This window comes from Coregonus lavaretus (genome assembly GCF_964263955.1).
Source record: "Coregonus lavaretus genome assembly, contig: HAP1_SCAFFOLD_724, whole genome shotgun sequence".
In the NCBI taxonomy this organism is placed as follows: domain Eukaryota; kingdom Metazoa; phylum Chordata; class Actinopteri; order Salmoniformes; family Salmonidae; genus Coregonus; species Coregonus lavaretus.
Genome location: NW_028162782.1, coordinates 194,477 through 264,711, shown reverse-complemented (window position 1 = coordinate 264,711; position 70,235 = coordinate 194,477). Strand labels below are relative to the sequence as shown.

General features: G+C 42.8%; 1 protein-coding gene and 1 long non-coding RNA gene across 2 annotated transcripts; both read right to left on the bottom strand.

Moving 5' to 3' along the window:
• Positions 1-1,221: 1,221 nt before the first annotated feature.
• On the bottom strand, positions 1,222-4,089 carry LOC311118853. The gene is made up of 2 exons (XR_014611869.1): positions 4,033-4,089; positions 1,222-3,514 (listed from the first exon to the last, which is right to left on the bottom strand). It is a non-coding gene; the product is annotated as an uncharacterized lncRNA (long non-coding RNA).
• An 8,721-nt stretch (positions 4,090-12,810) lies between these two features.
• Positions 12,811-33,869, bottom strand: LOC311118849 (NLR family CARD domain-containing protein 3-like; the record flags this gene model as incomplete). The annotated part of the gene is made up of 9 exons (XM_084193622.1): positions 33,816-33,869; positions 26,154-26,258; positions 23,887-23,985; positions 19,131-19,247; positions 16,315-16,431; positions 15,894-15,978; positions 15,536-15,764; positions 13,314-15,111; positions 12,811-13,048 (listed from the first exon to the last, which is right to left on the bottom strand). Coding segments are annotated over exons 3-9 (2,667 nt in total), but the record flags the coding sequence as incomplete, so codon positions are not given.
• Between the last annotated feature and the right edge of the window lie 36,366 nt (positions 33,870-70,235).

The window sequence follows — 70,235 nt, the reverse complement described above, 5'->3', positions numbered from 1 at the left end:
AAGAACACAAGGTGAACTGAGAAAAATAAATACAGAACCTTACATTGATTACATAGATCACACAGAAGAGAGGTTAATATGTTCATTAAATGATGTTTTCTAGGTGGAAGGTTTACCCTGTGTATGAGATTAAAATGTATCAGCTGATGATTAGGATTGTTAGACAAACCCACTAAGTTCCTGATGAACTCAACTGGTGAGCCTCTTTAGCAGCTAGTTCCATGGACACACTGATTTCAATGTCCTTTGCCAAGGTCAGATGACATTCAGACAACAGTCTCTTTTGTGTAGCTTCACTCCGTAGCCCACATACTAGTCTGTCTCTAATGATGTCATTTAGAACAGCATTAAACTCAGTGTTCTGATAGTTTCTTTAATGCAGCAGCAAACATTGTTACTGATTCTCCCTCTTCCTGATGTCTCCTGTGGAACCTGAACCTTTCAGCATTAACTAGTGGTTCTGGTGAAAAATGTCCTTTAAGTATCTCCACAATATCCCCATACGTCTTATTACCTGTTCTGACTGGCTGTAGCAGGCTGCCTAGTAAATTAAATGTCTTTGGCCCCATTACACTAAAACATATAGGCACAATGTTGTCCTCATCCATGTCATTTACAAGAACAAAATATTCAAACCGTTCTGTATATGAGCTCCACTGATCAATACTTTTATCAAACTGTCCAATGTTTCCATCAATTCCAATAATTGTTCATTTCCCAATAAGCTCCTGATTGTCACTCACTTCAATATTGTCCTCAACCAAATCAATATTTTCCTCAGTCACGTGATCTTCATTCACTTCACTCACTGACGTTTCCTCCTAAGTTCGCTCATTTAGCAGATTTAATGAAAAGGTTTGTCTTCACGGTTGAATAAATGCACTTTCCTTTAATCACTGTATGTTCCTCCCTTTTAATCATTTTGTTTTCCCGCTCCGACGTCCGTCTCCAGTCCTTTTCTGCCGTCCATGACGATGTTAACTCTCTTTCTTAGCTAGCTAAACTATGCACGTGCCTCTGCTATCAATACACTGTGCTAACATTAGCCTAGACTGTACCACAGAAAATAACAGTTTTAAACAGTTGTAAAAACCCACTTCTTCCAGACAGAATAGTTCCTGTAGATTCAGACTTACTCATCACCAATCTTTTGTTATGTCTCGTGGGTTTCATAACCACGTCTGTATAACAATTCAATAATGATGAGACAGGAGACAGGAATCAGTTCAACCATTTATCTGGAACGTGATCATCTCAACACATACAAACCCCCATGATGCTCTGCAGCACAACCCCAATATACAACAAATACATACATAAGTAAATGGACACGAAACAAAACTCATAGAGGAATTTAAATATTCAGTTGTAGAAAGTAGGGCCATGGGATAGGGTCAGAAAGGTCAGTATGTTTGATAACTGGTTCCAGAGGTGACATAACAAGCATAAGGTCCATTATAACACAGTGAAGTAGAGGTGGGAGCTAAAAGCAGACATGGACAGTGAGACGGTGTGAGGAGGTCAGGGGTGAAACACTAGATCAGGACATGTAGAAATGGCAGGCTGGAAATAGACACAGAGACACATTCTGATCATGGCTCTGACCTGACCTGACACACCCAAACAGAAGATGCCATAGCAAAGTCCTGTCCAGTAGGCTATATGGGATTTCCTTTCATCAAAATCCAACACAAGGATATGTGTCCAGTGTGTGTGTGTGTGTGCAGTATGTGTGTGTGTGTCCAGTGTGTGTGTGTGTCCAGTGTGTGTGTGTATGTGTCCAGTGTGTGTGTGTGTGTTTGTCTAGTGTGTGTGTGTGTGTGTGGGTGTGTGTGTGTGTGTGTGTGTTCAGTGTGTGTGTGTGAGTGTGAGTCAAGTGTGTGTGTGTGTGTTAAGTGTGTGTGTGTTCAGCGTGTGTGTGCCCAGTGTGTGTGTGTCCAGTGTGTGTGTGTCCCCGGTGTGTGTGTGTGTGTGTGTCCAGTGTGTGTGTGTATGTTCAGTATATGTGTGTGTGTGTGTGTGTGTCCAGTGTTTGTGTGTGTGTCCAGAGTGTGTGTGTGTTCAGTGTGTGTGTGTGTGTGTCCAGTGTGTGTGTGTGTCCAGAGTGTGTGTGTTCAGAGTGTGTGTGTGTTCACAGTGTGTGTCCAACGTGTGTGTGTGTGTTAAGTGTGTGTCTGTGTCTAGTGTGTGTGTGTCCAGTGTGTCCAGCGTGTGTGTGTGTGTTAAGTGTGTGTGTGTGTCTAGTGTGTGTGTGTTCAGAGTGTGTGTCCAGCGTGTGTGTGTGTGTTAAGTGTTTGTGTGTGTGTCTAGTGTGTGTGTGTCCAGTGTGTGTGTTCAGTGTGTGTGTGTGTTCAGTGTGTGTTTCTAGCGTGTGTGTGTGTTAAGTGTGTTTGTGTGTGTGTTCAGCGTGTGTGTATCCAGTGTATGTGTGTGTGTGTGTTCAGTGTGTGTGTGTCCAGTGTGTGTGTGTGTGTTTGTGTGTGTGTGTCTAGTGTGTGTGTGTGTGTGTGTTCAGTGTGTTTGTGTGTGTCTCCAGTGTGTGTGTGTGTGAGTCCAGTGTGTGTGTGTGTGTGTGTGTGTGTGTGTGTGTGTGTGTGTTCAGTGTCTGTGTGTGTAGTGTGTGTGTGTGTGTGTGTGTGTGTGTGTGTGTGTGTGTGTGTCAAGTGTGTGTTTGTGTCCAGTGTATGTGTGTGTGTGTCCTGTTTGTATGTGTGTGTGTGTGTGTGTGTGTGTGTGTGTGTGTGTTTGTCCAGTGTGTGTGTGTGTGCAGTGTGTGTGTGTGTCCAGTGTGTGTGTGTCCAGTGTGTGTGTGTCCAGTGTGTGTTTGTCCAGTGCGTGTGTGTGTGTCTGTGTGTGTCCTGTGTGTGTATGTGTCCAGTGTGTGTCCCCAGTGTGTGTGTGTCCCCAGTGTGTGTGTGTGTGTGTGTGTGTGTGTGTGTGTGTGTGTCCAGTGTGTGTGTGTTTGTCAGTGTTACCATGGTTATTATTTACAGGGACACTGAGTCTCCATCATACAAAATCCTAAACCCTGGATAGAGGGGCTCAGTGAATGTGGAGTGGAATGTGTTCAGGTGGGTCAGTGTGTCAGAGGAGACTCTGTAGAAGGACAGAGTGCCGGCTGGCCAGTCCAGATACACTCCTACTCTGTGGGAGCTGGAGGAGGGGACGTCTATGGTAGTGGACGTATTATTGTGCCAGGCAGAGTAACTGTTGTCAGAGCAGAACAGACTCCAGGACTTGTCATTGTATCCAATAACACAGTCATCACCCCCTCCTCTCCTGCTGATTCCTTTATATGCCACTCCTATACCAGCCCAACTCCCACTCCACTCTACCTCCCAGTAACAGCGCCCAGTCAGACCCTCTCTACACAGCACCTGGTACCAGACCTCAAATCTCTCTGGGTGATCAGGATACGGCTGCTCCTCTGTCCTACATGTCACCTTTCTGTTCTCCTCAGACAGAGAGAGGTCTCTGTTTACTGTGTTTAGGTCCAGTGTGAGATCACAGACATCTGATGGATGAAACCAGATACAATATTAGAAATCATCATCATTCACATTAGAATGTTAACTCACTTTTCACTAATTCATTTAATGTAGATGTTTCTAGGTATCAAAAGGAGAAGTTAAGGTAACTTGAGACTTGTTGAATGATCATATGTTATACTGTATGGTAATATAAAACACATTTATTCCCATTAATTACACACACACACACACACACATCCTGAACACACACACACAATATTACAAATCATCGTCATCCTGAACACACACACACACTGAACACACACACACACACACACCTTCAGGTATGCACATTTCTAATGTAACAGGAACGCGCCACACACACACAGACACATTGTCAAAGCAACTCTTTGTAAACGTTGGTGTCCCTGATTTGTGCTTCTGTAGAACTACAGCTGATATTTAATATGACCAAGTAAGTAATGATGGTGGTCTTTGACTTTGACTTCACTTGAATTAAGACTTATTCTTAGTCATATTCTTCACAGCAGTCAACACTCACATTTTCTAAGTCCAGGTTTCATTGTGTTCTCTCCACCATGTTCCACACTGTAGCGGTAAGCAGAAGAACAGACAGTCATTGAGGGATACACCTGAACTCACACACACACACACACACACACACACACACACACACACACACACACACACACACACACACACACACACACACACACACACACACACACACACACACACACACACACACACAAACAGTCAGTATATACATTTGTCCAAGTGTGTGTGTGTGTGTGTGTGTCCACTGTTTGTGTGTGTCCAGTGAGTGTGTATGTACAGTGTGTGTGTGTGTGTGTGTGTTTGTGTGTGTGTGTGTGTGTGTGTGTGTGTGTGTCTTTGTCCAGTATGTGTGTGTGTGTGTGTCCAGTGTGTGTCCAGTGTGTATGTGTGTGTGTGTGTGTCCAGTGTGTGTGTGTATGTCAAGTGTGTGCGTTTGTGTGTCCAGTATGTGTGTGTGTCCAGTGTGTGAGTGTGTCCAGTGTGCGTGTGTCCAGTGTGTGTGTGTGTGTGTGTGTGTGTGTGTGTGTGTGTGTGTGTCCAGTGTGTGTCCAGTGTGTGTGTGTCCAGTGTGTGTGTGTGTGTCCAGTGTGTGTGTGTGTGTGTGTCCAGTGTATGTGTCCATTATGTGTGTGTGTCCAGTGTGTGTGTGTATGTTTAGTGTGTGTGTGTGTGTGTGTCCAGTGTGTGTGTGTGTCCAGTGTGTGACACACACACACACACACACACTAAACATACACACACACACACTGGACACACACACATAATGGACACACACACACACACTGGACAAACATACACACACACACACACACTGGACACACACACACACACACACACTGGACACACACGCACACACACACACTGGACAAACACACACACACTAGACACACACACACACGATACACGACACACACAGACACACACACACACACACTGGACACACACACACACACACTGGACACACACACACACACACACTGGACACACACACACACACACACACAGACACACACACAGACACACACTGGACACACACACACACACACACTGGACACACACACACACACACACACTGGACACACACTGGACAAACACACACACACTAGACACACACACACACGATACACGACACACACAGACACACACACACACACACACACACTGGACACACACACACACACACACTGGACACACACACACACACACACTGGACACACACACACACACACACAGACACACACACAGACACACACACACTGGACACACACACACACACACCGGACACACACACACACACACAAACACACACACACACACACTGGACTCACACACACACACACACACACTGGACACACACACACACACTGGACACACACACACACACACACACACACACAGACACACACACAGACACACACACACACACACACACACTGGACACACACACACACATACCGGGGACACACACACACACACACACACACACACACACACACACACACACACACACACACTGGACACACACACACACACACACACAAACACACACACATACTGGACACACCCACACACTGGACACGCACACACACAGGACACACACACAGGACACACACACACACACACACTAAACATACACACTAAACATACACACACACACACACTGGACACACACACATAATGGACATACACACACACACTGGACAAACATACACACACACACACACACTGGACACACACACACACACACACACACACTGGACACACACGCACACACACACACTGGACACACACTGGACAAACACACACACACTAGACACACACACACACGATACAAGACACACACAGACACACACACACACACACACTGGACACACACACACACACACTGGACACACACACACACACACTGGACACACACACACACACACAGACACACACACAGACACACACACACACACACACACACTGGACACACACACACACACACACACTGGACACACACGCACACACACACACTGGACACACACTGGACAAACACACACACACACACGATACACGACACACACAGACAAACACACACACACACACACACACACACACACACTGGACACATACACACACACACACTGGACACACACACACACACCGGACACACACACACACACACAAACACACACACACACACTGGACTCACACACACACACACACACACTGGACACACACACACACACACTGGACACACACACACACAGACACACACACAGACACACACACACACACACACACACACTGGACACACACACACACATACCGGACACACACACACACACACACACACACACACACACACACACACACACACACACACACACACACACTGGACACACACACACACACACACACAAACACAAACACACACACATACTGGACACACCCACACACTGGACACGCACACACACAGGACACACACACACAGGACACACACAAACACACACAAACACACACACACAGTCAGTATATACATTTGTCCAAGTGTGTGTGTGTGTGTGTGTCCACTGTTTGTGTGTGTCCAGTGAGTGTGTGTGTACAGTGTGTGTGTGTGTGTGTGTGTGTGTGTGTGTGTGTGTGTGTGTGTGTTTGTCCAGTATGTGTGTGTGTGTGTGTCCAGTGTGTGTGTGTGTGTGTGTGTGTGTGTGTCTGTCCAGTGTGTGTGTGTATGTCAAGTGTGTGTGTTTGTGTGTCCAGTATGTGTGTGTGTCCAGTGTGTGTGTGTCCAGTGTGCGTGTGTCCAGTGTGTGTGTGTGTGTGTGTGTGTGTGTGTGTGTGTGTGTCCAGTGTGTGTCCAGTGTGTGTGTGTCCAGTGTGTGTGTGTGTGTCCAGTGTGTGTGTGTGTGTGTGTGTCCAGTGTATGTGTCCATTATGTGTGTGTGTCCAGTGTGTGTGTGTATGTTTAGTGTGTGTGTGTGTGTGTGTGTCCACTAAACATACACACACACACACTGGACACACACACATAATGGACACACACACACACACTGGACAAACATACACACATACACACACACTGGACACACACACACACACACACACTGGACACACACGCACACACACACACTGGACACACACTGGACAAACACACACACACTAGACACACACACACACGATACACGACACACACAGACACACACACACACACACTGGACACACACACACACACACTGGACACACACACACACACACTGGACACACACACACACACACACACACACAGACACACACACAGACACAAACACACACACACACACTGGACACACACACACACACACACTGGACACACACGCACACACACACACTGGACACACACTGGACAAACACACACACACACACGATACACGACACACACAGAAAAACACACACACACACACACACACACTGGACACATACACACACACACACTGGACACACACACACACACTGGACACACACACACACACACACACACAGACACACACACACACACACACACACACTGGACACACACACACACACACCGGACACACACACACACACACAAACACACACACACACACTGGACTCACACACACACACACACACACTGGACACACACACACACACTGGACACACACACACACACACACACACACAGACACACACACAGACACACACACACACACACACACACTGGACACACACACACACACACACCGGACACACACACACACACCGGACACACACACACACACACACACACAAACACACCCACACACTGGACACGCACACACACAGGACACACACACAGGACACACACACACAGGACACACACACACACACACACAAACACACACACACTGGACACACACACACACTGGACACACACACACACTGGACACACACGCACACACACACACTGGACAAACACACACACACTAGACACACACACACACGATACACGACACACACAGACACACACACACACACACTGGACACACACACACACACACTGGACACACACACACACACACAAACACACACACATACTGGACACACCCACACACTGGACACGCACACACACAGGACACACACACAGGACACACACACACACACACACTAAACATACACACACACACACTGGACACACACACATAATGGACACACACACACACACTGGACAAACATACACACACACACACACACTGGACACACACACACACACACACACACACACACACACACACACACACTGGACACACACACACACACACACACAAACACAAACACACACACATACTGGACACACCCACACACTGGACACGCACACACACAGGACACACACACACAGGACACACACAAACACACACAAACACACACACACAGTCAGTATATACATTTGTCCAAGTGTGTGTGTGTGTGTGTGTCCACTGTTTGTGTGTGTCCAGTGAGTGTGTGTGTACAGTGTGTGTGTGTGTGTGTGTGTGTGTTTGTCCAGTATGTGTGTGTGTGTGTGTCCAGTGTGTGTGTGTGTGTGTGTGTGTGTGTGTGTCTGTCCAGTGTGTGTGTGTATGTCAAGTGTGTGTGTTTGTGTGTCCAGTATGTGTGTGTGTCCAGTGTGTGAGTGTGTCCAGTGTGCGTGTGTCCAGTATGTGTGTGTGTGTGTGTGTGTGTGTGTGTGTGTGTGTGTGTCCAGTGTGTGTCCAGTGTGTGTGTGTCCAGTGTGTGTGTGTGTGTCCAGTGTGTGTGTGTGTGTGTGTGTCCAGTGTATGTGTCCATTATGTGTGTGTGTCCAGTGTGTGTGTGTATGTTTAGTGTGTGTGTGTGTCCAGTGTGTGTGTGTGTCCAGTGTGTGACACACACACACACACACACACTAAACATACACACACACACACTGGACACACACACATAATGGACACACACACACACACAGACACAAACACACACACTCACACTGGACACACACACACACACACACTGGACACACACGCACACACACACACTGGACACACACTGGACAAACACACACACACACACGATACACGACACACACAGACAAACACACACACACACACACACACACACACACACTGGACACATACACACACACACACTGGACACACACACACACACTGGACACACACACACACACAAACACACACACAGACACACACACACACACACACACACTGGACACACACACACACACACCGGACACACACACACACACACACAAACACACACACACACACTGGACTCACACACACACACACACACACTGGACACACACACACACACTGGACACACACACACACACACACACACCCACACACACTGGACACACACACACACACACCGGACACACACACACACACCGGACACACACACACACACACACACACAAACACACACACATACTGGACACACCCACACACTGGACACGCACACACACAGGACACACACACAGGACACACACACACAGGACACACACACACACACACAAACACACACACACTGGACACACACACACACTGGACACACACACACACTGGACACACACACACACACACACACACACACACACACACACACACACACACACACACACACACACAGTCTTTATATAACTTAGTCCAAGTGGTGGTCAGAATGTTTGTCTTAACTAGCCTGATAACTCCAACATGTCTGATATGAACATTGACATAAACCCTCTACATACTTGAGTTTCTCCAGTCTGCAGTGTGGATCCTCCAGTCCAGCAGAGAGCAGTCTGACTCCTGAGTCTCCTGGGTGATTGTAGCTCAGGTCCAGCTCTCTCAGGTGTGAGGGGTTTGACTTCAGAGCTGAGACCAGAGAAGCACAGCCTTTCTCTGTGACTAGACAGCCTGACAGCCTGCAAAGAGTCAAATCATATTAAAAATCACACTGCTATTCATTGGTGTGAAAATTTATTCTTTCAACAATTTCAGATACATCAGAGTCCTGAAACCTGCCATATCTATTCATATATACATATGTATATGTCACGGTTTCGGCCGAGGCTGCTCCTCCTCCTTGTTCGGGCAGGTTTCGGCGTTCGTCGTCCCCGGAGTACTAGCTGCCACCGTTGGATGTTTTCGATGTTCGTTTGGTTTTGTCTAGTTGTTGTGCACCTGTTCCCTGTTAGTGTGATTTTGTACCCTATATATTGTTCCATTTGTTTGTCATGTGTTGTGTGTAATTGTTTTACCGTCGCACTATTGTTCGTGCACAGTTCGGTTTGGGAGTGTTTTACGCACTGTGGCGTATGTTTCGCCTCCGGGTTGTTTGACCCGTGTTATGATTTTTGGATTTTCTAGTAAAGTCTGGATTAACTGAGCTCCTGTGTCCTGCTATTGATTCGCACCACATCCGCATCAGAGTTCGTGACAGTATATATACAGTACCAGTCAAAAGTTTGGACACACCTACACATTCAAGGGTTTTTCTTTATTTTTACTATTTTTTACATTGCAGAATAATAGTGAAGACATCAAAACTATGAAATAACACATATGGAATCATGTAGTAACCAAAAAAGTGTTAAATTAATCCAAATCTATTTTATATTTGAGATTCTTCAAATAGCCACCCTTTGCCTTGATGACAGCTTTGCACACTCTTGGCATTCTCTCAACCAGCTTCATGAGGTAGTCACCTGGAATGCATTTCAATTAACAGGTGGGCCTTCTTAAAAGTTAATTTGTGGAATTTATTTCCTTCTTAATGTGTTTGAGCCAATCAGTTGTGTTGTGACAAGGTAGGGGGGTATAAAGAAGATGGCCCTATTTGGTAAAAGACCAAGTCCATATTATGGCAAGAACAGCTCAAATAGGCAAAGAGAAACGACAGTCCATCATAACTTTAAGACATGACGGCCAGTCAATACGGAACATTTCAAGAACTTCGAACATTTCTTCAAGTGCAGTCGCAAAAAACATCAAGCGCTATGATGAAACTGGCTCTCATGAGGACCGCCACAGGAATGGAAGACCCAGAGTTACCTCTGCTGCAGAGGATAAGTTCATTAGAGTTACCAGCCTCAGAAATTGCAGCCCAAATAAATGCATCACAAAGTTCAAGTCACAGACACATCTCAACATCAACTGTTCAGAGGAGACTGTGTGAATCAGGCCTTCATGGTCGAATTGCTGCAAAGAAATCACTACTAAAGGACACCAATAATAAGAAGAGACCTGCTTGGGCCGAGCAATGGACATTACACAGGTGGACATTTGTCCTTTGGTCTGGAGTCCAAATGGGCGATTTTTGGTTCCAACCGCCGTGTCTTTGTGAGAAGCAGTGTGGGTGAACGGATGATCTCGGCATGTGTAGTTCCCACCGTAAAGCATGGAGGAGGAGGTGTGATGGTGTGGGGGTGCTTTGCTGGTGACACTGTTTGTGATTTATTTAGAATTCAAGGCACACTTATCCAGCATGGCTACCACAGCATTCTGCAGCGATACGCCATCCCATCTGGTTTGGGCTTAGTGGGACTATCATTTGTTTTTCAACAGGACAACACACTTCCAGGCCAACACACTTCCAGGCTGTGTAAGGGCTATTTGACCAAGAAGGAGAGTGATTGAGTGCTGCATCAGATGACCTGGCATCCACAATCACCTGACCTCAACCCAATTGAGATGGTTTGGGATGAGTCGGACGGCAGAGGGAAGGAAAAGCAGCCAACAAGTGCTCAGCATATGTGGGAACTCCTTCAAGACTGTTGGAAAAGCATTCCAGGTGAAGCTGGTTGAGAGAATGCCAAGAGTGTGCAAAGCTGTCATCAAGGCACAGGGTGGCTAATTCTATATTTTATTTGTTTAACACTTTTTTGGTTACTACATGATTCCATATGTGTTATTTCATAGTTTTAATGTCTTCACTATTATTTTACAATGTAGAAAATAGTAAAAATAAAGAAAAGCCCTTGAATGAGTAGGTGTGTCCAAAATTTTGACTGGTACTGTACATAAATGAATGAATGTATCATTATTAACAATAGATAACATGTTTCTAAATTAATCATTGTGTGTCCAGTGTGTGTGTGTCCAGTGTGTGTGTGTGTGGGTGTGTGTGTGTGTGTCCAGTGTGTGTGTGTGTGTGTGTGTGTGTGTGTGTGTGTGTGTGTGTGTGTGTGTGTGTGTGTGTGTGTGTCCAGTGTGTGTGTGTCCAGTGTGTGTGTGTGTGGGTGTGTGTGTGTGTGTCCAGTGTGTGTGTGTGTGTGTGTGTGTGTGTCCAGTGTGTGTGTGTGTGTGTGTGTCCAGTGTGTGTGTGTGTGGGTGTGTGTGTGTGTGTCCAGTGTGTGTGTGTGTGTGTGTGTGTGTGTCCAGTGTGTGTGTGTCCATTGTGTTTTTGTGTGTGTGTGTGTGTGTGTGTGTGTGTGTGTGTGTCCAGTGTGTGTGTGTCCATTGTGTTTTTGTGTGTGTGTGTGTGTGTGTGTGTGTGTGTCCAGTGTGTGTGTGTGTGTGTTTGTGTGTGTGTGTGTGTCCAGTGTGTGTGTGTGTGTGTGTGTGTGTGTGTGTGTGTGTCCAGTGTGTGTGTGTGTGTCCATTGTGTTCTTGTGTGTGTGTGCCCAGTATGTGTGTGTGTGTGTCCAGTGTGTGTGTCCAGTGGGGGTGTGTCCAGTGTGTGTGTGGGTGTGTGTGTGTGTGTGTGTGTGTGTGTGTGTGTGTCCAGTGTGTTTGTGTGTGTGTGTGTGTGTGTGTGTTTGTCCAGTGTGTGTGTGTGTGTGTGTGTGTGTCCAGAGTGTGTCCAGTGTGTGTGTGGTCATTGAGTGATACAGGAATACTGACCTCAGAGTCTCAAGTTTACAGTGTGGATCCTCCAGTCCAGCAGAGAGCAGCTTCACTCCTGAATCCTTCAGGTCATTGTTACTCAGATCCAGCTCTCTCAGGTGTGAGGGGTTTGACTTCAGAGCTGAGACCAGAGAAGCACAGCCTTCCTCTGTGACTCCACAGCCTGACAGCCTGACAGAGAGATCATCATGATTGCACAAACACACTGTTAATTTAACACCAGTAGTGTAGAAGGACAATGGCAGATGCATTTGGTTTATTCTCTTAAACAACATATAGATTCATCTTCCATCTCCTAGAATTGTATGGTCATATTGTTATACTAATGTGAACATCAATGCATTGATTCAATATGTTTTTCAATAATACATATATTTCTCTAAACTGAATATTTCTTCCTGATGATTAGTACTTAAAAGTCATTGTATGTACTCACAGAGCAGCTCTGGAGGCTTTGACCACTGGCAGCAGCCTCAGAAGACCTTCCTCTGATCTGGAGTATTTCTTCAGGTCAAACACATCCAGCTCCTTTTCTGAAGTCAGCAACACAAAGACCAGAGCTGACCACTGTGCAGGTGACAGTTTGGCTTCTGAGAGACTTCCTGATCTCAGGTAGCTTTGGATCTCCTCCACTAGAGAATGGTCATTCAGTTCATTCAGACAGTGGAACAGATTGATGCACCTCTCTGGAGAGGGATTCTCCCTGATCTTCTCCTTGATGTAATTGACTGTTTCTTCATGGCTCTGTGAGCTGCTTCTTGTCTTTGTCAGTAGACCTCGTAAGTACTTCTGATTGGACTCCAGTGAGAGGCCCAGAAGGAAGCGGAGGAAAAGGTCCAGGTTTCCTGTCTCACTTTGTAAGGCTTTATCCACAGCACTGTTGTACAAAGTAACTTCAGGCTTGTCTCTGAACAGTGCAAAAAAGTTCCTGGTTGATTGAGGTTTGGCCATTAGATTCTCATTGTTGTTGATGAATGAGAGGAACACATATACAGCAGCCAGAAACTCCTGAATGCTCAGATGCACGAAGCAGTAGACCTTGTCCTGGTACAGCCCACATTCCTCTTTAAAGATCTGTGTGCACAATCCTGAGTACACTGATGCGTCATTGACATCAATGCCAGCCCTTTTCAGGTCTTTTTTATAGAAAATCAGATTGCCCTCAACAAGCTGTTGAAAAGCCAGTTTTCCCAGTGACCGAATGCTCTCTTTATTCCAGTGTGGACCTGTCTCTTCTTTCCCAAGATACTTTTCATTCTTCTGTTTGGTATGAAACTCCACAAGGTGTGAGTACATTTCAGTCAGTGTCTTGGGCATCTCTTCTGTCTTGTCTGTACTCAACATGTGTTCAAGGACTGTTGCAGAAATCCAACAGAAGACTGGAATGTGGCACATGATGTGGAGGCTCCTTGATGTCTTTATGTGTGAGATGATTCTGCTGGCCAGGTCCTCATCACTGAATCTCTTCCTGAAGTACTCCTCCTTCTGTGGGTCATTGAACCCTCGTACCTCTGTCACCTGGTGAACACACCCTGAAGGGATCTTATTGGCTGCTGCAGGTCGGGTAGTTATCCAGAGGAGAGCAGAGGGAAGCAGATTTCCCTTGATGAGATTTGTCAGCAGAACATCCACTGAGGTTGACTTTGTGACGTCACAACATATCTTGTTCTTCTGGAAGTCTAGGGGCAGTCGGCACTCATCCAGACCATCAAAGATGAACAGAACTTTGTACTTGTCGTAGTTGGAGATTCTTGATTCTTTGGTTTCCATTGAGAAGTGATTGAGAAGTTCAATCAAAGTGTGTTTTTCCTTTTTCATCAAATTCAGCTCCCGGAAAGGGAATGAAAATACAAATTGGACATCCTGATTTGCTTTTCCTTCAGCCCAGTCCAGAATGAACTTCTGCACAGAGACTGTTTTTCCAATGCCAGCGACTCCCTTTGTCAGCACAGTTCTGATAAGTTTGTCTTGTCCAGTTAAGGGTTTGAAGATGTCATTACATTTGACTGCAGTCTCTGGTCTTGCTTGTTTCCTGGTTGTTGTCTCAATCTGTCTCAGCTCATGTTCATTATTGACCTCTCCTGTTCCACCCTCTGTGATGTAGAGCTCTGTGTAGATCTTATTGAGAAGTGTTGGGTTTCCTTGTTTAGCGATCCCCTCAAATACACATTGAAACTTCTTCTTTAGATTAGATTTGAGTTCACGTTGAAGAATCACAGCACGCTCATCTGAATCTAGAAATAACACAGAGCATATTAATATTACGTCTGTTTTAATGCCTACAGTATTCTAGGACTGTTATAACATTTTAAATGATAATACTTTATTCTCTTAACTGACTGTATAAATGTGTAAATGTTTTCATAATGCATTACAGACTGGTGTGACTGATTATATTATTATGATCTCTCTCTCTCTCTCTCTCTCTCTCTCTCTCTCTCTCTCTCTCTCTCTCTCTCTCTCTCTCTCTCTCTCTCTCTCTCTCTCTCTCTCTCTCTCTCTCTCTCTCTCTCTCTCTCTCTCTCCTTGATGAGGTCACTAGGGGTTGTGTTAAGGCTGCAACAATATCATTGAGTTACACAGCTACTTTAGCTGTACTTTAGCTACAGCTTTTAAATGTTCTAAAACAGCATTCAACATGAGGCAGACAGCTCTTACTTTTCTCCAGTGTGTCAGCAAGCTCCTTCTGGTTCATTTTCCTCAGGACGTGCAGTGTGATCTTCAGAGCCCCCTCTCTGGCACTGCTCTCCTGCTTCTCATCTTCAGCATCCACCACTTCCTTATCCTGCTTCTGACTCTCAAAGCCTTCTGGGAGTTCTGGACTAAGAATCCTCTTGAACATCTTCAGCTCGTTCTTCACAAATGCCATGATATTCTCTTCAAGCAACTGAAATAAATCAAGTAAATAAGTTAAGCAAGAGACTAAATGCTTTCTCATTAACACATGAATGAATGATTGACAGATCAACTTTACTTGAGGTAAACAAAAATAAATGTACATAACAGGACCACATACACTGAATATGGAGGCCAGGTCTGTTTGATGACTCTGGGAAGACTGACCACTGAGAATCTCTGACTCTGATCTCTCCTGTTGGTTTCTGTGGACAAAACATCAGATTACATCTCCTCATCCAGGGAGTGCACACACACACACACACACACACACACACACACACACACACACACACACACACACACACACACACACACACACACACACACACACACACACACACACACACACACACACACACACACAACACAGGGAGGGATTGTTGTGTTAGTTTAATATTGTTTTAGGACTATGAAAATGGAAAAAAGGTTTAGCCTATGGATTATGAAAACAACAAAAATAAATGGTAAAATGGGAGAGGAGAAATGACTAGAGACAGTGTTGTTTAACTCACTGACCATGACCCATGAGTTCTTCTTACCTTTGTTCAGTAGAAAAGTCTCTCTCTCTGAAGTATATAGGAGGTTCCATAGACTTGCCACTCTTCATGGACACACAGCTGGGTACAGGGGAGGCTGGTCTCTCCTGCTTGATTGGACTTCAACACAACAGAGACAAACATTACATCTCTCATCTACTCTGAGCCCAGATGGGGAAACAAGAGTTTCATTCCAAAACGCTATATATCCATTTTCAGAAATGTTCGTAAATTAGCTTCTATTGTTTAAAGAAATTATCAAATAAATGGTTGTGTTTTTTCACTAGCTAATCATGGCATGGTGTTGTTCAATGACAGACATGTATTTGATTAAAATCAATCACTTAATGGCATAATTTCATTTGTTTGCAAAATGCTATATATCTAATTAACTCTCAGAGAAATAAGTAGCACTAATAGATTTTACACAGTTAAATGTAACAAATAACTACATTTTTAATAAAGAACTCTACAAATGATACACTTGTGACATCAATATTTAAATATTATAAATAATAATTCAATACAGTAATATGAGATCTGTATGTAAAACATTTTAGTCATTTAGCAGATGTTTTTGTCCAGGGCCTGGTATCCCAAAAGCATCTTAAGGCCAAGTTCATCGTTAGAACCTTCGTAGGAGCATTGTTAAATCTCTGTGCTGTTTCCCAAAACCATCGTTATTAACGTTGCACTTGAAAACGCTCATATTCTAACACCTGCCTCAGACCACTTGTAGAACAGCCAAGTGCATCGTTAGATGCTTTTTTGCCCTCCCACGTCACTTTATACACAGAAGATCTCCGCTAAACATAGAATCACATGGTTTATCCGTCTCTTTGTGACCGCAGATGAATTCAGAACAAAGTTGACTACAAATACAAAGTTGCCAATGTCTTTGCAATTGATTCAAACAAGGGAAGTACACAAATTTGCTTCAAATGAAAACAGAGATGACTGCATTAAAATATAAACAGTAGGCTATAGTTCTATTTCAATCATATTGAAATACATTCAATGTTCAATATATTTAGTTTTATTTTGCTACTTGTAGGCTACTGTCTGTAATTTGTCTCAATATATTTCATGATGTGTAGCCTAACATGTGCGCAATGATGTGCCGAATCTGTGATTTAGTGCATTTTTATTGTGTAAGCATTAGAATAAACTACCTCAATATTTGCAGCCGTAGGTAGTAATATCTTTCTAGAAGCTGATCCGTGGTCAGTATTGTGAAATAATTATAATGTTGAGGAATGATTTGAATGGACAAAACTGATCCGAGAGCAGCGCTCCCTTTCTTTCGATCCTATCAGTATCGATACATGCTCCACCGGACGTGATACCTTGCGGTGCTGCTGATCCAGTTTCTACTGGTCTGCCTGCGGATATGGAACTCTGACCTGTTCACAGGACGTGTGACCTTGTCCCGAACCTGCTGTTTCGACCTCTCTCTCTCTCTCTCTCTCTCTCTCTCTCTCTCTCTCTCTCTCTCTCTCTCTCTCTCTCTCTCTCTCCTCTCCTTCTCTCTCTCTACAACACCTGCTGTCTTGACCTCTGAATGCTTGGCTATGAACAGCCAACTGACATTTACTCCTGAGGTGCTAACGTGTTGCACCCTCTATAACCACAGTGATTATTATTTGACCCTGCTGGTCATCTATGAACATTTGAACATCTTGAAGAACGAACTGGCCTTAATGGCCATGTACTCATATAATCTCCCCCCACCACAGCCAGAAGAGGACTGGCCACCCCTCAGAGCCTGGTTCCTCTCTAGGTTTCTTCCTAGGTTCCTGCCTTTCTAGGGAGTTTTTCCTAGCCACCGTGCTTCTACATCTGCATTGCTTGCTCTTTGGGGTTTTAGACTGGGTTTCTATATAAGCACTTTGTGACAACTGCTGATGTAAAAAATGTCTTCTGGGAATGCATATGAAGCAGACCAGGCCAGGGTTTGGGGTTTGAGAAGTCAATGAGAGGTAAAAATGACTTCCTTAGTTTTTAATTTTGAAAATGTTCTGTCTTAAGTAGTTTAACAAACTGACACATTTTCATGTTAGTCAAAAACAACTTTATATGAAAGGAGTGCCTTTGATTTGACGGCCTGCAGTTCAACACAAGATGACCATTAGACCCAATGACTTATTTCTGCGCATGAGCTTCAAATCAAATCAAATTGTATTTCTCACATGCGCCGAATACAACAGTGGTACACTTTACCGTGAAATGCTTACTTGCGAGCCCTAACAAAATAACAGTAATGAGTAAAGGAGTACCGAGTCAATGTGCAGGGGTACCAGGTAGTTGAGGTAATTGAGGTAATATGTATATGTAGGTAGGGGTGAAAGTGACTAGGCAATTAGGATAGAGATTACATCTCCTCATCCAGGGAGTGCACACACACTCACTGACACACACACAAACACACACACACACACACACACACACAGGGAGGGAATGTTGTGTTTGTTTAATATTGTTTCAGGACTATGAAAATGGAAAAAAACGATTAGCCTATGGATTATGAAAACAACAAAAATAAATTGTTAACATATAGACTAATATGTTATTAAATTGTGTTCTTACACTGGTACAGTCATGCCCTATGAGAAATGTACAACTGCGCATGTGCGAAAATAAAGCAAGGGCATTCTGGTTAAAACACCAACGATGAACATGTGTGTTTATTCCTCCGTTAAGTAAGCCGGTATTCCTGTCCTGAAGATGACAGCACCAACAGAAATGGGAAAATGGAGAGGAGAAATGACTAGAGACAGTGTTGTTTAACTCACTGACCATGACCCATGAGTTCTTCTTACCTTTGTTCAGTAGAAAAGGCTCCCTCTCTGAAGAATATAGGTTGACCCATAGACCGGTCACTCTTCATGGACACACAGCTGGGTATAGGGGAGGCTGGTCTCTCCTGCTTGATTGGGCTTCAACACAACAGAGACAAACATTACATCTCTCATCTACTCTGAGCTCAGATGGAGAAACAAGAGTTTCATTCCAAAACGCTATATATCCATTTTCAGAAATGTTCGTAAATTATCTTTTACTGTTTAAAGAAATTATGAAAGAGATTGGTGTGATTTTTCAGTAGCTAATCATGGCATGGTTGTTGAATGACAGACATGTGATTATTTAAAATCTATCACTTGATGGTTTCATTTCAGAGAGACAAATAATCATGTTTTTTGCAAAATGCTATATATCTGCCTCACTCTCAGAGAAATAAGTAGTAATGCTAGGTTTTACACAGTAATAATATATCTGCCTCACTCTCAGAGAAATAAGTAGTACTGCTATGTTTTACACAGTAATAATATATCTGCCTCACTCTCAGAGAAATAAATAGTACTGCTAGGTTTTACACAGTCAAACAATCCGATTCGGCCTTATGTAGCAAAATTTGAAATTGTGTTTTTGACATTGGATAAAAATAGAGACTCAGCTAGAAAAAGGTATATCATACACTACAGTTGAGGAACAATGGGAAAGTAATTCTGCTTTGAAAGATGATAAACATGTAACCTCACTTTTGAGAAAATGGCCTTTGAATGTTTTGGTTCACCTACTGGAGAGCTCTTCTTTATCTACAGTGGTGTTACTTTGGCAGATAATGTCACCCATCTAAATAAATAGTATATATATATAGTTAACTAAATGTATGGTGTTTTTGGTTTATGTCAGTTTCATTGTTTTTATGCTATACATTGTTATTTTATGGTTGTAAGTGGTAGAATTAACTAATTAATTAATTACTACTTTAGTAAGGATATACTTTATTCAGTACTACTGCAGTTGCTAAATAATTCCAATAGATGGCAGCATAAGACCACAAATGACATTTCAGAAGGTTAGTTTAGTTTTCTCCCTGGATACACCACCACTCCCCCTCACAGGGAAACTCCTGCACACGCTTTTTACTGTCCCTTTCCACACTGCTAACGCAAGAGGAATGACTGAAAAAGCATTTAACACATTACTGTGAAATAATATAATGATGAATCATGTTTATTATTACCTGTTTTATGCTCATGTTTTGAAATTATTACTATAATGATTATCAATAAGCCTGAACATTAATTTAGTCACCTCTGGTCGAGAAAATCGTATTTTCCTAGTACATTCATTGTCAGATTCATCAACCAGCAGCGAGCACTCTGCCTTCTAGCACAAGCGAGGGGCATGTTGAGGTACATTTGCTAACCGGGAGGGTTGCATGATGTAATTTATTGGTGGGCTGGAAGACGCACTCTTGTCTTATCTATTCCGAGGTTGTTTAATCGATATATTAGATATTTTTAATGCATGTATACTAGGGTTGAGGTTGGAGCATCTGACTAGTGATTATTTACCAGGGGTTCAACACCTGCTATAGTCACTATTTAATTGCTCTTCCAAAAGCATCACAGGCCTAATACGAGATATATAGCTAACTAAAGTAATGAGTGACCATTTTAGAAAATCATGGGACATATAGTATTTGGTTGCATGCTATTTTATGTCAATCATATTGCTGCTTGTAGCATATAACTGATGCTTCATGGTCTTATGCTGCAATCTATTGGAAATATTTAGCAATTAAAAGTTATTAATTCACGTACAGACATTGGTGAGGCAGCTGAGAAATAAAGTGTATTAGATCAGTCTCAATCCTGCCCCACGCCAATTGCTGGACCTTCACACAGAGGTTACTAGGTCACCCAATTCAAACCACATTTGAAAAATAAAACAAATGTGTCTTATTTATCAAGTTTTCTGTCTTGCTATTATACATATAATAAAATAACAACAAAATAATCAAAACGCTATTTAATACTATAATTGTAAGATAATATTATTACTAAAATAGTTTCTAAAAGTGTTCTAGGCTACCCTACCCTAGAATTAGGGGTTAGGGTTACGGCTAAAATAGGTTATAAGTAGGGTAAGAGTTTCTGTATAGCACTTTGTGACATCTGCTGGTGTAAAAAGGGCTTTATAAATACATTGGATTGATTGTTAGGTTTAGGGTTTTATGGCAAAAAACAGTATGGGTTGATAGCACTCTTGCGCCTCCCTTTGGCCATATGTGGGTACTAAATAACTAATTCATGACATTTTTTACATTTACATTTTACATATTTAGCAGACGCTCTTATCCAGAGCGACTTACAGTTAGTGAGTGCATACATTTTCATACTGGCCCCCCGTGGGAAACGATCCCACAACCCTGGCGTTGCAAGCACCATGCTGTTCCAACTGAGCTATATGACACTTGCTAGGCTCATAATCTGAAGTAGCAACTGTGTCAGATCTACAAATCCATTAGCTAGACGACCCGATTAGACAACAATCACCCCATTATACCCATTTGGTTTGCAACTCAGTGAACCTGCGCAGCATTCGCTCAATTTGATGCCTACGAACGAAGATTTCGATGCATATCAAATTACCCAGCAGCCATTTAGAAACAACAAGTCATCAGAAAAATTGTTATTTCTTAATTAAAAAATGTATTCTGGCTGTTTAAATCTGCAACATCTTGAAAAAGAGGACAGGGACATGCGTTTTGTTTAGATTGTACACTTTTGTCAAATATGGTTAACCATGACCAGAAAATGTTTAATGTTTGATGGCTATCCGCCAGCCATTGCCTCTTAAACTGTGTCTCACCTCACTATTGATGACCACAACATGTACTCAGGTGAACGGTGTGCACGCTCACCAAGTAGCCGTAACCTTGTTAATAATAAGTTACCTGAGGTAAACCTACAGGGTTAACGCTCACCAAGTAGCCGTAACCTTGGTAATAATAAGTTACCTGAGGTAAACCTACAGGGTTAACGCTCACCAAGTAGCCGTAACCGTGTTAATAATAAGTTACCTGAGGTAAACCTACAGGGTTAACGCTCACCAAGTAGCCGTAACCTTGTTAATAATAAGTTACCTGAGGTAAACCTACAGGGTTAACGCTCACCAAGTAGCCATAACCTTGTTAATAATAAGTTACCTGAAGTAAACCTACAGGGTAAACGCAGGCAGGTCTCATTGATAACAATAGTGAAGCTGGCATTGTGACGCAGAACAATGGGCTGGGAATAGAATGTTCTGAAGGCGAGTCGGTGTCACGGTGCTCAATAGAACTAAAAGGAGCTGGTAGGGTGAAAAATACCCAAACATAAGGCTTGTTTTTTCGCGATTACTTCATAACCAGGGCAGAAGGTAATATTATGAAACTGGGCTCCATGGCGGATGCAATGAACTAATTTTATCAGAAATAAACGTTGTAAAAAATGTAACTTGAGGCGCCCCGAAAATAATACTCAAAAAGTTCAGTCCTTGGACACAGAGGGGTTAAACACTAAAGTTACCGTCCATCTAGTGAAGAGAGGAGAACCGGACAGAGGGATGGTAGGTAGCCAGCATCCGTCAACGAGAGAGGGAGAAGCCCTCCACGGTATTTAACAGGTGGAAGAAACAACCCGGGAGCTCCATCGGTCCACAAGAAATGCAGGCAGCCGGTGATGATGTAGTGGTAGCTAGCTTAGCTAGCTGTACCGACTAGCTTGGATAGCTAGCAGGTTGTTCGTCTGTCCCTCGAGGATGATGACGAATCCGGTGAACCACAAGATGAAACAAGGATAGCGAGTGAAAAGGATCTGGCTACACTCATACTGTCACTGACCATTAAGCAAAAAAGCAAATTGAACAATAAACTTCGGTGTCTCAACACTGTAACGAACTCCGTCGTTATTTCCCAACATCACCTCAGCCCACTCTGCGCGTAACTGGACAATATGCTTGGCGCCAAACCGTACGTGGACGCGGACAGTTCTGTACGGGGACGCGGACAGTTCCAGAACGCGGACATGAGCAGAGCCACATAATAAACTAAACCCAGTCTTTACAGTGGCTTACATTAGTAATATTCATTTTTTATTATGTAAAACAAAATGATTCGTTTTTTAAAACAATGTTTTGAGATCTGGGCCCATATCCAAAAAGCGTCTCAGAGTAGAAAATGTGTCGTATAAGTGCTGAGAATAAAGCCATTTTAGTCCTACTCTTATGGGTATAAATTAAAGCTATGCATGAAGCCTCTTTATTCATAAGCGTCCCACCTAGTTGGCAGATATTTAGGACACCTCATGAGCTGTACTAACCAGTTAAGAGGTACCAGCAGGTGTCTTGATAATAGAAACATGCAGTGAGTCAGTGGTTCCTGTGCCACATGTAATTGCTTTGGAGCAGTGGTGACCTGTCATTCAGGGCAGAGCCCCACCTGTTTAGCAGATGCTCTTACCCAGAGCGATTTGCAGTAAGTGCATTCATCTTAAGATAGCTAGGTGAGATAACCAGATAATACAGTCAAATATACAGGATATGAACATTCAAATTCAGCTAAACAATGGATATATAGCGTTTTGCAATAAAAATTATAATAATTATCTACATCTAAAATCTATTAATTAAACATCTGAGAACAGTAATATTGAAGGTACCCATAAGCAACCATTTCTGATTATTGTGGAAATAGCATTTAGGAAATAAACTCTTAATAATTCTTAAACAAAATTGTCATCTCACCTCTTAGCTTTGGTGTCATGTTCCCCAGAGAGACTCATTTTAGAGGCAGGGCCCCCCTCCTCTCTCTCCCCAGAGAGACTCATTTTAGACCACTGACCCCTAAACAGAGATCCAACATGTTGGTTGTAGTTAACACAGTAATTCTTGAATGTGAATTGTTATCATTTATTAATTATCTCTTACAAAACATTTACTAACAGACATATTGAAACAGTCAGGCTATTTAATGCAATCAAATGAACATCTGGTTGTGACATCTCTTCTCCATGTTAACTGTCAATAATAATAACAAGTCACTGTTTGTTAAGGTAGTTATAGACAGTGCAGCAACACAAGGCCATGTCTCACACTTATTTGTATTCATTAAAAGTCAGCCAATTATTATCTTTAAATCTGTTCTTTTCTAAACGTATCTGAGAATGTAGACAGAAGGGCTAAAACGGGCTTGATTGATCTGGGGGGGATCAGTGATCTATACAGAAAGGTTTTTTGCCACAATTAAGAGATTTTTTATTATTTAAAGTAGGCTAGGTTATAATGTATACCAGTAATTTTTTGTGTAAAGCAGATCAAGGTCTATACCTCAGCCAGTGGTGACCCGTCATTCAGGGCAGGTGGCCTTTCCTGTTTTGCATGTTATTTTGGCATTAATACATGTCACATATCAGTGTGCTAACAATGTAAAAAATATATACACTACCGGTCAAAAGTTTTAGAACACATACTCATTCAAGGGTTTTTCTTTATTTTGTACTATTTTCTATATTGTAGAATAATAGTGAAGACATCAAAACTATGAAATAACACATATGGTATCATGTAGTAACCAAAAACGTGTTAAACAAATCAAAATGTATTTTATATTTGAGATTCTTCAAAAGCCACCCTTTTTCCTTGATGACAGCTTTGCACACTCTTGGCATTCTCTCAACCAGCGACCCTTCATTAAGGGCAGGTGGCCTTTCCTGTTTTGCATGTTATTTTGGCATTAATACGTGTCACATATCAGTTTGCAAACAATGTAAAAATATATATATATCATTGAGTTAATATAGACACGGTCTCTTTTTTGTTTTCTTGAGTAAGGCAGCTCCAAAATGCAGGTGTTTCAGCCTAGCTCAGTGCTTTCTGTGGTGTTGGGGCAAGCCAGAAGAAAATACAGAGCGCTGCGCCGTGATTGGCTCAGTGTTCTGTCACTCATGGGGACACTACGTCACTGCCAAGTCTAAGAGTAGAGCTAGAAAATTCAAGCCCCTTGGGTGCTGCCACAGAGTTACATTAGAAGTGCCCATCCACGAAGGTCATTGGCCACAGATAAAATGACATCAAATCACATTATATCTACAGTAGCTTTGATTGGACTGATCATGTCAACATCATACTTTCAAAATCTTAGCCAGCAGTCATCATCATGAATCAAGTCGACAATCTACAGGCAAATCCTTTTTAATCCTTGTCATATGAAGAGAAATAATGAAGAGAAATGATAGGACAGCTGTTGGGACTCTGCTGTTGGGACTCTGCTGTTGGGACTCTGCTGTTGGGACTCTGCTGTTGGGACTCTGCTGTTGGGACTCTGCTGTCGGGACTCTGCTGTCGGGACTCTGCTGTTGGGACTCTGCTGTTGGGACTCTGCTTTATGTAGGCCCTAACAGTTTGTGGGCACCGTTTGTCACCGTTATGGTGCAATGAATGTATTGTTTAGTGTTGTGTTGTGGAGTGGCTTTGCTGGCATGCATCCCCCTTTATTTATGTTTTGCCCCACCAAGATTGACATGCTAAAATCACCACTGACCTCAGCTATAGCCTAGATGACCAGCCTAAACCTGTTCAGATCAGTTCCCATAACGTTATAACAGTAACAGTAGCAGGAGCCTAGTCCTGATACAGATGGAGGTCTATACCTCAGCTATAGCCTACATATCCTAGATGACCAGCCTAAACCTGTTCAGATCAGTTCCCATAACGTTACAGACCTAACAGTAGCAGGACAGAGCTTGTAGCCTAGGCATGGTATTTCACACACCATTTCAAACGGAGACCATCAGGTTTGTCAACATGGTAAGTGATCACAGCTCAAACCTACTCGGACTATTGAATGTCTGACGTCGACCTAACCTTATAATAGTTTGTAGTTTAGCCTAGACCTATGACAGTCTGCCCGTCTTTCCTACATATCAACACATTCATCCGACTTCTAATGTTACCGAGAAATATGTGCCACAGTTTCAACAGCCATTGTGTAACTGCGTAGGCTACACACTTACTTTCACGTTCATATGAGGAAATCACATAACTTCTTACAGTCGCTGGTGCAGCCGCCTGTTCTCTTGCAGATGAAGTAGCTTTTATAGGCCACTCATTCAACCAGCCTAAACAACAGTAAATAAAAGATGTCAAATGGTCAAAAGTCAATCCTGATATAGCCATGTACATCAAAGAGAGGTGTATTGCTACAGATGTAGGATCTTAACTTTAGCCAGTTTGCTACAGCAGGAAAAGAATCCTGCAGCAACAGGACATTTGAATTATTATGTGGATTATAATTAATGAACAATTATTTTAATACAAAAGTGGAATTGAAACCTTTTTTAAAGCTTAAATACACTCAAATACACTAAAGTTTTAGTTATCCTGCAACTGGGTGATCACATTAAGATCCTACATCTGTAGAGAGATTATGTCTTTATCTAAATAAGGCAATTTGAGTTATCAGCAATAACGTTGCAACTGTCAGCTGCTGTAAACCTATGTGATTGGATGTTATAGACCCCCATCTGAACAGTTTCTTTCCCCATGCTGTGTTCCTGACCAACCGACCATCTGGCCCAGTGAGACTAAAGGACTATACACTCTATGCTGCACACCACATCAAGCCATCTCTGAACTGTACACTACCATCTGGCCCAGTGAGAATAAAGGACTATGCACTCTACGCTGCACACCACATCAAGCCATCTCTGAACTGTACACTATCATCTGGTCCATAGAGACTAAAGGACTATACACTCTATGCTGCACACCACATCAAGCCATCTCTGAACTGTACACTACCATCTGGCCCATAGAGACTAAAGGACTATACACTCTATGCTGCTTACCACATCAAGCCATCTCTGAACTGTACACTACCATCTGGTCCATAGAGACTAAAGGACTATACACTCTATGCTGCTCACCACATCAAGCCATCTCTGAACTGTACACTACCATCTGGTCCATAGAGACTAAAGGACTATACACTCTATGCTGCACACCACATCAAGCCATCTCTGAACTGTACACTATCATCTGGTCCATAGAGACTAAAGGACTATACACTCTATGCTGCTCACCACATCAAGCCATCTCTGAACTGTACACTAAATAACTGAACTATACTACATTAGCACTCTGTTAATCTCTCTTAGATATATTTATACTGGTACTGTACATGAGGACATCCACCGTATACCAACTGTATACCCACTGTACTGTATATCTGTATATCAACTGTATTCCCACTGTACTGTATATCTGTATACCAACTGTATTCCCACTGTACTGTATATCTGTATACCAACTGTATTCCCACTGTACTGTATATCTGTATACCAACTGTATTCCCACTGTACTGTATATCTGTATACCAACTGTATTCCCACTGTACTGTATATCTGTATACCAACTGTATTCCCACTGTACTGTATATCTGTATACCAACTGTATTCCCACTGTACTGTATATCTGTATACCAACTGTATTCCCACTGTACTGTATATCTGTATACCAACTGTATTCCCACTGTACTGTATATCTGTATACCAACTGTATTCCCACTGTACTGTATATCTGTATACCAACTGTATTCCCACTGTACTGTATATCTGTATATCCACTGTATACCCACTGTACTGTATATCTGTATATCAACTGTATTCCCACTGTACTGTATATCTGTATATCCACTGTTCATTCTCTTATAGCTCTATGCTCACTCTTCCTAGTTGTGTATAATGTTGTACAGACATTTGTGTAAACTCTTCTGTCTGTATTCTGTCTCTAAATGTTGTCTGTCACTATCACCATGTAAAATTATGTGTACGGATGTAGGATCTTAATTTGATCACCCTCCACCGCAGAATAACTTGTAGTATATTTGAGGTTTTAAAAGGCTTCTGAAGTTTGTAATTTCCACTTAGAAATGCCAGACTTGAGTTTATCTTAATAAAAATGGATCAACCGCTACAAAAATGTCCATTAATTATAATTCACATAATAATTCACATTTCCTGTTGCTGCAGTAATATTTTCCTGCTGTAGCAAACTGGCTCAAATTAAGATCCTACATATGTACATGCAAATGTACTTGGCGAATAAAGGTGATTCTGATTCTGCAAAGGTTGAGTCTCTAGATTCCCTTGCTGCTCTGGGGAAATAAAAATTGACAATATGGGCGATTTAAACTGGGACTGATTATCTCCAAACTCTGAGACCATGTCATTTGTTATATTTCACCCAATTGATAAAGGAAGCTAGAAGGCTGAACCCAGAAGACAACTCTAAATAAACACTAACTGATATTATCCTAAAATCCTTTCACTCATATTGTTGTGTCTCTTTGTTCAACGGACGTTTGGTAGCCTGTGATATTAATATTGTATCAAACAGCAAGGCAGGGCAGTGAACCCAGGTCGCTGGCCAATACTAGGTTAACCCTATTGCTGCGATGGGAATTGTAACCTGTCTCACACTGCCCCCTATAAAAGCAAGTCCCGTGCTTCGACTACTCAGACCCCTCACACATCCGGGCCGTGCAATCTGATGGCCTCACAGACACCATACTAATTCTGACACCAATGTAGCAAACAGCGGGGCAGGGAAGTGAACCCAGGTTGCACTTGTAAAAGGCAAACAACCTACGCATCGCACCAATAGGGTTAACCCACATGGTGGGAATTGGAATATGGCTCACACTGCCCCCTCCGACCAGGAAGTCGACTACTCACACCTCCAGGCCAGTCTGATGGCCTCACAGCCGCCATTCCACTTCTGACACCAATGTAATTCTCTGGCAACAGCTCTGGTGGACATTCCTGCAGTCAGCATGCCAATGGCACGCTCCCTCAAAACCTGAGACATCTGTGGCATTGTGTTTTGTGACAAAACTGCACATTTTCGAGTGGCCTTTTATTGTCTCCAGCACAAGGTGCACATGTGTAATGATCATGCTGTTTAATCAGCTTCTTGATATTCCACCCCTGTCAGGTGGATGGATTATCTTGGCAACGGATAAATGCTCACTAACAGGGATGTTAACAAATTTGTGCACAAAATCGGAGAGAAATATGCTTTTTGTGCATATGGAACATTTCTGGGATATTTTATTTCAGCTCATGAAACATGGGACCAACACTTTACATGTTGCGTTTATACACTGCTCAAAAAAATAAAGGGAACACTAAAATAACACATCCTAGATCTGAATGAATGAAATAATCTTATTAAATACTTTTTTCTTTACATAGTTGAATGTGCTGACAACAAAATCACACAAAAAATATCAATCGAAATCAAATTTATCAACCCATGGAGGTCTGGATTTGGAGTCACCCTCAAAATTAAAAAGTGGAAAACCACACTACAGGCTGATCCAACTTTGATGTAATGTCCTTAAAACAAGTCAAAATGAGGCTCAGTAGTGTGTGTGGCCTCCACGTGCCTGTATGACCTCCCTACAATGCCTGGGCATGCTCCTGATGAGGTGGCGGATGGTCTCCTGAGGGATCTCCTCCCAGACTTGACTAAAGCATCCGCCAACTCCTGGACAGTCTGTGGTGCAACGAGGCGTTGGTGGATGGAGCGAGACATGATGTCCCAGATGTGCTCAATTGGATTCAGGTCTGGGGAACGGGCGGGCCAGTCCATAGCATCAATGCCTTCCTCTTGCAGGAACTGCTGACACACTCCAGCCACATGAGGTCTAGCATTGTCTTGCATTAGGAGGAACCCAGGGCCAACCGCACCAGCATATGGTCTCACAAGGGGTCTGAGGATCTCATCTCGGTACCTAATGGCAGTCAGGCTACCTCTGGCGAGCACATGGAGGGCTGTGCGGCCCCCCAAAGAAATGCCACCCCACACCATGACTGACCCACCGCCAAACCGGTCATGCTGGAGGATGTTGCAGGCAGCAGAACGTTCTCCACAGCGTCTCCAGACTCTGTCACGTCTGTCACATGTGCTCAGTTTGAACCTGCTTTCATCTGTGAAGAGCACAGGGCGCCAGTGGCGAATTTGCCAATCTTGGTGTTCTCTGGCAAATGCCAAACGTCCTGCACGGTGTTGGGCTGAAGCACAACCCCCACCTGTGGACGTCGGGCCCTCATACCACCCTCATGGAGTCTGTTTCTGACCGTTTGAGCAGACACATGCACATTTGTGGCCTGCTGGAGGTCATTTTGCAGGGCTCTGGCAGTGCTCCTCCTGCTCCTCCTTGCACAAAGGCGGAGGAAGCAGTCCTGCTGCTGGGTTGTTGCCCTCCTACGGCCTCCTCCACGTCTCCTGATGTACTGGCCTGTCTCCTGGTAGCGCCTCCATGCTCTGGACACTACGCTGACAGACACAGCAAACCTTTTTGCCACAGCTCGCATTGATGTGCCATCCTGGATGAGCTGCACTACCTGAGCCACTTGTGTGGGTTGTGCTACCACTAGAGTGAAAGCACCGCCAGCATTAAAAAATGACCAAAACATCAGCCAGGAAGCATAGGAACTGAGAAGTGGTCTGTGGTCACCACCTGCAGAACCACTTCTTTATTGGGTTGTCTTGCTAATTGCCTATAATTTCCACCTGTTGTATATTCCATTTGCACAACAGCATGTGCAATTTATTGTCAATCAGTGTTGCTTCCTAAGTGGACAGTTTGATTTCACAGAAGTGTGATTGACTTGGAGTTACATTGTGTTGTTTAAGTGTTCCCTTAATTTTTTTGAGCAGTGTATTTTTGTTCAGTATAGATAAAAACACAAAGCTTCCAGCAGAGGTCAGAGCTCTTTTGACAGCTGTCAGATGGTAGTGTGATATCCGAAGCTTCGACAGTCATCATCACGTAGTATTGTTACTTTGATACAAGCATTGATACGTTGTGTCGAATCAGTAGTGCTTTGAAAACTGCAACGGCGTATCAGACCTCCGGTTTTAATCGTCCAATCCCTAGTGTCCAATGAATGTTGACTAGCAACAAGAAAGTGGTACCTAAAAGACTCCCACCATGAGCGCCCATTGAAGTGGCTCCAGACGAGGACATCTGAAATAAAAACCCTCCAACTTACAGTATGGAGTAGAAAAACAAGTGGAGCAAACCAAACCAAACCAAACCAGACCAAACCAGACCAAACCAGACCAGACCAAACCAGACCAAACCAGACCAGACCAAACCAGACCAAACCAGACCAAACCAAACCAAACCAGACCAAACCCTGGGAGATACAAGACAGAAAGACTTTGTTCATCAACTTAAAGAAGCAGAGCTACAAAGAGGTGCCAGTCTTCTAACATCTCTAAGGCCAACCAGAACACTGGACCAGCTGCTCTTCAATATCACATAACAGATGGAACCCTTCTGACTAAAGAGATGACAAGCCAGCACAGGCATAAGCATACTGTCTAATGAGGTGGCGCCAAGAGGTGCGGCCAACGTGCTAACGTCCAACCTCAAAATATAAATGGAAATACCAAAGCCTGTAACAACATGTAGTCGTGACTGATATTTTTCACCTCATCTCCCTGTTACTGTTTGTTAAGGTAGTTATAGACAGTGCAGCAACACAAGGCCACATTCCTCTCAGCCCTTCCACTCTCTCAGGCTAATGTGTATTTATTAAAAGTAGACTATTTCTTTCAATCTGTTCTTTTCTAAACGTATCTGAGAATGTAGACTGAAGGGCTAAAATGGACATGATTGATCTGAGGGGGATCAGTGATCCGTACAGAAAGGTTTTTTGCAACACCCTACGCATAGCAGCAGTAGGGTTGACCCTATTGCTGTGATGGGAATTGTAACCTGACTCACACTGTCCCCTACAAAAGTCCCGTGCTTCGACTACTCAGACCCCTCACACGTCCGGACCATCAATTCTGATGGCCTAACAGACACCATACCACTTCTGACACCAATGTAGCAAACAGTGGGGCAGGGAAGCGAACCCAGGTTGCATGTGTAAAAGGCAAACAACCTATGCATCGCACCACTGGCGCCAATTGGGTTACTTGGTTGGAATTGTGACGTGGCTCATTTAGCGAGGATCTCTACACTATAGTGGAACTATGATACAATTACAGTTATCATATGAAATGTTAAATGTAGAACTATAATATATACATATAATATATGAATATATTGAATTTGACTTGCCCACATTCAGTTAGCTCCATTTTGTATGATTAAACTGACACGTACCTGTCTCAGTAGAAGTAGACTGTTAGGTCTGAGTGTTTTACTTCCATTCACTGTACTAAAATTACACCATACATTTAATTTCTCTACACACTTTACAATCATTCCTTGCAGGATTCTCACCTTGTAGCCTGAATTCAAAACCAGAACATGTCAAGTCATTGAGATATATACAGTTCTGCTGAAAGAGCACCTTCCTGATGACTAGCACTCTGTGTATTCTTAAGGGTGAAGTCTGATCTGGAATGTGAAGCTAACTGAAATGTAGATAAGCTTTGAAAAAACAGTATATCTAGCTTGCATCATAGTCCACCCCTCAGGCTAAGTTCAAGTTTCAGCATGAGGCAGACATCAACAGCCGAGTTGTAGGCTACAACCTGGGTCGTATTCATTAGTTTACACCGCAGCCAACAGTTTTAAAATGTTGCATAAACAGTTTACTCCAAAACGCTGTACAACGTGACCTAAACGGTTTCTGTTGCCAAACGTTTTGCTACGGTGGGCACTAATGAACACACACAACCAGTTTTGAGGAAGTGTATGTTGTTAGTCTTTCCACAGTATTTATTTGTCTCTCTTTCACACAACATACCTTCCTGAGTGAAAATAGTTAACAGTAGATTAGAAAGAGAAAATGTTGTTGCTTGTTGTGTTTTAAGCCTGTTTTGAGAAGACAAGTCTATAGACCTATGATACAGAACACTCTTAGAAAAAAGAGTTCCAAAAGGGTCCTCTGGCTGTCCCCATAGGAGAACGCTTTTGGGTTCCAGGTAAAACCCTTCTGGCTTCCATGTAGAACCCTCTGTGGAAAGGATTCTTCATGGAACCCAAAAGGGTTCTACCTAGTACCAAAAAGGGTTCTACAAAGGGTTCTCCTATGGGGACAGCCAAAGAACCCTTTTAGATTCTAGATAGTGTAGGAGCGATCACCCTGGGGCACACAGATGGAAACAGAACGAATTCACCCCACGCATCTAATTTATATCCAAAACATTTTAAGGAGAGTAGGCCTATTATAACACTATAACAATATCATCAACTATATTAATACACATAACAATATCATCAACTATATTAATACACATAACAATATCATCAACTATATTAATATACATAACAATATCATCAACTATATGAATACACATAACAATATCATCAACTATATGAATACACATAACAATATCATCAACTATATTAATACACATAACAATATCATCAACTATATTAATACACATAACAATATCATCAACTATATTAATACACATAACAATATCATCAACTATATTAATACACATAACAATATCATCAACTTTATGAATACACATAACAATATCATCAACTATATGAATACACATAACAATATCATCAACTATATTAATACACATAACAATAACATCAACTATATTAATACACATAACAATATCATCAACTATATGAATACACATAACAATATCATCAACTATATTAATACACATAACAATCGTCGTCTTACCTTTTATATGTCTCTCAATAGAAGTAGAGTCTGGAATGATCATTCGGTGGTGGAAAGTTCCTTTAGTTTGTTCTGCTCATTTCCATATCAGGTTCTACCTGTTCTCTCTCCCACTCCCTGTCTCTTTATAGCTCTTACAATGTGCCTTGGCATACATTCTATAAGTGTCTGGAACTCCAAATGTAGTTCTGATTTAGTGTTCCAAATTAAAACAATTTGATTAAACTGGTTAATATGGTTAAAATACATTAAGACTGAGTAATGCTGTGATTGTTTTTATTATTTTCTATTGAAATGTTTGACTTTATTTTCCCTATGTCCTTTCAATATAGGAACAATTTGTGAAATGACAGCCTTCTGTAAATATGAACAAAAGTCTATGGATTCATTTGATGGTATGTGTCTTGCAACATTATGTAAAATGACAGGTTGAGAAACACTGCATCTTCCTAGGTGCATATGTGAGAAGGAACACAACTGTCTCCCTATGTTTGTGCCATCCCTAAACATCAAGTGTTTGTGGTTCATTAAAGTGTTCATTGTCAAGGTTGAAAAAAGAAAAGAAAAGTCTCTTGAACTCTATTGGAGGGATGTGACATCATTCTTCCACAAGAAATTCCATAATTTAGTGTTTTGTTGATGGTTGTCTTCAATTGGGTTGAGACCTGGTGACTGAGACGGCCATGGCATATTGTGAAACATCAGCAAGTTCAGCAATCTTCATTACTGAAGCTCCTGCCAAACGTGCCCCAACAATCACCAATCGATAAGCTCTTCCCGAGCAGGGTCACAGTCTCTCTTCGTAGCAGCTCCTCTCTCCCCAGGGGCAGCAGCTCCTCTCTCCCCAGGGGTAACAGCTCCTCTCTCCCCAGGGGTAACAGCTCCTCTCTCCCCAGGGGTAACAGCTCCTCTCTCCCCAGGGGTAACATCTCCTCTCTCCCCAGGGGCAGCAGCTCCTCTCTCCCCAGGGGTAACAGCTCCTCTCTCCCCAGGGGTAACAGCTCCTCTCTCCCCAGGGGTAACAGCTCCTCTCTCCCCAGGGGTAGCAGCTCCTCTCTCCCCAGGGATAGCAGTTCCTCTCTCCCCAGGGGTAACAGCTCCTCTCTCCCCAGGGGTAACAGCTCCTCTCTCCCCAGGGGTAACAGCTCCTCTCTCCCCAGGGGTAGCAGCTCCTCTCTCCCCAGGGATAGCAGTTCCTCTCTCCCCAGGGGTAACAGCTCCTCTCTCCCCAGGGGTAACAGCTCCTCTCTCCCCAGGGGTAGCAGCTCCTCTCTCCCCAGGAGTAGCAGCTCCTCTCTCCCCAGGGGTAACAGCTCCTCTCTCCCCAGGGGTAACAACTCCTCTCTCCCCAGGGGTAACAGCTCCTCTCTCTCCCCAGGGGTAGCATCTCCTCTCTCCCCAGGGGTAGCAGCTCCTCTCTCCCCAGGGGTAACAGCTCCTCTCTCCCCAGGGGTAACAGCTCCTCTCTCTCCAGGGGTATCAGCTCCTCTCCCCCCCCAGGGGTAACAGCTCCTCTCTCCCCAGGGGTAGCAGCTCCTCTCTCCCCAGGGGTAGCAGCTCCTCTCTCCCCAGGGGTATCAGCTCCTCTCTCCCCAGGGGTAGCAGCTCCTCTCTCCCCAGGGGTATCAGCTCCTCTCTCCCCAGGGGTAGCAGCTCCTCTCTCCCCAGGGGTAACAGTTCCTCTCTCCCCAGGGGTATCAGCTCCTCTCTCCCCAGGGGTAGCAGCTCCTCTCTCCCCAGGGGTAACAGCTCCTCTCTCCCCAGGGGTAGCAGCTCCTCTCTACCCTAGGATATGAAGACATCGGTGGCTTAGCCCACAGCCAGTAGGAGGGTCCGGGAAGGAATTTCAACAGCTAAATCCGTGAATACATCACCAGTGTATTGCCAAAAACCACTCAAGAACTTCAAACATAGACTCTGACCTGTCCAATGAGCCAAACTGATTAAATAATCCCACAGTACCTAAACACTCTATCTCTCTCTCTCTCTCTCTCTCTCTCTCTCTCTCTCTCTCTCTCTCTCTCTCTCTCTCTCTCTCTCTCTCTCTCTCTCTCTCTCTCACACACACACACAGTGCAGTAATTAGAATCCCGATATCAGCTTTTAGTGATAGTCTACTGTGTGTTCTCCCCTCCTCTGTCTCTATCCATCACTTTCTCTGTGTCGTCTATTGATGTCTTTCATCTTGTCTGGTGTCTCTCTCCATCATATCCTATTCTTCTGTTGCTGTCTCTGTGTCTTGTCTGGTGTCTCTCTCCATCATATCCTATTCTTCTGTTAATGTCTCTGTGTCTTGTCTGGTGTCTCTCTCCATCATATCCTATTCTTCTGTTGCTGTCTCTGTGTCTTGTCTTGTGTCTCTCTCCATCATATCCTGTTCTTCTGTTGTTGTCTCTGTGTCTTGTCTGGTGTCTCTCTCCATCATATCCTATTCTTCTGTTGTTGTCTCTGTGTCTTGTCTGGTGTCTCTCTCCATCATATCCTATTCTTCTGTTGCTGTCTCTGTTTCTTGTCTGGTGTCTCTCTCCATCATATCCTATTCTTCTGTTGTTGTCTCTGTGTCTTGTCTGGTGTCTCTCTCCATCATATCCTATTCTTCTGTTGTTGTCTCTGTGTCTTGTCTGGTGTCTCTCTCCATCATATCATATTCTTCTGTTGCTGTCTCTGTGTCTTGTCTGGTGTCTCTCTCCATCATATCCTATTCTTCTGTTGTTGTCTCTGTGTCTTGTCTGATGTTTCTCTCCATCATATCCTGTTCTTCTGTTGCTGTCTTTGTGTCTTGTCTGGTGTCTCTCTCCATCATATCCTATTCTTCTGTTGCTGTCTCTGTGTCTTGTCTGGTGTCTCTCTCCATCATATCCTATTCTTCTGTTGCTGTCTCTGTGTCTTGTCTGGTGTCTCTCTCCATCATATCCTATTCTTCTGTTGCTGTCTCTGTGTCTTGTCTGGTGTCTCTGTTTAGTTTTGCAATCCAAATTTGGAGCTATTGGAATTGTAACATGTTGTCCCATGTACATGGTGTAATTTACTGATGGTCCCTAACTAGCCCCATAGGGATATCCAAAGTCAACCCACATTTACCACAGGCATTACGATTGGGTTGCGTGCAGTTGCATTCTGAATGGATTATTACTTGGTGTGGGCATGTGGGCAACCTTCATTTACGTTGTGATGCAGTCACAACCACAAGTCTCACTAAACTCAGTTTTGGACAAGACTGACTTTATGACAAAAATTATTCAACATTTTCCCGCTGAATTTTGAGTGTGTGAGGGTGAGTGTCATGGTCGGGATGGCCTGAACTCAGAGCCTGATAGAATACCAAGGAAAACCGTAGTAACTGCAGTAGAACATGGTGGAACAAAGCCAGATGGCAGTAACCTCACTTACTGCTGTTTCCTTGGTTTTTACTTGGATTTTGTAGTTGCATCAAATTTGACACTCCATTTTCTCTGAAACTGAAGATAATTGAATCAGGACACTTTGTCACAAGATATAACAAATACTATGAAGCCTGATTTAGGTCTGAACTCATCTTTGACCAAATGTGTAGCAGCAGTTTGCAATTGTACGGCAGAATAGCTGTGCACATAATCCTAATACCTCTTCATGGACTACATTTGAACACTTAAACATTGTCTTCTTTTAGGGCGGGACCTGGTATGGTCTGGTCACATTGCCTAGTGGTTAGAACGTTGGGCCAGTAACTGAAAGGTTGCTGGTTCGAATACCCGAGCCGTCAATGTGATAATCTGTTGATGTGCACTTAACACTAACTTGCTTCATGGGTGCTGTACTACTATGCCTTACCCTGTAACACAACACATTTCACTGCACCTATCCGGTGTATCTGACAATAAAAACATATATATTTTTTTGCAATTCCAACAGTTAATTTAACAATGCTGGTCATAACTCTTGTTTACGTTGATCCAAGGACATCTTCACTTGCCATTTGTTCTCAGATTCACTGTTTGCATAGACTGCTTTTTGCCTTTGTAAGGCAGTAGTTCAGGTGGCTTCCCTTGCCCTTAGTCTGCCTCCTGTCCCTCCTATCGCCATGGAGACACCTTCCTGAAAACAATGACTCCATACTTTGCTGAAACCTGTTCTGCCAGTTCATGTCCTTAAAGATGAATGTTGGAATGTTCCAATGTGGTTACCCCAAAAAGATGACAAGACAGATCACACATCCATAACTGGTTTCCTGCTTGTAGCAGGCCACGTTTACAGGAATCCTTTTCTCTAACTATGAGTCATATGATTTCATGAGAATATTTTTCTGCAGTGAGAGTGTAATGCAAGTCAAGGTGTCCTTTGATGAATGTCAACAAGATTTATAACCAGCATTGTTAAATTAACTGTTGTAATAAATAAATAAAATATTTGTAAATGTATTGTCACAGACACCGGATAGATGCAGTGAAATGTCCTGTTTTACAAGGTCATCCACAGTAGTACGGTGCCCCTGGAGCAAATAAGGTGTAAGTGCCTTGCTTAAGGGCACAGACAGATTTTTACCTTGATGGCTCAGGTATTTGAACGAACAACCTTTCAGTTACTGGCCCCACTAGGTAATCTTACCATACCAGTTCACACCCTAACAGAAGATACTGTTCAAGTTTACAAATGTAGTCCATAAAGAGGTATTAGGATGATGTGCACAGCTATTCTGCCGTACAATTGCAAACTGCCGCTACACATTCGGTCAAAGATGAGTTCAGACCTAAATCAGGCTTCGTAGTATCTGTTATATCTTGTGACAAAGTGTCCTGGTTCAATTATCTTCTGTTTCAGAGAAAATGGAGGGTCAAATTTGCTGTAACTACAAAATCCCTTTAAAAACCAAGGAAACAACAGCAAGTGAGGTACATAATGGGTACCCTCATAGATACACATGGGTACACTCATAGATATCATCCTGACTAACTTACCCTCTAAATACACCTCCGCTGTCTTCAACCAGGATCTCAGCGATCACTGCCTTATTGCCTGCGTCCGTAACGGGTCCGCGGTCAAACGACCACCCCTCATCACTGTCAAACGCTCCCAAAAACACTTCAGCGAGCAGGCCTTCCTAATTGACCTGGCCCAGGTATCCTGGATGGATATAGATCTCATTCCGTCAGTAGAGGATGCCTGGTTGTTCTTTAAAAGTAATTTCCTCTCAATCTTAAATAGACATGCCCCATTCAAAAAATACAGAACTAAGAACAGATATAGCCCCTGGTTCTCCTCAGACTTGACTGCCCTTGACCAGCACAAAAACATCCTGTGGCGTACTGCATTAGCATCAAATAGCCCCCGTGATATGCAACTTTTCAGGGAAGTTAGGAACCAATATACACAAGCAGTTAGGAAAGCAAAGGCTAACTTTTTCAAACAGAAATTTGCATCCTGTAGCACTAACTCCAAAAAGTTTTGGGACACTGTAAAGTCCATGGAAAATAAGAGCACTTCCTCCCAGCTGCCCACTGCACTGAGGCTAGGAAACACTATCACCACCGATAAATCTACAATAATCGAGAATTTCAACAAGCATTTTGCTACGGCTGGCCATGCTTTCCACCTGGCTACCACTACCCCGGCCACCAGCTCTGCACCCTCCGCTGCAACTTGCCCATGCCCCCCCCGCTTCTCCTTCACACAAATCCAGACAGCTGATGTTCTAAAAGAGCTGCAAAATCTGGACCCCTACAAATCATCTGGACTAGACAATCTGGACCCTTTCTTTCTAAAACTAGCCGCCGAAATTGTCGCAACCCCTATTACTAGCCTGTTCAACCTCTCTTTCGTAACGTCTGAGATCCCCAGAGATTGGAAAGCTGCCGCGGTCATCCCCCTCTTCAAAGGGGGTGACACTCTAGATCCAAACTGTTACAGACCCATATCCATCCTGCCCTGCCTTTCAAAAGTTTTTGAAAGCCAAGTCAACAAACAGATCACCAACCATTTCGAATCCCACCGTACCTTCTCCGCTATGCAATCCGGTTTCCGAGCTGGTCATGGGTGCACTTCAGCCACGCTCAAGGTCCTAAATGATATTATAACCGCGATCGATAATAGACAGTACTGTGCAGCCGTTTTCATTGACCTGGCCAAGGCTTTCGACTCTGTCAACCACCGCATTCTTATTGGCAGACTAAATAGCCTTGGTTTCTCTAATGACTGCCTCGCCTGGTTCACCAACTACTTCTCAGATAGAGTTCAATGTGTCAAATCGGAGGGCCTGTTGTCTGGACCTATGGCAGTCTCTATGGGGGTGCCACAGGGTTCAATTCTTGGGCCAACTCTTTTCTCTGTGTATATCAATGACGTCGCTCTTGCTGCTGGTGACTCTCAGATCCACCTCTACGCAGACGACACCATTTTGTATACATCTGGCCCTTCATTGGACACTGTGTTAACAAACCTCCAAACGAGCTTCAATTCCATACAACACTCCTTCAGTAGCCTCCAACTGCTCTTAAACACTAGTAAAACAAAATGCATGCTCTTCAACCGAACGCTGCTTGCACCCGCCCACCCGACTAGAATCACTACTCTAGACGGGTCTGACCTAGAGTACGTGGACAACTACAAATATCTAGGTGTCTGGTTAGACTGTAAACTCTCCTTCCAGACTCACATTAAGAATCTCCAATCCAAAGTTAAATCTAGAATCGGTTTCCTATTTCGCAACAAAGCCTCCTTCACTCATGCTGCCAAACATGCCCTTGTAAAACTGACTATCCTACCGATCCTTGACTTCGGCGATGTCATTTACAAAATAGCCTCCAACACTCTACTCAGCAAATTGGATGTTGTCTATCACAGTGCCATCCGTTTTGTCTCCAAAGCCCCATATAATACCCACCACTGTGACCTGTACGCTCTTGTTGGCTGGTCCTCACTACATATTCGTCGCCAAACCCACTGGCTCCAGGCCATCTATAAATCACTGCTAGGCAAATCCCCGCCTTATCTTAGCTCATTGGTCACCATAGCAACACCCACCCGTAGTCTGCGCTCCAGCGGGTATATCTCACTGGTCATCCCCAAAGCCAACACCTCCTTTGGCCGCAATTCCTTCCAGTTCTCTGCTGCCAATGACTGGAACAAATTGCAAAAATCTCTGAAGGCGGAGACGCTTATCTCCCTCACTAACTTTAAGCATCAGTTGTCAGAGCACCTTACCGATCACTGCACCTGTACACAGCCCATCTGAAATTAGCCCGCCCAACTACCTCATCCCTATATTGTTATTTATTTTGCTCATCTGTATCCCAGTATCTCTATTTGCACATCATCTCTTGCACATCATTCCAGTGTTAATACTAAATTGTAATTATTTTGCACTATAGCCTATTTTATTGCCTTACCTCCATAACTTGCTAAATTTGCACACTGTATATTAATTGTATTTCTGTTGTATTTTTTTTTGATTTTTGTTTTGTTTTACCCCATATGTAACTCTGTGTTGTTGTTTTTATCGCACTGCTATGCTTTATCTTGGCCAGGTCGCAGTTGTAAATGAGAACTTGTTCTCAACTGGTTTACCTGGTTAAATAAAGGTGAAATAAAAAATAAAAAAAATAAAATAAACATAAGCACATAACACCATTAAAAACAACAAGAAAGCTGGATAAACACATTTAGATTTTTTTGGTGCTGCACTTTGCTTTTGCATGACCCATACAGCTGTTTAAGGTCATACAAAGGCAGAGTGCAGTATCAGCATTTTAGGGGTCATAGGTCAGATCAGTGGTCATAATAAGATGATACATCAGTGCATTTACACTTATCTACCTACGACATATTTGGCTGAACAGCAAAAACAACTTTAAAGCCTTTTTTGTCTTCATGTCAGGTGTTGAGTGTGGATGCGGTGAGGAATCAAGCGCAGGAAACACGGGCGTTCGTCAACAGACTTTAGTAAACAAAAATGCAGCACCAAACAGGCGAACAGCCAACCCAACCGGGAGGCAAAGTACAAAATTACGCACAACACACACAGTGCGTAAAAATGAATAAAGCGCACACAGTGCGGACTCTCGGGAAAACAACAAACACGAGAGTATACAACAGAGCAACAGCTTGACAATGAACAATCACACATAACACCTGACCCAACACACGATAACTAAATAGGAAACAAAATCAGACACTAACAAGGGACAGGTGTACAACTAGACAAAACCAAACAAACATGAAACATCGAACGGTGGCAGCTAGTACTCCGGGGACGACGACCGCCGAAGCCTGCCCGAACAAGGAGAAGGAGCAGCCTCGGCCGAAACCGTGACACTTCAGTTGTACTGTTTTCTAGTTGATGCTCTTTGCCTTTGTAGGGCCGTTTATTCAAGCAGTCAACGGACAACAACTCTTAATGCGATCACGGGGAAAACACTTTTGAAAGCAGTTTTGGCCTTTGTTAAGGAATGGAATTAAGAATACAGTTGAAATCGGAGGTTTACATACACCTTAGCCAAATATATTTAAACTCTGTTTTTCACAATTCCTGACATTTAATCGTAGTAAATATTCCCTGTCTTAGGTCAGTTAGGATCACCACTTTATTTTAAGAATGTGAAATGTCAGAATAATAGTAGAGAGAATGATTTCTTTCAGCTTTTATTTCTTTCATCACATTCCCAGTGGGTCAGAGGTTTACATACACTCAATTAGTATTTGGTAGCATTGCCTTTAAATTGTTTAACTTGGGTCAAACGTTTCGGGTAGCCTTCCACAAGTTTCCTACAATAAGTTGGGTGAATTTTGGCCCATTCCTCCTGACAGAGCTGGTGTAACTGAGTCAGGTATGTAGGCCTCCTTGCTCGCACACGCTTTTTCAGTTCTGCCCACAAATTTGCTATAGGATTGAGGTCAGGGCTTTGTGATGGCCACTCCAATACCTTGACATTGTTGTTTTAAGCCATTTTGCCACAACTTTGGAAGTATGCTTGGGGTCATTGTCCATTTGGAAGACCCATTTGCGACCAAGCTTTAACTTCCTGACTGATGTCTTGAGATGTTGCTTCAATATATCCACATCATGTTCCTTCCTCATGATGCCATCTATTTTGTGAAGTGCACCAGTCCCTCCTGCAGCAAAGCACCCCCACAGCATGATGCTGCCACCCCCGTGCGTCACGGTTGGGATGGTGTTCTTTGGCTTGCAAGCAACCCCCTTTTTCCTCCAAACATAATGATGGTCATTATGGCCAAACAGTTCTATTTTTGTTTCATCAGACCAGAGGACGTTTCTACAAAAAGTACGATCTTTGTCCCCATGTGCAGTTGCAAACCGTAGTCTGGCTTTTTTATGGAGGTTTTGGAGCAGTGGCTTCTTCCTTGCTGAGCGGCCTTTCAGGTTATGTCAATATAGGACTCGTTTTGCTGTGGATATAGATACTTTTGTACCTGTTTCCTCCAGCATCTTCACAAGGTCCTTTGCTGTTGTTCTGGGATTGATTTGCACTTTTCAGAACAAAGTACGTTCATCTCTAGGAGACAGAACGCGTCTCCTTCCTGAGCGGTATGACGGCTGCGTGGTCCCATGGTGTTTATACTTGTGTACTATTGTTTGTACAGATGAACGTGGTACCTAAATGCTATTTCCACAATTTTTCACATGAGTTTTTTAATTAGAAATGGTTGCTTATGGGTACCTTCAATATTACTGTTCTCAGATGTTTAATTAATAGATTTTAGATGTGCATTATTTTTAATTGCAAAACGCTATATATCCATTGTTTAGCTGAAATGGAATGTTCGTATCCTGTATATTTGACTGTATTATCTGGTTGTCTCACCTAGCTATCTTAAGATGAATGCACTTACTGTAAATCGCTCTGGGTAAGAGCATCTGCTAAACAGGTGGGGCTCTGCCCTGAATGACAGGTCACCACTGCTCCAAAGCAATTACATGTTGCACAGGAACCACTGACTCGCTGCATGTTTCTATTATCAAGACACCTGCTGGTACCTCTTAACTGGTTAGGACAGCTCATGAGGTGTCCTAAATATCTGCCAACTAGGTGGGACGCTTATGAATAAAGAGGCTTCATGCATAGCTTTAATTTATACCCATAAGAGTAGGACTAAAATGGCTTTATTCTCAGCACTTATACGACACATTTTCTACTCTGAGATGCTTTTTGGATATGGGCCCAGATCTCAAAATATTGTTTTAGAAAACGATTTTTTTAAATAAATAAAACATGAATATTACTAATGTAACTGACTTTAAAGACTTGGATTAGTTTATTGTGTTGCTCTGCTCATGTCCGCGTTCTGGAACTGTCCGCGTCCACGTACGGTTTGGTGCCAAGCATATTGTCCAGTTACGCGCAGAGTGGACTGAGGTGATCTTGGGGAACAACGACGGAGTTCGTTACAGTGTTGAGACACCGAAGTTTATTGTTCAATTTGCTTTTTTTCATAATGGTCAGGGACAGTATGAGTGTAGCCAGATCCTTTTCACTCTCTATCCTTGTTTAATTGTGTGGTTCACCGGATTCGTCATCATCCTCGAGGGACAGACGGACCTCTACAATCTATGTGTTTTGATAATTGCATTGTTTGCTCTATAACCTGTTAGTTCATATGCACTAAACAACTATTGATTTAGAACCACGGAGAGTTAACGCAAGTCACTAAGAAAACAGGAGCTGCCTCCACTATTCCAGCACCATTTCAACTTCAACATTTCAACATTATTAAATCACCTCTGCTTAGTCTAATACAGTGACAACTGAAAGATACCAAAAACAATTCAGTCCAATCAACGTTAGCTAAATATGATGTGGCTGTCCATGGGTCTGATTTCTCTGTGTGTGTGTTGGTGCCAGTAGAGAAAACATGTTGACTCACTCTACTAGGAGAGAAACACCAATGACATCCTCCTCTTTCATGTTGACTCACTCTACTAGGAGAGAAACACCAATGACATCCCCCTCTTTCATGTTGACTCACCCTACTAGTAGAGAAACACCAATGACATCGTCCTCTTTCATGTTGACTCACTCTACTAGTAGAGAAACACTAATGACCTCCTCCTCTCTTTCATGTTGACTCACTCTACTTGTAGAGAAACACCAATGACATCCTCCCCTTTCATGTTGACTCACTCTACTAGTAGAGAAACACCAATGACATCCTCCTCTCTTTTATGTTGATGATGTCGTGGAAATTCAACACAGGGACACACGAAGTCAAACTTAAATGAATTTAAGTTTAATTTAATATTGTTTATTAACAGTTAACTGGAGAGGTTCCAACCAACTCAATGCACCATAGTACACAGGTCGGTCAGAACATGGATTGGTTCCTGCTTGTGACTGGCTGTTATCCCGCAGGCTTAGTTTCCTAAGAAACTGAGCAATGTCTCCTATATTAACTTCCAGAACATATTCTGGGCGTTCTGCCAGAGGGTCACAGTCACCTGCATGAACTAAAACAGAGTGAGAGAAGAGATAGCAATCTCTTCAGCAACAACATTCCAGCACAACAAAATGGTATATCACTCTGTCATACAGTACACACTTTTATTTGTTGTTGTCCTAGGCTACCTGGCTAAAAAGCTTGCTTGGTAGCCTAACTTCCATTCATTTGTATTAAAATTTTTATTTCACCTTTATTTAACCAGGTAAGCCAGTTGAGAACAAGTTCTCATTTACAACTGCGACCTGGCCAAGATAAAGCAAAGCAGTACGATAAAACAACAACACTGTCACGATGTACTTGTGGATGTGGTGGTGAAGTCAGGCGCAGGACACAGCGGATAAGTCAAACAGCTTTACTTGACTGAATACACAATACAGAAAATAAATGGCCTCAAAACACAGGAGGCGAAAACCTAAGCGCAACGCGTAAAACACTAAAGCACAACATAAACCAACAGACAAACGACATGCGGCAACAACACACAACTCCAAAACATAACACAGGGAAACTTATAAGTGACATAATCAGGACAGAATACGAAACAGGTGCACTAAACTAGACATGACCAAACGAACATCGAAACATCAAACGGTAGCAGCTAGTACTCCGGGGACGACGAACGCTGAAGCCTGCCCGAGCAAGGAGGAGGAGCAGCCTCGGCGGTATTCGTGACAAACACAGAGTTACATATGGGGTAAACAAAACATAAAGTCAAAAATACAACAGAAAATATATATACAGTGTGTGCAAATGTAGCAAGTTATGGAGGTAAGGCAATAAATAGGCCATAGTGCAAAATAATTACAATTAGTATTAACACTGGATTGATAGATGTGCAAGAGATGATGTGCAAATAGAGATACTGGTGTGCAAATTAGCAAAATAAATAACAATATGGGGATGAGGTAGTTGGGTGGGCTAATTACAGATGGGCTGTGTACAGGTGCAGTGATCGGTAAGGTGCTCTGACAACTGATGCTTAAAGTTAGTGAGGGAGATAAGAGTCTCCAGCTGCAGAGATTTTTGCAGTTCGTTCCAGTCATTTGCAACAGAAAACTGGAAGGAATGGCGGCCAAAGGAGGTGTTGGCTTTGGGGATGACCAGTGAGATATACCTGCTGGAGCGCATACTACGGGTGGGTGTTGCTATGGTGACCAATGAGCTAAGATAAGACAGAGATTTGCCTAGCAGTGATTTATAGATGACCTGGAGCCAGTGGGTTTGGCAACGAATATGTAGTGAGGACCAGCCAACAAGAGCGTACAGGTCACAGTGGTGGGAAGTATATGGGGCTTTGGTGACAAAACGGATGGCACTGTGATAGACTACATCCAATTTGCTGAGTAGAGTGTTGGAGGCTACTTTGTTAATGACATCGCCAAAGTCAAGGATCGGTAGAATAGTCAGTTTTACGAGGGCATGTTTGGCAGCATGAGTGAAGGAGGCTTTGTTGCGATATAGGAAGCCGATTCTAGATTTAACTTTAGATTGGAGATTATTAATGTGAGTCTGGAAGGAGAGTTTACAGTCTAACCAGACACCTAGGTATTTGTAGTTGTCCACATACTCTAGGTCAGACCCGCCGAGAGTAGTGATTCTAGTCGGGTGGGCGGGTGCAAGCAGCGTTCGATTGAAGAGCATGCATTTAGTTTTACTAGTGTTTAAGAGCAGTTGGAGGCTACGAAAGGAGTGTTGTATGGCGTTGAAGCTCGTTTGGAGGTTTGTTAACACAGTGTCCAATGAAGGGCCAGATGTATACAAAATGGTGTCTTCTGCTTAGAGGTGGATCTGAGAGTCACCAGCAGCAAGAGCGACATCATTGATATACACAGAGAAAAGAGTCGGTCCAAGAATTGAACCCTGTGGCACCCCCATAGAGACTGCCATAGGTACAGATAACAGGCCCTCCGATTTGACACATAGAACTCTATCTGAGAAGTAGTTGGTGAACCAGGTGAGGCAGTAATTTGAGAAACCAAGGCTATTTAGTCTGCCAATAAGAATGCGGTGGTTGACAGAGTCGAAAGCCTTGGCCAGGTCAATGAAGACGGCTGCACATTACTGTCTATTATCGATCGCGGTTATAATATCGTTTAGGACCTTGAGCGTGGCTGAGGTGCACCCATGACCAGCTCGGAAACCGGATTGCATAGCGGAGAAGGTACGGTGGGATTAGAAATGGTCGGTGATCTGTTTGTTAACTTGGCTTTCAAAAACTTTCGAAAGGCAGGGCAGGATGGATATAGGTCTGTAGCAGTTTGGATCTAGAGTGTCACCCCCTCTGAAGAGGGGGATGACCGCTGCAGCTTTCCAATCTCTGGGGATCTCAGACGTTATGAAAGAGAGGTTGAACAGACTAGTAATAGGGGTTGCGACAATTTCAGCGGCTATTTTTAGAAAGAAAGTGTCCAGATTGTCTAGCCCAGCTGATTTGTAGGGGTCCAGATTTTGCAGCTCTTTCAGAACATCAGCTGTCTGAATTTATGTGAAGGAGAAGCGGGGGGGGGGGGGGGGGGGGGGGTGGGCATGGGCAAGTTGCAGCGGAGGGTGCAGAGCTGGTGGCCGGGGTAGTGGTAGCCAGGTGGAAAGCATGGCCAGCCATAGCAAAATGCTTGTTGAAATTCTCGATTATTGTAGATTTATCGGTGGTGATAGTGTTTCCTAGCCTCAGTGCAGTGGGCAGCTGGGAGGAGGTGCTCTTATTCTCCATGGACTTTACAGTGTCCCAAAACATTTTGGAGTCAGTGCTACAGGATGCACATTTCTGTTTGAAAAAGCTAGCCTTTGCTTTCCTAACTGCTTGTGTATATTGGTTCCAAACTTCCCTGAAAAGTTGCATATCACGGGGGCTAATCGATGCTAATGCAGTACACCACAGGATGTTTTTGTGCTGGTCAAGGGCAATCAAGTCTGAGGAGAACCAGGGGCTATTTCTGTTCTTGTTCTGAATTTTTTGAATGGGGCATGCTTATTTAAGATTGAGAGGATAGCACTTTTAAAGAACGTTCATGGGCAACGTTAGCTAGTTAACATTAGCCGTCTACATCTAGCTACATATTGAACTTCCATCCTCTCAGGCCAGGGACACAACAATGTATGAATTAATGGTTAGTTCAGAATCGCAGTTATAATCATTAGCCAGTATGGAGAATTAAGTAAATCCACCAGTCCAAATTCCTATATCCATCCATGGCTAATTTAGGAAAAGGGCGATTTTAGCTAGCTGGCTAGCTAGCCACCGGAGGACAACAACACAACGAGATGCAACCATTGAAGTTATTTTTTTCAATGACGTCTGCTCTCAATGCTATTTCATAGGAGTGAAGCCAAATCCAAACTGGCTTCCCTTGATACTTTTTTTGGGGACCATTCACAGTTGAGCTCACTCAGTTTAGCGCAATGCTGATTGGCTATAATTGTAAAATTATTTTAATCAAGGGAGGCCAAATGCTCGCTGGCTTCACTTTCATTCAATGCTACAGGCAGCAACAATGTCATACTCATTTTGACCAGACAGCATCAGATAGATGGCCTACACATAGAGAGACAGAGGGGCGCTGTTTCGCTCGCTCGGATGCTTTCTCCGGTGAGATACATCCAGCCTCTTGTGAACTGAAGGAAAATTATGAAACACAGAGAGAAGGAAAATAAATAGTTTTAGATTAAGGCTGTAACACAACAACATGTGGAATAAGTCAAGGGGTATGAATACTTTCTGAAGGCACTATCTGTTTCCAACTCGCTTCAGCTTTCTAGGGTTCTAGGTTGGGAAAGTATTGTTAGCTACAGCAGGTTTTCCCCCAGTTTCACCTGTCTACAGGGTTTGCTCCATATCTGATATATGATTGTACAATTGGAATACTGTGGATTTTTTATATACAGTGCATTCGGAAAGTATTTAGACCCCTTGACTTTTCCACATGTTGTTACGTTAAAGCCTTATTCTAAAATGGATGGAAAAATAAATAATCCTCATCACAGTACCCCGTAATGACAAAAAAAATAAAAAATTTACATAAGTATTCAGACCCTTTACTCAGTACTTTGTTGAAGCACCTTCGGCAGTGATTACAGCCTCAAGTCTTCTTGGGTATGACGCTACAAGCTTGGCACACCTGTATTTGGGGAGTTTCTACCATTCTTCTCTGCAGATCCTCTCAAGCTCTGTCAGGTTTGATGAGGAGCGTCGCTGCACAGCTATTTTCAGGTGTCTCCAAAGATGTTCGATTGGGTTCAAGTCCGGGCTCTGGCTGGGCCTCTCAAGGTCATTCAGAGACTTGTCCCGAAGCCACTTCTGCGTTGTCTTGGCTGTGTGCTTACTGTCGTTGTCCTATTGGAAGGTGAACGTTCACCCCAGTCTGAGGTCCTGAGTGCTCTGGAGCAGGTTTTCATCAAGGATCTCTATGTACTTTGCTTTGCTCTGTTCATCTTTCCCTCTATCCTGACTAGTCTCCCAGTCCCTGCCGCTGAAAAACATCCCCACAGCATGATGCTGCCACCACCATGCTTCACCATAGGGATGGTGCCAGGTTACCTCCAGACAAGACGATTGGCATTCAGGCCAAAGAGTTCAATCTTGGTTTCATCAGACCAGAGAATCTTGTTTCTCATGGTCTGAGAGTCCTTTAGGTGCCTTTTGGCAAACTCCAAGCGGGCTGTCATGTGCCTTTTACTGAGGAGTGGCTTCTGTCTGGCCACTCTACCATAAAGGCCTGATTGGTGGAGTGGTGCAGAGATGGTTGTCCTTCCGGAAGGTTCTACCATCTCCACAGAGGAACTCTGGAGCTCTGTCAGAATGACCATCGGATTCTTGGTCACCTCCCTGACCAAGGCCCTTCTCCCCTGATTGCTCATATATATATATATATATATATAGACCACCTGATAGAACCCAGGTCTTATCTCTCTATCACTACTAACCACTACTACTGACACTATATATATAGACCACCTGATAGAACCCAGGTCTTATCTCTCTATCAGTACTAACCACTACTACTGCCACTATATATATAGACCACCTGATAGAACCCAGGTCTTATCTCTCTACAATATTAGCCACTACTACCGCCACTATATATATAGACCACCTGATAGAACCCAGGTCTTATCTCTCTATCAGTACTAACCACTACTACTGCCACTATATATATAGACCACCTGATATAACCCAGGTCTTATCTCTCTATCACTACTAACCACTACTACCGCCACTATATATATAGACCACCTGATAGAACCCAGGTCTTATCTCTCTATCAGTACTAACCACTAGCCACTACTACTGCCACTATATATATAGACCACCTGATAGAACCCAGGTCTTATCTCTCTATCACTACTAACCACTACTACTGCCACTATATCTATAGACCACCTGATATAACCCAGGTCTTATCTCTCTATCACTACTAGCCACTACTACTGCCACTATATATATAGACCACCTGATATAACCCAGGTCTTATCTCTCTATCACTACTAGCCACTACTACTGCCACTATATATATATAGACCACCTGGTAGAACCCAGGTCTTATCTCTCTATCACTACTAACCACTACTAATGCCACTATATATATAGACCACCTGATAGAACCCAGGTCTTATCTCTCTATCACTACTAACCGCTACTACTGCCACTATATATATAGACCACCTGATAGAACCCAGGTCTTATCTCTCTATCACTACTAGCCACTACTACTGCCACTATATATATAGACCACCTGATAGAACCCAGGTCTTATCTCTCTATCAGTACTAACCACTACTACTGCCACTATATATATAGACCACCTGATAGAACCCAGGTCTTATCTCTCTATCAGTACTAACCACTACTACTGCCACTATATATATAGACCACCTGATAGAACCCAGGTCTTATCTCTCTATCACTACCAGCCACTACTACTGCCACTATATATATAGACCACCTGATAGAACCAAGGTCTTATCTCTCTATCAGTACTAAACACTACTACTGCCACTATATATATAGACCACCTGATAGAACCCAGGTCTTATCTCTCTATCAGTACTAGCCACTACTACTGCCACTATATATATAGACCACCTGATAGAACCCAGGTCTTATCTCTCTATCAGTACTAACCAGTACTACTGCCACTATATATATATAGACCACCTGATAGAACCCAGGTCTTATCTCTCTATCAGTACTAACCACTACTACTGCCACTATATATATAGACCACAAGATAGAACCCAGGTCTTATCTCTCTATCAGTACTAGCCACTACTACTGTCACTATATATATAGACCACCTGATAGAACCCAGGTCTTATCTCTCTATCACTACTAACCACTACTACTGCCACTATATATATAGACCACCTGATAGAACCCAGGTCTTATCTCTCTATCAGTACTAACCACTACTACTGCCACTATATATATAGACCACCTGATAGAACCCAGGTCTTATCTCTCTATCAGTACTAACCACTACTACTGCCACTATATATACAGACCACCTGATAGAACCCAGGTCTTATCTCTCTATCACTACTAACCACTACTACTGCCACTATATATATAGACCACCTGATAGAACCCAGGTCTTATCTCTCTATCAGTACTAGCCACTACTACTGCCACTATATATATAGACCACCTGAAAGAACCCAGGTCTTATCTCTCTATCAGTACTAGCCACTACTACTGGCACTATATATATAGACCACCTGATAGAACCCAGGTCTTATCTCTCTATCACTACTAACCACTACTACTGCCACTATATATATAGACCACCTGATAGAACCCAGGTCTTATCTCTCTATCAGTACTAACCACTACTACTGCCACTATATATATAGACCACCTGATAGAACCCAGGTCTTATCTCTCTATCAGTACTAACCACTACTACTGCCACTATATATATAGACCACCTGATAGAACCCAGGTCTTATCTCTCTATCAGTACTAACCACTACTACTGCCACTATATATATAGACCACCTGATAGAACCCAGGTCTTATCTCTCTATCACTACTAACCACTACTACTGCCACTATATATATAGACAACCTGATAGAACCCAGGTCTTATCTCTCTATCAGTACTAACCACTACTACTGCCACTATATATATAGACCACCTGATAGAACCCAGTTCTTATCTCTCTATAACTACTAGTCACTACTACTGCCACTATATATATAGACCACCTGATAGAACCCAGGTCTTATCTACAAACTATTATAAGGTTAGGTCGTCGTCAGACATTCAATAGTCAGAGTAGGTTTGAGCTATGATCACTTATCAGTCCTAGGCTACATGCTCTGTTCTGATACTGGTAGGCCTACAATGTTATTAAAACTGAACTGGGCCCGGTTTCCCAACAGCATATTAATGCTAAGTCAACCTTCGTAGGAGTATTGTTAAATCTATTGAGCTGTTTTTCCAAAACCATCGTTATTAACATTGCACTTGAAAACACTCCTAATCTAACTCCTGGGTCAGACCACTCATAGAACAGCTAAGTGCGTCGTTAAATACTTTTTTGCCCTCCTGCGTCACTTTATACACAGATTATCTCTGCTAAACATAGAATCACATAGGTTATCCTTTGATAATTTAAGAACAAAGTTGCCTACAAATACAAAGTTGCCAATGTCTTTGCAATTAATACAAACAAGGGAGGGACATATAAAATGATGCTTCAAATGAAAACAGAGATGACTGCATTAAAATATAAACAGTAGGCTATAGGCCTATTTCAATCATATTGAAATACATTTCATGTTCTATTTTGCTACTGTCTGTAAATTGTCTCAATATATTTCATGATGTGTAGCCTAACATGTGAACAATGATGTGCCGAATCTGTGATTTAGTGCATTTTTATTGTGTAAACATTAGAATAAACTACCTCAATATTTGCAGCCGTAGGTAGTAATATCTTTCTAGAAGCTGATCTGTGGTCAGTATTGTGAAATAATTATAATGTTAAGGAAAGATTTGAATGGAGAAAGCTGTAGGGGATAATATCTCTAAGAGCGAAAGGTTTTACATCAATGATATCTACTTTGCAGTTGAAAAATGTTTGCATCTCCTAAATGGTTTTAGTGGTTCCATTACTGTAGTTGACCACTAGATGGAGAAATTGACCACAGTACCGCTCACCCTGAGGACCAACCTGTGTAGTCCACCACACCCACTCTCATTAGCACCACCAGATGAAGAGAGTTTTCTCCCTAATAGTCTTTCCCATGCCCTACATGAACTTGTCCATTCCCTTTGTGTGATTATTCTGATGAAGGCCGAAACTTTCATCTTTTAACCTTGCTTAAATAAAACAAATAATTTGTAATGGTGAGCGAGCGTTGGCGTTTTCCTTTTCAATAATGTTTAATTTTGGGTTTGGACCTCGACTCACGTTGGTTGAGCACCCTCCCTTTACAGCCTACACATCATGAAATATATTGAGACAAATTACAGACAGTAACCTACAAGTAGCAAAATAGAACTCAATTGATTGAACATGAAACATATTTCAATATGATTTAAATAGGACTATAGCATACAGTTTATTTTGTAATGCATTAACGCAGTCATCTTGGTTTTAATTTGATATTCATGTTTTAATAACGATCGTTTTGGAAAACACCTCTGTTACGTATTCCCTGCCGGTGACTGTTATCAGTATCTCAACCCCACACTGCACTCCCAATCCCCCAGAGCCTGAGAGTCTAGGGGGAACCATAAACCTGCCTCTCAAACCCTCCCTGACCCGTGTGACCTGTGCCCTGATAGGTTGCTAGGGAAGTTACTAGGGGGGCGGACATCTTTCCATCCTTTTGACTCTGCAGGTCACACAACACTGTCAGTCTCCCTCAAGCAGGTACAGAGAGTAACATCTCTGTCTCTACAATACTGTCAGTCTCCCTCAAGCAGTTACAGAGAGCAACATCTCTGTCTCTACAATACTGTCAGTCTCCCTCAAGCAGTTTCAGAGAGCAACATCTCTGTCTCTACATTACCATCAGTCTCCCTCAAGTAGTTAGAGAGAGCAACATCTCTGTCTCTACAATACTGTCAGCCTCCCTCAAGCAGTTTCAGAGAGTAACATCTCTGTCTCTACAATACTGTCAGTCTCCCTCAAGCAGTTACAGAGAGTAACATATCTGCCACTACAATACTGTCAGTCTCCCTCAAGCAGTTACAGAGAGTAACATATCAGTCTCTACAATACTGTCAGTCTCCCTCAAGCAGTTACAGAGAGCAACATATCTGTCTCTACAATACTGTCAGTCTCCTTCAAGCAGTTACAGAGAGCAACATCTCTGTCTCTACAATACTGTCAGTCTCCCTCAAGCAGTGACAGAGAGCAACATCTCTGTCTCCACAATACTGTCAGTCTCCCTCAAGCAGTTACAGAGAGCAACATCTCTGTCTCTACAATACTGTCAGTCTCCTTCAAGCAGTTACAGAGAGAAACATCTCTGTCTCTACAATACTGTCAGTCTCCCTCAAGCAGTGGCAGAGAGTAACATCTCTGTCTCTACAATACTGTCAGTCTCCCTCAAGCAGTTACAGAGAGTAACATCTCTGTCTCTACAATACTGTCAGTCTCCCTCAAGCAGTTACAGAGAGTAACATCTCTGTCTCTACAATACTGTTAGTCTCCCTCAAGCAGTGACAGAGAGCAACATCTCTGTCTCTACAATACTGTCAGTCTCCCTCAAGCAGTTACAGAGAGTAACATCTCTGTCTCTACAATACTGTCAGTCTCCCTCAAGCAGTTACAGAGAGTAACATCTCTGTCTCTACAATACTGTCAGTCTCCCTCAAGCAGTTACAGAGAGAAACATCTCTGTCTCTACAATACTGTCAGTCTCCCTCAAGCAGTTTCAGAGAGTAACATCTCTGTCTCTACAATACCACCAGTCTCCCTCAAGCAGGTACAGAGAGTAACATCTCTGTCTCTACAATACTGTCAGTCTCGCTCAAGCAGTTACAGAGAGCAACATCTCTGTCTCTACAATACCGTCAGTCTCCCTCAAGCAGTTTCAGAGAGCAACATCTCTGTCTCTACAATACTGTCAGTCTCCCTCTAGCAGTTCCAGAGAGCAACATCTCTGTCTCTACAATACCACCAGTCTCCCTCAAGCAGTTACAGAGAGCAACATCTCTGTCTCTACAATACTGTCAACTCCCTCAAGCAGTTTCAGAGAGTAACATCTCTGTCTCTACAATAGTGTCAGTCTCCCTCAAGCAGTGGCAGAGAGCAACATCTCTGTCTCTACAATACTGTCAGTCTCCCTCAAGCAGTGACAGAGAGCAACATCTCTGTCTCTACAATACTGTCAGTCTCCCTCAAGCAGTTACAGAGAGCAACATCTCTGTCTCTACAATACTGTCAGTCTCCTTCAAGCAGTTACAGAGAGTAACATCTCTGTTTCTACAATACTGTCAGTCTCCCTCAAGCAGTTACAGAGAGTAACATCTCTGTCTCTACAATACTGTCAGTCTCCCTCAAGCAGTTACAGAGAGTAACATCTCTGTCTCTACAATACTGTCAGTCTCCCTGAAGCAGTTACAGAGAGAAACATCTCTGTCTCTACAATACTGTCAGTCTCCCTCAATCAGTTTCAGAGAGTAACATCTCTGTCTCTACAATACTGTCAGTCTCCCTCAAGCAGGTACAGAGAGTAACATCTCTGTCTCTACAATACTGTCAGTCTCCCTCAAGCAGTTACAGAGAGCAACATCTCTGTCTCTACAATACTGTCAGTCTCCCTCAAGCAGTTTCAGAGAGCAACATCTCTGTCTCTACAATACTGTCAGTCTCCCTCAAGCAGTGACAGAGAGCAACATCTCTGTCTCTACAATACTGTCAGTCTCCCTCAAGCAGTTACAGAGAGCAACATCTCTGTCTCTACAATACTGTCAGTCTCCTTCAAGCAGTTACAGAGAGAAACATCTCTGTCTCTACAATACTGTCAGTCTCCCTCAAGCAGTGGCAGAGAGTAACATCTCTGTCTCTACAATACTGTCAGTCTCCCTCAAGCAGTTACAGAGAGTAACATCTCTGTCTCTACAATACTGTCAGTCTCCCTCAAGCAGTTACAGAGAGTAACATCTCTGTCTCTACAATACTGTTAGTCTCCCTCAAGCAGTGACAGAGAGCAACATCTCTGTCTCTACAATACTGTCAGTCTCCCTCAAGCAGTTACAGAGAGTAACATCTCTGTCTCTACAATACTGTCAGTCTCCCTCAAGCAGTTACAGAGAGTAACATCTCTGTCTCTACAATACTGTCAGTCTCCCTCAAGCAGTTACAGAGAGAAACATCTCTGTCTCTACAATACTGTCAGTCTCCCTCAAGCAGTTTCAGAGAGTAACATCTCTGTCTCTACAATACTGTCAGTCTCCCTCAAGCAGTTACAGAGAGCAACATCTCTGTCTCTACAATACCGTCAGTCTCCCTCAAGCAGTTTCAGAGAGCAACATCTCTGTCTCTACAATACTGTCAGTCTCCCTCTAGCAGTTCCAGAGAGCAACATCTCTGTCTCTACAATACCACCAGTCTCCCTCAAGCAGTTACAGAGAGCAACATCTCTGTCTCTACAATACTGTCAACTCCCTCAAGCAGTTTCAGAGAGTAACATCTCTGTCTCTACAATAGTGTCAGTCTCCCTCAAGCAGTGGCAGAGAGCAACATCTCTGTCTCTACAATACTGTCAGTCTCCCTCAAGCAGTGACAGAGAGCAACATCTCTGTCTCTACAATACTGTCAGTCTCCCTCAAGCAGTTACAGAGAGCAACATCTCTGTCTCTACAATACTGTCAGTCTCCTTCAAGCAGTTACAGAGAGTAACATCTCTGTTTCTACAATACTGTCAGTCTCCCTCAAGCAGTTACAGAGAGTAACATCTCTGTCTCTACAATACTGTCAGTCTCCCTCAAGCAGTTACAGAGAGTAACATCTCTGTCTCTACAATACTGTCAGTCTCCCTGAAGCAGTTACAGAGAGAAACATCTCTGTCTCTACAATACTGTCAGTCTCCCTCAAGCAGTTTCAGAGAGTAACATCTCTGTCTCTACAATACTGTCAGTCTCCCTCAAGCAGGTACAGAGAGTAACATCTCTGTCTCTACAATACTGTCAGTCTCCCTCAAGCAGTTACAAAGAGCAACATCTCTGTCTCTACAATACTGTCAGTCTCCCTCAAGCAGTTTCAGAGAGCAACATCTCTGTCTCTACAATACTGTCAGTCTCCCTCAAGCAGTGACAGAGAGCAACATCTCTGTCTCTACAATACTGTCAGTCTCCCTCAAGCAGTTACAGAGAGCAACATCTCTGTCTCTACAATACTGTCAGTCTCCTTCAAGCAGTTACAGAGAGTAACATCTCTGTTTCTACAATACTGTCAGTCTCCCTCAAGCAGTTACAGAGAGTAACATCTCTGTTTCTACAATACTGTCAGTCTCCCTCAAGCAGTTACAGAGAGTAACATCTCTGTCTCTACAATACTGTCAGTCTCCCTGAAGCAGTTACAGAGAGAAACATCCCTGTCTCTACAATACTGTCAGTCTCCCTCAAGCAGTTTCAGAGAGTAACATCTCTGTCTCTACAATACTGTCCGTCTCCCTCAAGCAGGTACAGAGAGTAACATCTCTGTCTCTACAATACTGTCAGTCTCCCTCAAGCAGTTACAGAGAGCAACATTTCTGTCTCTACAATACTGTCAGTCTCCCTCAAGCAGTTTCAGAGAGCAACATCTCTGTCTCTACAATACTGTCAGTCTCCCTCTAGCAGTTCCAGAGAGCAACATCTCTGTCTCTACAATACCATCAGTCTCCCTCAAGCAGTTACAGAGAGTAACATCTCTGTCTCTACAATACTGTCAGTCTCCCTCAAGCAGTTAGAGAGAGCAACATCTCTGTCTCTACAATACTGTCAACTCCCTCAAGCAGTTTCAGAGAGTATCATCTCTGTCTCTACAATAGTGTCAGTCTCCCTCAAGCAGTGGCAGAGAGCAACATCTCTGTCTCTACAATACTGTCAGTCTCCCTCAAGCAGTGACAGAGAGTAACATCTCTGTCTCTACAATACTGTCAGTCTCCCTCAAGCAGTTACAGAGAGCAACATCTCTGTCTCTACAATACTGTCAGTCTCCTTCAAGCAGTTACAGAGAGTAACATCTCTGTTTCTACAATACTGTCAGTCTCCCTCAAGCAGTTACAGAGAGTAACATCTCTGTCTCTACAATACTGTCAGTCTCCCTCAAGCAGTTACAGAGAGTAACATCTCTGTCTCTACAATACTGTCAGTCTCCCTCAAGCAGTTACAGAGAGTAACATCTCTGTCTCTACAATACTGTCAGTCTCCCTCAAACAGTTACAGAGAGAAACATCTCTGTCTCTACAATACTGTCAGTCTCCCTCAAGCAGTTACAGAGAGTAACATCTCTGTCTCTACAATACTGTCAGTCTCCCTCAAGCAGTTACAGAGAGTAACATCTCTGTCTCTACAATACTGTCAGTCTCCCTCAAGCAGTTACAGAGAGAAACATCTCTGTCTCTACAATACTGTCAGTCTCCCTCAAGCAGTGACAGAGAGCAACATCTCTGTCTCTACAATACTGTCAGTCTCCCTCAAGCAGTTACAGAGAGCAACATCTCTGTCTCTACAATACTGTCAGTCTCCTTCAAGCAGTTACAGAGAGTAACATCTCTGTTTCTACAATACTGTCAGTCTCCCTCAAGCAGTTACAGAGAGTAACATCTCTGTTTCTACAATACTGTCAGTCTCCCTCAAGCAGTTACAGAGAGTAACATCTCTGTCTCTACAATACTGTCAGTCTCCCTGAAGCAGTTACAGAGAGAAACATCCCTGTCTCTACAATACTGTCAGTCTCCCTCAAGCAGTTTCAGAGAGTAACATCTCTGTCTCTACAATACTGTCCGTCTCCCTCAAGCAGGTACAGAGAGTAACATCTCTGTCTCTACAATACTGTCAGTCTCCCTCAAGCAGTTACAGAGAGCAACATTTCTGTCTCTACAATACTGTCAGTCTCCCTCAAGCAGTTTCAGAGAGCAACATCTCTGTCTCTACAATACTGTCAGTCTCCCTCTAGCAGTTCCAGAGAGCAACATCTCTGTCTCTACAATACCATCAGTCTCCCTCAAGCAGTTACAGAGAGTAACATCTCTGTCTCTACAATACTGTCAGTCTCCCTCAAGCAGTTAGAGAGAGCAACATCTCTGTCTCTACAATACTGTCAACTCCCTCAAGCAGTTTCAGAGAGTATCATCTCTGTCTCTACAATAGTGTCAGTCTCCCTCAAGCAGTGGCAGAGAGCAACATCTCTGTCTCTACAATACTGTCAGTCTCCATCAAGCAGTGACAGAGAGTAACATCTCTGTCTCTACAATACTGTCAGTCTCCCTCAAGCAGTTACAGAGAGCAACATCTCTGTCTCTACAATACTGTCAGTCTCCTTCAAGCAGTTACAGAGAGTAACATCTCTGTTTCTACAATACTGTCAGTCTCCCTCAAGCAGTTACAGAGAGTAACATCTCTGTCTCTACAATACTGTCAGTCTCCCTCAAGCAGTTACAGAGAGTAACATCTCTGTCTCTACAATACTGTCAGTCTCCCTCAAGCAGTTACAGAGAGTAACATCTCTGTCTCTACAATACTGTCAGTCTCCCTCAAACAGTTACAGAGAGAAACATCTCTGTCTCTACAATACTGTCAGTCTCCCTCAAGCAGTTACAGAGAGTAACATCTCTGTCTCTACAATACTGTCAGTCTCCCTCAAGCAGTTACAGAGAGTAACATCTCTGTCTCTACAATACTGTCAGTCTCCCTCAAGCAGTTACAGAGAGAAACATCTCTGTCTCTACAATACTGTCAGTCTCCCTCAAGCAGTGACAGAGAAGCATTTCACAAGCATTTTGCTACACCTGCAATAACATCTGCTAAATATGTGTATGTGACCAATAAAATTAGATTTGATTTCATTTGAGCGCAGCATTTCTCTCTGCCCATCAACAACTGGACTCAACAACATCTTCCTGGACTTGTGGGATGGTGTGTGTTCACCAAGTGAGTTGTGTGACGTGATTATTGTTCTTCATAGTTAGTTGTGGATTCATTACCTCTGTGTCTCCTGTTTCAGAACCACTACCATTCCATTATCTTTCCCACTTTCCATCCCCATGTTCATCTTCCTCAGTGTGTTTAAATAAAGTTCATGTGTGTTTTAACTCCTGGGCTGCTTTATTCCCCTCTATCTGGGGACGGAGTCAGTGAGTCACAAACCAGTAAAATACGTAGGGCCGGGTCGCTCTCTTTCAAGCTCGGAGATTTAATGATGCTCCAACAAAGGTTCTAACGATGAACTTAAAATGTTTTGAGAAACCGGTCCCTGGATAAGACCTTCTGCTAAATGACTAAAATGTTGAATGTAAATGTTTGACATACAGATCTTATGTTACTGTATTGAATTGTTAGTATTAAATATTTAAAAATGTATGTCACAAATGTATCATTTTTACAGTTCTTTACAAAAATTGTAGTTCTTTGTTACATTTGACTGTGTAAAACCTAGCAGTACTACTTATTTCTCTGAGAGTGAGGCAGATATATTATTACTGTGTAAAACCTAGCAGTAATACTTATTTCTCTGAGAGTGAGGCAGATATATTATTAGTGTGTAAAACCTAGTAGTACTACTTATTTCTCTGAGAGTGAGGCAGATATATATTATTACTGTGTAAAACCTAGCAGTACTACTTATTTCTCTGAGAGTGAGGCAGATATATTATTACTGTGTAAAATCTAACAGTACTACTTATTTCTCTGAGAGTGAGGCAGATATGTAGCATTTTGCAAAAAAAACATGATTATCCAATTCCTTACTAGTTTTGTGTGTATTGGGTATATGTTGTGAAATTGTTAGATATTACTGCACTGTCAGAGCTAGAAGGACAAGCATTTCGCTACACCCGCTATAACATCTGCTAAACATCTGCTAACTAAGATTTGATTGATTTGATTGGATTATTTCTCTCTCTGAAATGAAACCATTAAGTGATAGATTTTAAACAAATACATGTCTGTCATTGAACAACCCCATGCCATGATTAGATGGTGAAAAAACACACCAATCTCTTTCATAATTTCTTGAAACAATCAAAGAAAATTTACCAACATTCCAGAAAATGGATATATAGCGTTTTGGCATAAAAGTTATTTCCCCATCTGAGCTCAGAGTAGATGAGAGATGTAATGTTTGTATCTGTTGTGTTGAAGCCCAATCAAGCAGGAGAGACCAGCCTCCCCTGTACCCAGCTGTGTGTCCATGAAGAGTGACTGGTCTATGGTTCAACCTATAGAGTTTAGAGAGGGAGACTTTTCTACTGAACAAAGGTAAGAAGAACTCATGGGTCATGGTCAGTGAGTTAAACAACACTATCTCTAGTCATTTCTCCTCTTCCATTTTCCCATTTATTTTTGTTGTTTTCATAATCCATAGGCTAATCTTTTTTTTCCATTTTCAAAGTCCTAAAACAATATTAAACTAACACAACATTCCCTCCCTGTGTGTGTGTGTGTGTGTGTGTGTGAGTGTGTGTGTGTGTGTGTGTGTGTGTGTGTGTGTGTGTGTGTGTGTGTGTGTGTGTGTGTGTGTGTGTGTGTGTGTGTGTGTGTGTGTGTGCACTCCCTGGATGAGGAGATGTAATCTCATGTTTTGTCCACAGAAACCAACAGGAGAGATCAGAGTCAGAGTTTCTCAGTGGTCAGTCTTCCCAGAGTCATCAAACAGACCTGGCCTCCATATTCAGTGTATGTGGTCCTGTTATGTACATTTGTTTTGTTTACCTCAAGTAAAGTTGTTCTGTCAATAATTCATTAATGTGTTAATGAGAAAGCATTTCTTCTCTTGCTTAACTCATTTACTTGATTTATTTCAGTTGCTTGAAGAGAATATTATGACATTTGTGAAGAACGAGCTGAAGAGGTTCAAGAGGATTCTTAGTCCAGAACTCCCAGAAGGCTTTGAGAGTCAGAAGCAGGATAAGGAAGTGGTGGATGCTGAAGATGAGAAGCAGGAGAGCAGTGCCAGAGAGGGGGCTCTGAAGATCACACTGCACGTCCTGAGGAAAATGAACCAGAAGGAGCTTGCTGACACACTGGAGAAAAGTAAGAGCTGTCTGCCTCATGTTGAATGCTGTTTTAGAACATTTAAAAGCTGTAGCTAAAGTACAGCTAAAGTAGCTGTGTAACTAAATGATATTGTAGCAGCCTTAACACAACACCTAGTGACCTCATCAAGTAGCAGCAGGGATGTGTTGTGTTGATTAATTGAGAGAGAGAGAGAGAGAGAGAGAGAGAGAGAGAGAGAGAGAGAGAGAGAGAGAGAGAGAGAGAGAGAGAGAGAGAGAGAGAGAGAGAGAGAGAGAGAGAGAGAGAGAGAGAGAGAGAGAGAGAGAGAGAGAGAGAGAGAGAGAGAGAGAGAGAGAGAGAGAGAGAGAGAGAGAGAGAGAGAGAGAGAGAGAGAGAGAGAGAGAACATTAATAATACCATCAATAAGAGAGAGAGAGAGAATACCAATAATAATACAATCAGTCACACCAGTGTGTAATGCATTATGAAAACATTTACAAATTTATACAGACAGTTAAGAGAATAAATTATTATATAATTTAAACTTTATAACACAGTTTTACAAAACTGTAGGCATTAAATCAGACGTAATATTAATATCCTCTGTGTTATTTCTTCATTCAGATGAGCTTGCTGTGATTTGCCAACGTGAACTCAAATCTAATCTAAAGAAGAAGTTTCAATGTGTATTTGAGGGGATCGCTAAACAAGGAAACCCAACACTTCTCAATAAGATCTACACAGAGCTCTACATCACAGAGGGTGGAACAGGAGAGGTCAATAATGAACATGAGCTGAGACAGATTGAGACAACAACCAGGAAACAAGCAAGACCAGAGACTGCAATCAAATGTAACGACATCTTTAAACCCTTAACTGGACAAGACAAACTTATCAGAACTGTGCTGACAAAGGGAGTCGCTGGCATTGGAAAAACAGTCTCTGTGCAGAAGTTCATTCTGGACTGGGCTGAAGGAAAAGCAAATCAGGATGTCCAATTTGTATTTTCATTCCCTTTTCGGGAGCTGAATTTGATGAAAGGGGAAAAACACAATTTGATTGAACTTCTCAATCACTTCTCAATGGAAACCAAAGAATCAAGAATCTCCAACTACGACAAGTACAAAGTTCTGTTCATCTTTGATGGTCTGGATGAGTGCCGACTGCCCCTAGACTTCCAGAAGAACAAGATTTGTTTTGACGTCACAGAGTCAACCTCAGTGGATGTTCTGCTGACAAATCTCATCAAGGGAAATCTGCTTCCCTCTGCTCTCCTCTGGATAACTACCCGACCTGCAGCAGCCAATCAGATCCCTTCTGTGTGTGTTGACCAGGTGGCAGAGGTACGAGGGTTCAATGACCCACAGAAGGAGGAGTATTTCAGGAAGAGATTCAGTGACCAGGACCTGGCCAGCAGAATCATCAAACACATAAAGACATCAAGGAGCATCCACATCATGTGCCACATTCCAGTCTTCTGTTGGATTTCTGCAACAGTCCTTGAACACATGTTGAGTACAGACAAGACAGAAGAGATGCCAAACACTATCACTGAGATGTACACACACCTTGTGGAGTTTCATACCAAACAGAAGAATGAAAAGTATCTTGGGAAAGAAGAGACAGGTCCACACTGGAATAAAGAGAGCATTCTGTCACTGGGAAAACTGGCCTTTCAACAGCTTGTGAATGGCAATCTGATTTTCTATGAAGAAGACCTGAAAGAGGCTGGCATTGATGTCAATGAAGCCTCTGTGAACTCAGGATTGTGCACGCAGATCTTTAAAGAGGAATGTTTGCTGTACCATGACAAGGTGTACTGCTTCGTGCATCTGAGCATTCAGGAGTTTCTGGCTGCTGTATTTGTGTTCCTCTCATTCTTCAACAACAATCAGAATCTAATGGCCGAACCTCAAGTTACTGAAGTTACTGTCTACAAGAGTGCTGTGGATAAAGCCTTACAAAGTGAGACAGGAAACCTGGACCTGTTCCTCCGCTTCCTTCTGGGCCTCTCACTGGAGTCCAATCAGAAGCACTTACGAGGTCTACTGACAAAGACAAGAAGCAGCTCACAGAGCCATGAAGAAACAGTCAAGTACATCAAGGAGAAGATCAGGGAGAATCCCTCTCCAGAGAGGTGCATCAATCTGTTTCACTGTCTGAATGAACTGAATGACCATTCTCTAGTGGAGGAGATCCAAAGCTACCTGAGATCAGGAAGTCTCTCAGAAGAAGAACTGTCACCTGCACAGTGGTCAGCTCTGGTCTTTGTGTTGCTGACTTCAGAAAAGGAGCTGGATGTGTTTGACCCGAATAAATACTCCAGATCAGAGGAAGGTCTTCTGAGGCTGCTGCCAGTGGTCAAAGTCTCCAGAGCTGCTCTGTGAGTACATAAAATGACATTTAAGTAGTAATCATCAGGAAGAAATATTCAGTTTAGAGAAAAATATATATTATAATATGTATATAATATATTATATTATATTGAAAAACTTACTGAATCAATGCATTGATGTTCACATTAGTATAACAATATGACCATACAATTCTAGGAGACGGAAGATAAATCTATATGATGTTTAAGAGAATAAACCAAATGCATCTGCCATTGTCCTTCTACACTACTGGTGTTAAATTAACAGTGTGTTTGTGAAATCATGATGATGTCTTTGCAGGCTGTCATTCTGTGGACTCACAGAGGAAGGCTGTGCTTCTCTGGTCTCAGCTCTGAAGTCAAACCCCTCACACCTGAGAAAGCTGGATCTGAGTAACAATGTCATGAAGGATACAGGAGTGAAGCTGCTCTCTGCTGTCCTGGGGAATCCCCACTGTAAACTGGAGACTCTGAGGTCAGTATTCCTGTATCACTCAATGAACACACACTCATTGGACACACACACACACAATGATTAATTTAGTAGTGTTTAGAAACATGTTATCTACTGTTAATAATGATACATTAATTCATGTATATTCAGTACCAGTCAAAGGTTTGGACACACCTACTCATTCAAGGGTTTGTCTTAATTTTTTCCATTGTAGAATAATAGTGAAGACATCAAAACTATGGAATAACAAATATGGAATAATGTAGTAACCAAAAAAGTGTTAAACAAATGAAAATATATTTTATATTTGAAATTCTTCAAATAGCCACCCTTTGTCTTGATGACAGTTTTGCACACTCTTGGCATTCTCTCAACCAGCTTCACCTGGAATGCTTTTCCAACAGTCTTGAAGGAGTTCCCACATATGCTGAGCACTTGATGGCTGCTTTTCCTTCACTCTGCCGTCCGACTCATCCCAAACCATCTCAATTGGGTTGAGGTCGGGTGATTATGGAGGCCAGGTCATCTGATGCAGCACTCAATCCCTCTCCTTACACAGTCTGGAAGTGTGTTGGGTCATTGTCCTGTTGAAAAACAAATGAATGGTCTCACTAAGCCCAAACCAGATGGGATGGCGTATTGCTGCAGAATGCTGTGGTAGCCATGCTGGTTAAGTGTGCGTTGAATTCTAAATAAATCACAGACAGTGTCACCAGCAAAGCACCCCCACACCATAACACCTCCTCCTCCATGCTTTACGGTGGAAACTACACATGCCGAGATCATCCGTTCACCCACACCACTTCTCACAAAGACACGGCGGTTGGAACCAAAAATCTCAAATTTGGACTCCAGGCCAAAGGACAAATGTCCACCTGTGTAATGTCCATTGCTCGTGTTTCTTGGCCCAAGCAAGTCTCTTCTTATTATTGGGGTCCTTTAGTAGTGGTTTCTTTGCAGCAATTCGACCATGAAAGCCTGATTCACACAGTCACCTCTGAACAGTTGATGTTGAGCTGTGTCTGTGACTTGAACTCTGTGAAGAATTTATTTGGGCTGCAATTTCTGAGGCTGGTAACACTGATGAACTTATCCTCTGCAGCAGAGGTAACTCTGGGTCTTCCATTCCTGTGGCGGTCCTCATGAGAGCCAGTTTCATCATAGTGCTTGATATTTTTAACGACTGCACTTGAAGAAACTTTAAAAGTTGTTGAAATGTTCCGTATTGACTGGCCGTCATGTCTTACAGTAATGATGGACTGTCATTTCTCGTAGCTTATTTGAGCAGTTCTTGCCATAAATGGACTTGGTATTTTACCAAATAGGGCTATCTTCTGAATACCCCCTCTACCTTGTCACAACACAACTGATTGGCTCAAACGCATTAAGAAGGAAAGAAATTCCACAAATTAACTTTTAAGAAGGCACACCTGTTAATTGAAATGCATTCCAGGTGACTACCTCATGAAGCTGGTTGAGAGAATGGCAAGAGTGTGCAAAGCTGTCATCAAGGCAAAGGGTGGCTATTTGAAGAATCTAAAATCTAAAATATATTTTGATTTGTTAAACACTTTTTTGGTTACTACATGATTCCATGTGTGTTATTTTATAGTTTTGATGTCTTCACTATTATTCTACAATGTAAAAAATTGTAAAAATAAAGAAAAACCCTTGAATGAGTAGGTGTGTCCAAACTCTCGACTAGTAGTAGTGTGTATATATACATATATGAACAGATATGGCAGGTTTCAGGACTCTGATGTATCTGAAAATGTTGAAAAAATATATTTTCACCACCAAAGAATTGCAGTGTGGTTTTAATATGATTTGACTCTTTGCAGGCTGTCAGGCTGTCTAGTCACAGAGGAAGGCTGTGCTTCTCTGGTCTCAGCTCTGAAGTCAAACCCCTCACACCTGAGAGAGCTGGATCTGAGTAACAATGTCCTGAATGATTCAGGAGTGAAGCTGCTCTCTGCTGGACTGGGGAATCCCCACTGTAAACTGGAGACTCTGAGGTCAGTATTCCTGTAGTTGGTCAACAAGTGATAACTGTTCACCAGATCCACATGTGTTTACCAGGCACACATAGTCCACACCATATGTGTTTGGACAGTGAAGCTTACAGTTTTAAATGTGATGCTCCATCATTTTGGATTTGAGATAGAATGTTTCATATTAGGTGACAGTACAGAATGTCACCTTTTATTTGAGGGTATTCATACATATCTGTGTTACTGTTTAGAAATGAAAGCACTTTATGTATCTAGTTCTCCCATTTGAAAAAGTCGTAATAATTTGGACATATTCACTTATATTGTATTAAAGTAGTCATACGTTTAGTGTTTGGTCCCATATTCCTTACCTGCAGTGATTACATCAAGCTTGTGATTCTACAAACTTGTTGAATGCATTTGCAGTTTGTCTTGGTTGTGTTTTGGATTATGTTTTTCCCAATAGAAACTGAATGGTGAATAATGTCCTGTCATTTTGGAGTCACTTCACTTGTATTGTCAGTAAGAATAGAAGATGTTTCTGAACACTTCTACATTCATGTGGATGCTACCATGATTATGAATAATCATGAATGAATCGTGAATAATGATGATGATTGAGAAAGTTACAGAGGAATAAGGATCATACCCCCTCTGTTATTGGTAATGGTGAGAGGTTAGCATGTGTTGTTGTAGCCTCTGTAACTTTCTCACTCATTATTATTCATGATTCATTCATGATTTTTCTAAATCATGTCATCATCAGGATTAATTTAGTAATGTTTAGAAACATGTTATCTACTCACTTAGACAGAAAATTACTCCAGTCATCATCCACCATTATGTTACTATCGGGCAAAACATAACCCAAAACACAACCAAAACAAACTGCAAATGCAACCAACGAGTTTGGGACCAAATACTAAACTTTTGACTACTTTAATACACTATGAGTGAATTTATCAAAATACTTATGACTTCTTCAAAAGTGGGGTACTAGATACATAAAGTGCTTTCATTTCTAAATGGTGAAACAGATATGTATTCAAATACCCTCAAATAAAAGGTGACATTATATACTGTCACCTCATATGAAACATTTGATCTCAAATCCAAAATGCTGGAGTATAGAGCCACATTTAAAATGTTAGCTTCACTGTCAAAATAGATATGGTGTGGACTGTATACTTAATACAATCTACCGTAATTTTCGGACTATAAGCCGCGCCTTTTTCCCCATTTTTCGACCCCTGCGGCTTATATAACGGTGCGGCTAATCTATGGATTTTTACAGCTAACGGCCACTAGATGACCTCCTAAATCTATGGATTTTACAGGTTACAGTCCACCAACTTTAACTCTATGGGCTCTATGACCGGTCCGCGCCCCCCACCTTTAAGCGGCGGGCTCCAGCAGGAAAAGCTGGAGGCCTGAAAAGAGTGAGACAGGTAGCGCGCAAAAGTAAAAGTGGAACAGAGAGTGGTACGAGAGACAGAACGAGAGACAGAACGAGAGCAAGACAGACAGACATTACGAGAGCGAGACAGTTTGTGCAAAGGAAGTTTTCATGCACAAACCCTCATTATGGAAAACAAACGTAGAAATGCATATGATGCAGCTTTTAAGTTAAAGGCAGTCAATCTGGCTGTAAAAGAAGGAAATAGAGCTGCTGCACGTAGCCTTGGCATCAATGAGTCAATGGTGAGACGTTGGAGACGCCAGCGGGAAAAACTGTCTCAATGCAAAAAGTCAAAAAAAGCTTTCAGAAGTAATAAAAGCAGATGGCCCGAACTTGAAGACTTTCTTGAAGATTGGGTGAACACACAGAGAGCAGACGGCCGAGGTGTTTCCACTGTGCAGATCTGACTGAAAGCTGAAACAGTCGCCACCGAAATGAAAATTGAAAATTTTAGAGGTGGACCATCCTGGTGTTTCAGATTTATGAGACCAAAGGGACTCTCCATCAGGGCGCGGACGACTGTGTGTCAGCAACTCCCTCCCGACTACCAGGAAAAAATAACAAACTTCGGCGAATTCACACAAAGAATGATAGAGGAATATTCCATCGGACCGGACCAGATCATAAATATGGATGAAGTGCCTTTGACGTTTGACCTACCTCTCACTAGGACTGTTAACAAGAAAGGTGAATCGTCCATCACATTGAGAACCACTGGCCACGAGAGAACGAATTTCACTTGTGTTCTTGGCTGCACAGCATCTGGATTAAAGCTTCCGCCAATGGTGATTTTTAAACGGATTACAATGCCAAAAGAAAAGATCCTTTACGGCATCTCCTTTAAAGTCAACAAGAAAGGGTGGATGATGGAAAGCGTAATGAATGAGTGGCTGAATGAGTGGCTGAATGAGTGCTACGTCAAGCGCCCTGGAGGATTCTTTCGCCAATATCCATCCTGCCCTGCCTTTCGAAAGTATTTGAAAGCCAAGTGAACAAACAGATCACCGACCATTTCGAATACCACCGTACCTTCTCCGCTATGCAATCCGGTTTCCGAGCTGGTCATGGGTGCACTTCAGCCACACTCAAGGTCCTAAACGATATTATAACCGCGATTGATAATAGACAGTTCTGTGCAGCCGTCTTCATCGACCTGGCCAAGGCTTTCGACTCTGTCAACCACCGCATTCTTATTGGCAGACTAAATAGCCTTGGTTTCTCAAATGACTGCCTCGCCTGGTTCACCAACTACTTCTCAGATAGAGTTCAGTGTGTCAAATCGGAGGGCCTGTTGTCTGGACCTATGTCAGTCTCTATGGGGGTGCCACAGGGTTCAATTCTTGGGCTGACACTTTTCTCTGTGTATATCAATGATGTCGCTCTTGCTGCTGGTGACTCTCAGATCCACCTCTACGCAGACGACACCATTTTGTATACATCTGGCCCTTCATTGGACACTGTGTTAACAAACCTCCAAACGTGCTTCAATGCCATACAACACTCCTTCAGTAGCCTCCAACTGCTCTTAAACACTAGTAAAACTAAATGCATGCTTTTCA